General features: G+C 45.9%; 3 protein-coding genes across 3 annotated transcripts; 2 read left to right on the top strand and 1 right to left on the bottom strand.

The window, feature by feature from the left end:
- Nucleotides 1-9,499: 9,499 nt before the first annotated feature.
- On the top strand, nt 9,500-36,034 carry LOC131290719 (abhydrolase domain-containing protein 2). The gene is made up of 6 exons (XM_058319890.1): nt 9,500-9,898; nt 33,313-33,485; nt 33,717-33,884; nt 34,654-34,834; nt 34,919-35,268; nt 35,349-36,034. The coding sequence occupies exons 1-6, from the start codon at nt 9,744-9,746 to the stop codon at nt 35,546-35,548; spliced, it is 1,227 nt and encodes a 408-aa protein (XP_058175873.1). The 5' UTR covers nt 9,500-9,743; the 3' UTR covers nt 35,549-36,034.
- Nucleotides 36,035-38,527: 2,493 nt separating this feature from the next.
- LOC131284575 (cyclin-dependent kinase 9) lies at nt 38,528-40,170 on the top strand. Its single transcript, XM_058313441.1, has 4 exons — nt 38,528-38,746; nt 38,855-38,939; nt 39,013-39,270; nt 39,353-40,170. Exons 1-4 carry the CDS (start codon nt 38,577-38,579, stop codon nt 40,037-40,039), a joined length of 1,200 nt encoding a protein of 399 aa, XP_058169424.1. The 5' UTR covers nt 38,528-38,576; the 3' UTR covers nt 40,040-40,170.
- Nucleotides 40,171-40,258: 88 nt separating this feature from the next.
- Nucleotides 40,259-42,155, bottom strand: LOC131290016 (GPI transamidase component PIG-T). Its single transcript, XM_058319397.1, has 2 exons — nt 41,973-42,155; nt 40,259-41,895 (listed from the first exon to the last, which is right to left on the bottom strand). Exons 1-2 carry the CDS (start codon nt 42,142-42,144, stop codon nt 40,277-40,279), a joined length of 1,791 nt encoding a protein of 596 aa, XP_058175380.1. The 5' UTR covers nt 42,145-42,155; the 3' UTR covers nt 40,259-40,276.
- Nucleotides 42,156-67,008: the final 24,853 nt, after the last annotated feature.

Consider the following 67,008-nt stretch of genomic DNA (forward strand, 5'->3'; position numbering starts at 1 on the left):
GGCATCACAGTCACCATTCCCTGCATTCATTGCTAATGTGCGACAGAAGACACGCCCGGCACGTCTGGTGCGTGTTTCCAGTGCAATCCTCCCAGAGCGCCTGACGTGCTGTCGGGCTTTTCTCCCGGGTCATTTTCCGGGGTTGACGGGAACGGAGCGAGCGGGTTTGTCATTTCACTCAAGAACGCCTGCGTTCCCAGGCGAGCGGAAAGTTCCCATAATCTGTGCAGATTCAAGGAAAACGCCCGTCGGTTGCCGTTCGTCCAGTTCGTTCGCACTCCGGCGTTGTTCATGTTTGAAACATTAAAACAACAAGCTGTCAAGGCAGAGGCACCGGAATCTGGAGCAAAGTTCACTGGAAGGCTTTAAATTATAACAACCACCGAAACATAAGGCTGGGTGTTCGTAAACATACCGCAGCGTAGCTTCCGTGTAGCTTGCGGGAATTATCTATGTGCTTTCCGCGGAACACCAATAAATAACACTCTACCCTTTAGAAGCGATTGTGAGAACATGTTTTCACTGTTTTAAACTTTACAAGAGAACAAGATTCTCTAAGAGCTCATGAATTTAGTTATTCAAACAACATTTATAAACTTTTTTTTCTCTTTCGCATAAAGCTATAGAAAACCAGCTGTGAATTTATGTTTGGTTTTGAAAAAAAGGTAAATAGTACATAAGGGTACGGAACTGGTCAATCGGTAGCCCGTTTTCGTTCGATCATCCCTCCAGCGCTAAATGGGCTCAAAGGTGTTTCCTGACCCAAAGGGGCCCGGAAAACTGGCAAAACCTATCCCAATCTCGGTGAAGTTACAGAAACCCGCACCGATTCAAGCAAAGACGCAACGCAACAGGCAAGCAAGCGAGAAGAAGTGAAAAAACTTCCGGTAAAATATTAATTATCAGAGGATGAAAATTATTTATCATTACCGGGCAAAATACTGCGAGATATTGAACGGGAGGCCCGGGTGAAGGGCGGCTCAGGATTTCGGGGTCTCGGCACCGGCTTCGAGACGCGCGGCTAGGAAAGCGGTTGGAAAAACGCAAAAGCCCCCGATGGATGGATGGATGGTCGGATGCGATAATGTTATGACGGGATGAGATGATGCGTCGTCGCCGGTGGAGTCTTATTGAGTGGCGGTAGTAATCACTTCGTTCGGTAATTTCTTCCTGGATGCCGAGTTTCCGACGATCCGTACGGCGGCTCGGAAACCCGCCCAAATTGTGCCTGCCGGATAAAACATATTGCCAAAGGGGTGTTGGTGGTGGTGCGCTTTATTGGTAGCAGATGGAAAATGGAAGAGAAGAAAAGTATTGAACAAGTTTGTAAACCTTTTCGGCAGAAACTATGTTCAAGTAAATGGAAAAGAGATGAAGCTGAAAGGAATAGAAATATAACAAACTTCGTTTGTATGTTTAAAACATAAATTGCAACTGATATTGACTATGAAAGTTTTCCATTATCGCCCTAGGGTTGTCGATGTATGATCCTTTTCGTTATGGCTTTCACGAAATTGAAAAACAAGAAACATATTTCCGATCCCGAATCGGTAGCAGGAACGGTAGCAATAAATGGATCATCTCAATGAAGTTCGATCATCGTTCATACTTCCTTTCAATTCGTGTTTTCTTATGACTCCACGTACTGTTCTGCCACCATTTCACCTCGAATCGAACGCCAGAACTGGTTTTTCGAGTTTATCTTCCTTCCATTTCGATTAAAGTGGCACATCGCTTTGCTGTTTCGATCTGCCGGCCAATTTTAGCTTTACCATACCGGATTGTTGTATACTTTTGAAGGTGGTAAATAAGTAAAATAGTATAGGTACAGCCGGAAGATGCAAAGATGTGTCTGATGATTTTGAGTTCTGCTGATAATGTGCCTTGAAGTGATCAGAAGATCAAAAATTCTGTCAAAAACAGTACTTTTCTAGAGTTTTATCGTTCATTTAACTCGTTTCCATCTCATAGCCTTCTTCCGGGTGTATGAAGTTGGGAAGGAAATGGCATCTTGTAGACGTGGAATAAAAAGTGATACGTGTCCCGAACGGTAACCTATGATTGAGGATCGTTATTCGAATGAAAATATTCCCATTTCCATGGTTTTCCTCCTGGGATAGGCGAGTCAGGAAAAAGACACACAAACAATACGCTCGATCAATAATCACTGAATCAAGCTCGGCCATTTCAGCTCCGGTTCGGCTTCTTTGGATTACGGATCGATTCTAGGATCGTCCCCACACGAGCCCTCCATTCTCCCTTCCTTCCTTACGATCCCGGTATGGCAATTTGGGTGGCAACGGAATGGATGGGAATGGATCATTGGACGACCATTGGTTTCCTTCCGATCCGACGCCGGAATCCCACGCGTCCGAGAAAACTCTCCTCGGTGGGTTGTGTTTTCTTTATTGTTTTTTTTTTGCCTTTCCCAAGCACGCCAGCCATTCCCAGTCTATTTTTATTTCCGAACGCAACGAAACACATTCTCCACACCGAGAGGGGCTCCGTTTGAGGGTGCGCGCGGGCTGATTGTTTCCATGCTGAATTCTGGGGCGTCGGTCCGGTGATTTTCCTTCCGCAGGACCCAAACGGGGGCTGTGTGGTGGATTATTTATCCCTCCTCCCCCCAATCCACCCACTTCTCACCTATAGCATTAGCCGGTATTACTGCTAGATCCGTTTCGTATCTGATTCATTTTCATTCTTATACCTCACCGACACCACCGACTCCGAGGTATATTATGCTGTTTGTTTTGCTCGTCGGTTTGTTTGCTCAGGCGTTTTCCACCGTGCCATCACGATGATGAGAAAATCTACGGTCTTCTTCGTGCCACCACCACCGTTCTTCTGCGAAGAGTTCCCGAAACCATTAACCGACCCATTCGTGGCTGCAAAAATAGTAATCTGCGTGAACTGGCCAATCAAAGCCGGCTTGGTTCCCTTCTCTCCTTCCTTTCACCAAAGGGAAAACCGAACGGATAAGTTTGGTGGGTGGTAATGAAAAAATAGTCCTATGCCAAACTCCAACTGCCTGTAGTCGCTATGACTATGTAACGTGCGACCATTACGAAACGATCGTGAGGCAAGTCAGGGAGAAAATGGGGTGAGTTCTGGCTTTTTCCGTGTGTTTGCTGAACGTGCAACACTGCGCTGTAAAATTGCTAATGATAAGCGTGGAATAAAAGTGGAACGGTGAAGAGGTTTAAACTGCGGCTAGTTGAGACAACTTTGTAGCTGTGGATCAGAAGAGGATCAATCAAGTGGCATCATTACAGTCTAAAGCATACCACCACAAAAAACGCTTTTTCTAGAACCTAGAGTACTGTCTCGATTGAATCAAAGGTATCCAAAGGAGATTAGCAAAATCTTCATCTCGATGCAAAGAAACAAATTTCGCTGTGAAATATAAAGCCCCGATGTCTCTGGCCAAACTTCTTATTTTTACGAAGAGCTTAACTGATTGTGTACCTTTGTATTCGTTTTCAAACAGACTTACAGAACGATTTTATTATCTTCTTAAATTTAGTTTTTTCAGCACGGGGTTTCACTTTAAATCAAATTTATAACCTTTAATTACGCGATTTAAATTAAAGTATTTTCATTTCCATTTTTTGTTTGATTTCTATCTTTGCATCTCGTCTGCTACTACCGCGCATTGTCTCTTATCTACTTATTCGATATTCATTCTTCTGCTTGTGTTTTGCTTGTCTCCCTGTCTTTATGATACTTATTTACGTTCAGCTTTTATTTGCCTGTTAATCACTTTTAATTTGTGTTTTTTTATGTTTCAACAGAACTTAGTTTTTAATGTTACAAAATATATTTAGACTTGCGATTGAAGACAATAGATTTTATAGAAAAAAATTCATATCATAATCATACAACATCAACGAATATGCTTATAAGAGGTGTGTGACTTTTTGTATGAAACGTCGCAAGTATAAAACCAGCAACATGTTAACAGAAACAACAGAAGATACATCAAAACAGGTTGCGACCAGATTTCAGTTTGTATGGAAATGATTTAGGATCAACTATTATTACAGTAATATTTAAGAGAACTTGATCATCTTATTTTGTTAAGCACTATGTTCATTGAGGTTTTCCAGGTACCTTACGTTTTTAATCAACAATCGTAAAACAGTCAATGAAGCACTAAGCTGTATTTAAGTGTACTTAATCCTTTGATCTACATCATTTCATAGAATCTATTGAGGGTGTGTCTTCTTCTAAAAGTTCTACCCAGCAACTATAGGTAAAAAGTCACGACTTGCTCTCATCAACATAAACGTCCATATTGGTCCGCGATCGTGAAGATATTCTTCGAGCAATTATGCTTCGATGAAAACTCTCTCTCTATCTCTCGGGACGTTGATGCGGCGATGCGTGGTAATAACTTATGCTATTTTTAGCCGAGCTGTTTTTACCCCCGAACCTCGACTGTGGTAGGGTAAAAGTACTTGCTCCACTTGCATTACTTTAGCGCATCGACAGAAAGCTCCTTATGGTTTGTTACTCTTGCATGGTAGCTCTTTTGTTTTTGCTCGCCATTCTTGCTGCTGTACTACTCGACTCTAGCTTCCAGCGCACCGGACACGATCGACATATTGCTCGGTGGAATAATTACAAGCTTCATCCCCCACGGTCGCTTTTCTCTTCATTTTGAGCCATTTTTTCTATTCTTTTCTCACCTACCCTTGCTACTCGCCACATCAGCTTCCGTTCCGTGCCTCTGGAGCGGTGCTAATTACGGAGCAAAGATGAAAAAAGATGAAGCGCACACCCGGGCAAATAGTCAATGGAAAGGGATAGAGCAGAATAGTTAAAAGCACTGTAAAGCCAAGCAGAAGAATAAGAATGGCTACGTCGGTGGACTCCGCCGAGGCAAAAGCGCAATCTTCCGGGCGCTGCTGCTTCGGTCGGCTGGCCGATTGGCATGAATTATTCCCTTGGAAAATGATTATCTACGCTTCGCATTCTTTGCCTCGCATCAAAAATCATCAAACCATATCTCCTGCTTTCGTTCGGGCAGGTGACGACGCTACCGACCGTGCATCGGTCGGTTTTTGACCGCAGAATATGGTTCTCGAAAGGGGATTTGATTTTAGGAGCGGTATTTACTTTTAGATACAAGTTCGCTATGCTGGAAGTTCTTGATGGAGTATCGTTTGGCGAAACATGTTCTTTGGAAGATCCCAGATCCCTCACGACGATCGTCTCCTGAAGCGGGATGGTGGCACTCACAAACTGTGACAGGATTTATTGGAGCAAAGTGTAGAAAGCCAATGGCCGGAGATTAAATCAAAGTGCTGTTCCGCTACCCTTCCCCTTCGTCCCAGATTTCCGGATGGCTCCCGGAAACGGTTCAACCACCAGTAAGTCACCACCGTCTCGTCGTTCCATCCGTGAGCGTAATAAAATTAAAGTGTTCAGCGGAACGAGTGTCGAGGGGATCCCGTGGGCCATGACAGGCGAGATTCCATCGTTCGCTTCGCTTCCCATACCGCTCCCGAGCGTCTTCAATCGTCACCGAAGCGGAACTGCGCCGATTTTCCCCGTACAGGTGGGGACGGGAGGGAAAAAACATTAGGGACATTCTCTTAGAGCATGTCGACGTCGATCCCGCCGAGGTAGATTCCGATTCGTCTACGGTTGTGCGAAAGAACGAGCCCCACTTCGGCGAGAATTTCCCACTCTGAGTGGAACACTTGCACCGGTGACTTCAACGGGCAGGTGTTGTAAGAAGCGAACCCTTAAATCCCATAATGTGCTGGTAAATTATTAATGGGTGGAAGTTTGTTGGAATGGAAAGAAGCTACAACCCTAGCGACAGGAAAACATTCCAAATGTTTTATTGGAGAGTTGCAAACACTGAACAAACAGGTATAAACAAATGGGGCAGATGATGTACGAACACATTAACGTACAATGGGTGGAATAAAAATGGCCTTTGAAAACCTCTTCTATTCGCTTCGTTTTCCTAAGAAGGAGTGAAACTAACCTTTCGTTGGTGTGCGGAAATGATATGTTTCTCTTCTTTCCTTTCCATGATCTGACCATTCTTTTAGTGAATCTCATATTTGTGAGAGAAAACATTTAAACCGTGCTGTTCTTCCTTGAAAACATGGCCGCTCGTTCAAACGAAATGGCGACGAAAAATCACCAGAGCACGAAACAATACAACACACGTGCGCATCGGAAGGCAGCAACCTGCAGCAACGGTGGTTACTTAGGCCGAGGGGGTGATATGGATCTAAACTGAAAGCAGAACAGAACAAAAATAAAAAAAAAACAAGCGATCTGGCATGAAATGGAAAAATAAAGCTCCAAGACAATTCTGCTGTGCGCCATCGCTGGAATGGTTCCGCTGGGAGCGGTTCCGAGGCTGTGGTAGCGCCTTGGCACTATGGCACATAAATTGTTCCGGTTCAGGGAGCAGAGTGTCGTTGAACTGAAATCAGTGATTCTGGTGTGTTTTATACATTTTTTCCCCAGCCCGCCCCCGGGAGTCCAGGATGGGATCGAGTCAGCCTCCCTCGAGAGGGCCACGGCATTCGCTACGGCAGGTGTCCACCCCGGTCTCGGGAAAGGTCTCGGGTGTGCGAGCTCCAACTTGCCCTGGTTGGAAAAATTAATGAACTCACGGCGGATGTACGGTGCTTTCTTCGGCGTAAAATGCTTCCCGACTTTCCCGCCTTCCAGCGGGGGAAAGGCTAGGACGTGGGCGTGTGTCATAAGACGTCGGGGGTTTAAGTCGTAACATGCTTTACGGAGCTTGAAACAATGGCGGCTCGGCAGAATGGGAATAGGAGCAGCATTTATTGAGGTTGCGATCGGCATCTGCAAGCAGAGGCTTTGTGGTTGTTTTTTTTATGTTGTTCGGCTAATGGAGGATTAGTGACGCTGAAAATGTGTGGATGAGGAGCTAACATGCCTCGAACCAGAGGACATTCATTAAAAGATGAAAAATAATAACTGGAAAATAGATTGTATTACAGTTCTACCCATAGTTCCATTTTAGATGTGTATAGAGAGTTAGAAGAAATAGATAAAATGTAAAGGTATGATATGATTTTTGTTTTAAACCCGAAAGATGTTAATAATAAAATGTTGTGTTGTTTTTACCCAAAATTATGTGATAAAAAATTGAATGATCATGCGATGATTTTCATGTAAACGTACATTCATCTTTTTCATGTTACAAGAACTGGAGGTACAGTATTATTTAAAAAAACAAGGACGAGAAAATTGTATTAGTAGTAATTGGAAAACATCTAGAGTAATTAGTTATTTTATTGTTGCAAAAAATTGCAAGTCTTTATTGAAATATAGTATAGCAACTGGACGCAGTGTAAATAAAGAGTGATATGATTGATTTATTTGCGATTGATCAATTAGTAAACATGTTTACAAATTATGCTCCGGCTAATGATGACATATCGATCATTTATTGTCCCGTCGTGCCTGGAAACGAGCTGTGAAAATTCACCCCATGTTTACCTTGCTTCTTTGAACGCAAGTTCCTGCACTGCTTGTGCACTCTTGGGGAGTTAATTTTTTCAATTACGTTAACACAACTTTCCTCGCGCGAGAAGTGGTTTGCAATTTTTATTATCTTCTTTCTTGCACAGGCTATGCGCCCGCTTGTGGTCAACACGTGCTTTTTTATATTTTGCCTCCGACTGCCCGTGTGCAGTTAATTAACTTTAAAAACATCCAATCGCGAGAAGCATCGCATCGCGACGTAACGATTGCCCTTATCTTACGCCGGCGAAGTAGAGGCCAGTTGAAAGACGGCGAAAAAGTTAAAAACAGAACCGGCGAAAGATCGCTGGAAGTGCGCGAAATCCCACAAACACTTTGGTAATGGCAACGGCTTACCCCACCAGCTTACAGCACTTTGATCAGTCAAATTACTTTCAGGATCAATTAAACAGAAATAAACATTCATTACGAGCCCGAGGTTGCGCCCGGCTAAAGTGTACCGAGAGTGCAGTCCGGCAGCGAACCGGCCGTCGTCGGCGGTGTCATAATTATCAGTTGTAAAATTGTACTTTATTTATGCTCCCATCTTCCGTCCCGGCAATGGATTGGAGGTACCTCTACGCAGTGGGCCCTGCGTAATGGCACTTCCATACATTTGAAGCGGCACGGTGGTGCAATGTTCATGGGAATTCAACTTCTGTACGTCAGCGGAGTATGCTCGCAACAAGTAATTAAAAGTTCAGAACCCGAGAATCGTTGTGTCAGAACTTGAGGGTCGGTGTTAGAGAAAAGCAACAGATCTTTACCTGCTCAAGCCGGAGCGCCTCTTCCATGAGCAAGCATATTAAGATGGTCGAACAGTTTACAGTGCTTAAGATGTATTTATGACGCCACTCGCTCGATGATGTCCCAGCGAAGATACAGCGGAACAAGAATACTGACGTATCATGATGTTTGGGGTATTTAAGTACTCCACAGAACGACCGGAAGGCTTTAGGAAAAGTTCTTAATTGTTACATAGCATCGTCTAATGATGCCGCTTGCAGCTTTTATGTGGACCGAGATGTTAAGCTATGCTCAATTCGACTTTTGAAGTCAAACGGTCAAAGTTCCGAAATAAGTTTGAACATAGCGCCTGAAGGTATGCAATACACATGACAGGATCATTTGGAACTAGCTTTCCGTTCCTAGCATTGGGATTGTGAACCTAGTTCCGGAATCAGAAAGATCCGGTGGTCGAACCGGTATTTGAAACAATTATAGGACCGTTGAAACGGTAAAACTAGTACTTTAAAACTTCAAAAATATATTTATCCTACTCTAAAAAACAACTGTTTGCCTTTGAAATATCATAAACTTACAGCAATGATGTTATAATACCGTCAAGTTCTTAAAGGTGATGTTAAACAAATTGGTTATTTTTGGTGAAAATTCCAACCAAGGTTTCTTGACTTTTTCCCAATACAGTTTATTTCCAAATACTGATGAGTTATGGCAAAATCTTACAACTTTAAATAATTTATTAAAAAAAACCCGTTCATTTGTGGGGTTGATTGAACAAATCGGTTGTGAAACAAAAGAGTATTTAACAAATTGTTATTTTGGCCTTTACGTCAACTTTTGACAGCTTTGTGTGAAGCTTCGTTCAAGTAAGCTTGGTCAAAACGTAAACATTTTGTTTGTTGTCAACTTTCATCAGTTCCATTTCAACACTCGTGACGGTCGGACGGTTTTTCGCGGCAAGTGCAGTTCAAAATCGTGTTTCAAGTGCAACCCACGCCATGGGGGTGGCGGCTTCGATAAGAAATTGTAATTAAGTTATCAAATTATAATTCCACATCCACGGTTCAACACCGTCCGGACGCCGCGTACAACAAAACCGTCCCCTTTCCACCACCCCGCCGAACGACCGAGAACGTTCCAAACCGCGTGAATGTTTGTTTTCCTCTCCACGCATGAGTCGGCTTTCACGAAGTACTTTCATCCAATTGTTTCGTCGGCAATTCTATGCAATAGTGGTACGGGATAAACATCGAGTTCCGTGTGGTTCCGTTGTTTGTTGTTTTGCTGCAGAGAAGCGGAAAAAAGCCTACTGAGTTCGAAAATACCAATCCGCATCTAACGGTGCCAATTGATGCGAAACGACTGCGCCTTTCGAAAAGGCGAGCGGAAGTGCAAAAGAAACGAAAAAAAAAACAGTGTGTTAGGGAAACGCATGTTTCCTTTGTCCGGGCATTGCAGCACATAACACATCGATCATGTCGCCTGCATTCCTGGCGGTCATCGCCGTCATCCTGTGCATCCTGTTCCGGATACTGAACGTCAGCAGCACGCCTCAGATTCCCAGCATCGTCTGCAAAGATGGCCAATTTATGGAGTGTTTCAACAAAATCGCACCAATGCTGCGGGAACCGTAAGTGTTGTATTTTCAGAGAAGCTGATTTTTGTTTTGATTTTGCATTTCCACCAGCCGCCGGTCACCGTCGCTTTCGCCCGAGCACGAGCGGCACCTTTTTTTCCAACCTCATCAATGGAAGCGTCTGGATGGAAAACTGTTCCATGGAAACAGTTACCATAGGAATGAAATGAAGGAAAGGAATGGAAGAGTGCGCTGCTAAGAAAGTGCGCCGTAATCTCTTCGCCAGCACCGGGGTGGGTGTGTGTGTGTTGGGTTTCTCTCCAAACCCATTCATTTTTCCTGCTTTGCGGCGTAGAAGGAAGGCATCGTTTGCGGACGGAAACGATTCCTCCCACCGTCGCGATCGGGGTATCGGTGGAAGAATTGGCTCCGGCAACGGAAAATGATATTTTTTGGATACCAACATTTCTCTCCGTGCCGGTCCCGAACGGGTGGAGAAAGTTATGGAAAGAGAGAGAAAAAAAAACAAACCTGACAAAATTATTGGTCTGAAGGTAAAGGCATTCCTGTGCGGCGGCAGATGGAATGGCTCGGAATATTTATCATGCATCCAGAAAAGGAAGGCTTCCCATATGCGAGGAACGCGATTATTATGCCATCCACGAGCAACATAAGGTTTCGGTGGAAAATTATGCACAACTTAGCAAATGATTGACTGGAACAATATCGAGTCAATTATGTTAAGAAACATACATTCATGTTGATATAACAATATCATTTTTCTTAGTGTTGGTAGAATATATTTGTCAATGAGAAAAATGGATTTGTTAAGGAACTTAAAAGTAGAAAGAAGTAAAGAAGTATCTTAATATGTTATTAAAAAATTACAGGAAACTATTGAATTAATAATTCATGCATTTTGTTGTGGAGACAAATCTAAAACATCCTCATCCTGGGGTAATATGTATTCATAACTTACGTATGAATCACATAAGCTAAATTTTCTTAATTAGTCGAACGAAAGCGATTCACTTGCACGTGGCAAAAAGGTTTAAAAAAAGCAGAGTTTTTATGTTAGAGAATCGATCTGTGAAAATTGGAGATACGTCCTGGGAGAAATTATTAATTTTCACATCAGAGGTGTATAGTGCCTCACCCTAACTCGTAACAAACCATCACCAGCAGGTCATAGAACAAACACTATCGCTTTAGACATTCGTAATAAGACCTTCGTCTTATCAATAGTTGAGTCTTGTTTAACCCTCATGCGCCGCATGACATCATTCCCAAATCCCTTCATAGCTTAGAACATTCTAGTTTGTCGTTGCCACCCTTTTCCCCACCCCCAGAAGGCGCCCGTGTTTTAAACTGTCGACTAATCCACCTTGGAAGTCATAAGCGGCGAAGGTCTAGACGACCAAAAGCAAAATGTATGAAAGAACCGGTCGAACGATTGGTTGTTGGCGCTTTTTCGCATTTCTAGGTCACCGGCGGCATTGCCGGATGGATGGTCTCGAGCATGCACATGCAACTGTTTCCAGCTGTACCGTATACAGCAGGGGCCAACCCGGTGGATTATTTTAGTACAAAAAAATTTTGAAAAGAAGAAAACGATATGCTACTATTACTATCCCTAGGATGATTTGGAAGAGGTCTTTTCAGTCTCTTTGTACCATCAGTAACAGTTGGGTTTGTTCAAAACACAAGTTGCAGTTAACAATTTTCTAGAAAAGAAGTACATCAATATTAAATCATTTGAAAGTGGATTTATTTCAATGTATGGAGAACATAATGTTCCACCATAAAATATGTGGATTGAAAGTATCATGTAAAGTCTGTTTTATTCATTGAATGTAATCAAAAACAAAACAAAGAATGATAAAATTCTAAAAGGAAATAATGACGAGTTTAGACTAATATTAGTTATATCAGAATTATGTTTAAAATTCTTAAGAAATAATTTAAATCAAGTATAAGCTAACAGAGAAAATTAAAAACAAACACTCTATCTTTTATCGTGTTTGTATCCTACTTTTCGAAGTAGAAAATTAATAAACTTCAGCATCAATAAAATTTAAACGTTGCCGTCGATCGATCGAATTTTTTACGGTCTGTCCCGTTCGGTCTGGAACCTATAATTTATTTCAAAGCAGCTGCTGAAAACCACCAGCTGACGCCATGAACTGCCGGAACGACTCACGCCACTGATAAGGGCCGTTTCTGGAACATACGTTTATGCGTGAAATTATCGTACATGACAACATGCGACGAAAGTGACGGCTTCGCTTATTCGCGTAATTTGGCGCGAACTCTGTCCAAAGTCCGGTGCCATCTCCAGTCATGTTTCCACCGCATAAGCCGTGATGATATCATCCGCTCGCCACAATCTCTCCCTGACGGTCACGTCCGTAAATGGATACGGCATCGGTAAACCGGCCGGCTAGTCTGTAGGTTAGTAACCAATCGTTTTCGGGGCGAGATACTGAACGCCTGAGTGTGGCAGAAAGGAAAAAAAGGTAAACCGGTCCCGGTAGCAACGAGTGCCGTAAATCAGCTGCTTCAATATCTTCAATTCGATTCGTGGTGTGGTTTGGTTTTATTTATTCTAGAAACAACTTTTAATCTTTTTTTGAGGCGTTTTATGGCACATACCGTAACAGAAAACACAAAACACAAAACAGAAAAATTTACTTTGACTCGGTGGAGCACATAAATGTTGTTCCTTTGGTCATTTCGCTGTACGATCCGTCTTTACTTGCGAAACTGCAGAGTGTGCAGTTTCAAATATTTAACTCGGAATTTTAAGTTTCGGTCTAAGTTCCGGCGGTCGCTAAATATCACTTCATATTTTTACCTTTTGTTGCGTAAACATGTTACAAAAATTGTAGATTGTTCCCAAGAAGTAAAGATCCAAAATGGGAGCGATATCTTACTATTTCTGTGGAGTGATACTTTATGGTCATACAATTTTAATTAAATTTTATTGCTTCGGAAGACACCCACCATTACGCTTGCAAGCGGGTCTCTTTGTTTAAAGGGTTTACTTACTTGCTGCGAGTTTTAATTAATAGCTACTCTCCCATTTAATTTCAACCCATAGTCACCGGACGCGAACCACTGGAAAAGTGCCTCGAATGGGGCCCTACTATTATGCCCGTAAAACGGAACGACCGAGTGCAAATTTTCCCCCTCCCGTACTTAATAAACACTAACAAAAACTCCTCGAGTTCTCAACTAATGGAAAACTTCCGCCTCTTACCGGGTCAGCCTTTTTGCTCGATTTTTTTCCCCGTTCGCTGCCTACATTCTCACACTTCTCACAACAACCCGCCAATGCGATGCACTTCACGCTGCATTCCGGGGTCCAGGGGTCGTATGCAAAGCGGATCTGTCTAGGGGAAAATAAGTTTTTCCCTTCGCCCTGCTCCACTTGTGAGTGACCGGAGGAAATGAATCTCGAACGAGGAATAAATAAGTCACCACTACCGCCGACCCGGTCAGCTGTAAATATAATCAAATGCTACCATTAGAAACTCGAAAAGTGGAGCACACAGGGGAGGGTGGAGAGTGAGTTTAAACTTTTCGGTCAACCAATCGAGTACAGTCTAGCCGCCGTGCCGTGGAATAATGTTGTTATAAATGTTGTTTTGGGCAAAGTGTGAAGCGGAACGATGGAAACCACGTTTTTCACCGTTTGGGAAAAAGTTTGTCTTGCAAATCCGAACACCGTCGACACTTCCCGGACCGGGTTCGGATGTAACGAAATTACGGAGGGATTTAAAATTTATAGTTTTTGTACTTCATTTCTCCGAACCCCTCCGGGAATCATCTGTTTTTCACCTGGCTAGAAAATGTTCCCGCCCGTAAAAGGGAAGGCTGTTATTGTTTTTATTAGCGAACCGGCGAGCGTTTCCGCGGCGTTGATTGTTTATCTCTGAGGCCGGCCGGACAGGGAAAGTGAAAAACACCTTGCCAGGGGTTTCCATTCACCGTGTGCTGGCCATTTGGTTTTCACCGATGTTGTGGACTGACGGTGAACATTTACACGTCTGTCCCGTTGGTCGATCGGGTGAAAAATAGAACGTTCAATTTGCGTTTGTCTTCCAAGGACTATTTATTTTAACAGTCTAACATGAAACAAGAGAAATGACAAAAAACAAAAATCAGATTCAGTGCAAGGACAGTGTGTTGAAGGTGATGAAAAGTGGAAAGTGTATATGTTTATAAACTCTTGTAATTCTAATACATTTAATGCCTTCTTGGGAAATACTAGAATGCTTACCTTAAATCGCCACCAAACTGAACTTAAAGCTTCACTTCTTCCAGTTACCAATAGGCTCCCACACCGTCATTTCCTTCTTTGCTCACCTGTCACCTATTGACATCGTCTCATCAGGTTGACATCTCATCAAGCGCAGGGTCGTGGGTTTCCGATTGGGCACTCCGTTATTTCCCGGCGTGTTTATTTTCCCATCTATTTGTTTACCGTCGCCCCGTATCGGACCGGAATCTGTTCGGCTTGGGGCGGCTTGGAGCCGTGTGTGTGTATGTGTGTTTTGTGTAGGAGTTTAGGATCGATATTGTGACGCCCTTTTAGGTTTAGGGAAAGGGAGGAAAAGAGTGGTTTTCCGGAGAGCGTTTCATGTTTATTAACCACACGGTTTGGTTTTGACAAAAACATCTCGATCCGATGCGATGGATATACGACTGATGAAAAACATACTGACGCTGCGGTTGAGGTAGATCTGTTTTTGAGTGCTGTTTATAGCTAGTGTTATATTTCAGTGTAAGATAAAGGCGGACAAGGGTGTGTCATTTCAAGAGAATTAAACTTTACAAAGTTATTGTAAAAATAAATAAATTTCTCATATCACAATACTTTTTTTCCTCTCGACAAACATTGTTTGAACAACGATGATTCATCCACCGGAACCATCCGGAACGGCTTGTTATCTTTCCAACCCACGAACGTGCATCCGATAAGAATGTATGGATGGCTTCCCTAACAAGCACACCAAGAATTCATACGTAACCCATAGGCACCTCGCAGAATGTGCTAAATTTGTACTTTCGCTGAAAATGCTCCCAATGGGCAACGGAGCATTTTCTACCCCACTTCCCCCAACCCCACCGTCGGTCCTTCACATTCCTTCCTGCAAGAGTAAGCAAAGAATCGTTCTGTATCTCGAGTTATTTTTGCTCTTTGCTAGTTCCGTTTCTCGAAGGGCGCCACGTCTTCGGTTTCCAGTACGTTCTCTGATGTGTTTTCCACGTTTTTCCTCCCTCCTCTGCACGGTGGGGGTGTACTTCTCCAATGTGGCCTTTGTAGCTCGCGAGAACGACACACGCTAGAGTCGGACAGACGGGTAAACACGTAAACGAAACGATTGATCCAGCATGTCCGCTGGAAGGTGAAATCCAAGACATCGTGGTTGTGTTGGTCCGGGAGCGAGCGGTACGGAAGGGAAAAGAAATATCGTACCGATCAAGGGTGGATTAGCAGTACAGCATAATAGTCATTATTTACGAGCACTCGCCGTAATGATAATTAATGTCCACTTACCGTTCAACCGACGGCAGTACATTCGTATCGAATGTACAGACAGGTATTGTAGGGAGCAGAGTGTTGTAGGAGTTTCATTAGAAGTTTACAGCGCTACATGTTTATACCTCCCACTTTTTTAGATGAAAAGAAACCTACATTTTCTTTTCTATGCTGACTTGCGGTTTTGGGTTTGTAACATATTTCAAAAGACTAAGTCGCTCGTACTTAACTGCTCGCCCAACAATTGTTTATTGACGCTCTCGCCATTCGACGAGATAATCCATATCCCTCGTTTGTTCCACCATACATAGGATAATCCTTGGTTGGCAAGAATATTTGCACGACCGATTAACCTTCCATAATGGATATGATGGCAAGGGAAACCAGAGAAAAAAGCGGACAAGCCACTTGTTGCCATTGACGCATTTAATTAAGTCGATGCGGTAATGCAAAGGTACTGCTATCCGATGAGAGAGTTGTTACTTTCCTTTAATTTTCCGCACGATTCGACGGTGAAGTTGGCGGAAGGTCACGGGTGACTTTTTCAGCATTAGAAAAAGATTATCTGCGTAACTGCGTCCCGTTTCGTAGCAAAGTTCTAATGACGACAGTGCGATTACGAGGAGTCCCTTCTGGCGAGCGAACTGGCCACAGCCGGAAAGGTCGCTGGCGAACCTTTCGGGTACCCTCGTCTTCGCAAATGGACGCAAAATCTATTCAATTTATCTTTATGACCTAGAACAATTATGAAATGGGGCAGAAAAGGAGGAGTAGGAGGAGGGAGAGAGAGACAAGGAAATCTATTAGAAAATTGCGTTGTAATCGAGCCATGGCGCTGTTGGGGTTGTACACCATTGGGGAGTGTAAGTGAAACTCGATTGCTTCCGTTTTTGATTTTTCCTTTCCCTTCCCATCGATCCAGTTTTATTGGTGTTTGGTTTCCATTTTGTTAGACAAACATTTGATCTCGGAAGTCTGCCGGAATGGAAAATAAAAATGGCTGAAAATGGTTCCCAAACGCGCTGTGTTCGATCCAATTTTTATCCATTTGATTTTGTCGGTGCCATGGATATCTTTACCGCTTCTCGTAGACGTTTTAGTATGAGCTTAAATTTTATTAAATTTTCCACTGAACGGAAGCGGCTAATGCTTCCCTGGAAAACCTTGCAATGATAACTTTGATGGTGTAGTGTTTCTAAAGAACCCTTTTTATGAATATATTTTCCTCGCATTCATAACACACTTTGGCGCTGGAATCGATTTCCGAGGAAAACTCATTACAAAAATCCCGTCCCCGATGTCTGTGCACCGTGTCCCGGGACTGTCGGGATCCCGCTCGTCAATGCTATTAGGTTTCCCAAAGCTTACATCAATCTAATTAAACGTCGCACAGGGTATCATCACAGCGGGGAGTTTGTTTAAAATTTACCCTCCCAAAAGACAGCGACATGGACGTTGTGTCACACCTGTCAACAGCACAGAGTTTCTCGTTTCTGGGGATCGTTTCGGAAGCTTTCCGGTTTTCCAAAGGTGGGTGTAACTAGCTAGCAAAAACACACACCCACTCTGTCTAGGAGGATTCGAGAGCAGCGCACTTCGGGTATCGGGCCACGAATATCCGAGACCGGCGTCGTCTGCCAAACGATGTAAATCCTTGCCATTGAGGCGTTTGCCAACCTGGAAAGCCGGTAAAAGGGGCTTTGTATTTCAATTAAGTAATGAACTCTTGCCCTCCGTAGAAGGTGAGGCGATATTTTAGCCGGAAAAACCATAACTTGGGTGCAAATTGAACGACACAACCGAAGCGTTTCGAGGCGTAATGCTATCCTATAGATTTCTGCAAACTCAAATCACTTGAAAGAAGTATTCAATCCAAGCGTTTTTATTAATTTTTATTTCTTTTGCGAATCTGATTATTCTGGATAGATGCTGAAGGTCAAACTTATAGCCCTTCAATGAAATGTGACACATTTATGGAGGGTAATATTTCACATTTCCTCCGCCTCACAGAACGTTCGTCATCGTTTTATTACAACCGAGTTACGGGTTTTCTCATCCATGGTGATCCATCAATTTAATGCCAACCGCTACCAAGAAAAGAGGTGAAAGTTCATGCCATTTGGCCAATGATGAAACGGAGGAAAACGGTAGAAGAGTACGAGAAACGAAGAAAAAGAGGCAAACCGGGTAAATTAATCTTTCTTTTCGCCACTTTGTTCGCTGGAAATTCAATTTCTTTCAGCTCATTTAACAACCCCCAAAGCGTGATAGGCGTCGACGGCACGGTTGGCAAGCGATTGGCAACCTAAGGAGGTCCTTTTCGATCCCCATCCGGCTTTCACTCTCCAGTAGGGGTTGTGCTGGGGGTGCTGGGGTCTACCGGAACGGAAGGACACGTTTAAGGGGGCTTTGGATGTGAGATGGAAAACCCTCCAAATGGTGGGGAAATCGCTGCAAAAAAAGTATCAACGTGGGGACATATTATTACGAAAAAAAAATGAAAAGATATGAACCTCGCTGGGACGAGGGTAGGGTCGCCCAACGTTGGGGACAGTTGATGGCGCACGGCTTTGGCAAAAACCACGGACCGGACGTCACGCCCCCCCCCCATTCGGTGAGTGGGTAGAAAGCGAAACGAAATTCGCTGATGCAGTAACAAATGTGCACCGCGCGAGAAGACGATTGAAGTGTTCAATAAATTTAGAAGCATCGAGCATTGATGCGGGAGCAAAAACACATCCTGCAAAACGGGGTGGAAAAGCAAACCCAGAAATTGTGCGGTGTACAGCAAAAGATGCAAGAAAGGTACAAAATAACGTTAAAAAAAAAATGTTCGATGTGCTTGAACAAATGGCCACTTTATGGTGCGGACACGACCGGTGACGTTGGATACGCGATTAATCGACCGTGGCCGTGACGTCTGCTTATCGACCGAAAGGAGGGGCACTCGGTCACATTGGCTCCGACTGTGTCCGGAGAAAAGCTGGGTAAATACTACGCTAATGAATACGGGATGAATTGAACGACCGAGCGCTGCGGACGTTGACAGTTTAATAAATTTCATCAGTTCAGTGCTAATTAATATTTCATTTTGTGCAAGATTGAGCTTCAATATGAGTGATGCTTTTCTCTCGTGAAGCAATAATTAAACCCTATAGTTGCATGATGAAAAGATTTTCCAGCAATGCAAAAAAAAAGAAGAATTTGTTCCCAACTGGGTTGAACTGACATCATGAGTTTATGAAACAAGAATAACTCCTTTCGGGGGTTAACTTTCACCTTCTGTAACGTTCAAAGCAAAGAAATAATCTGTATTTATCCATCCATTTATCCTGTTTCCTTGATTTGCATTTTTTTGCCTGTCATCCATCCCACTCCGTTTAGGTTATTATCCTTTAAATGAACCATATTATCTTCGTCCCTTGTTAGAGTTGACTCTGCTTTGTTTTTTGCAAACTTCGCGGTTAAGATTTCCATCTTCTTCTGCGCAAAAACCGTTGACAGAACCATTTTCCGCCGGTGCAACTTTTTTCTCTCACTATACCGCCCCAATCCTCGATTGACACTTCGGAAAATTGTTTTAAAGACAATTACCTCCCACCATCGTTTTGTCTCTCGTTGCTCTCTGTTTCCCACGAGTGAGAAGTTCATCTTCCGACCGTCATTTAAGTGCTTAATTACTTCGACACCGTTAACCCACATTGAGACATTAACAAAGGCCAGTGTTATTTTCCTTTTTTTTCTTTCAGTGTGTAATCACCTTTTTATCGCACGGATAAAGTTTACCATTTTATTACGTAACTTTTATCCCGCTTGCGACGAGAGTGCAGTTGACAGTTTCAGCTTTTTAGTAAAATTCGCCAAAGAAATGTTGTTTAAGTTGTAAAAGTAAAAGCTACGAAGTGGGATGAGCGCCATTACCCAACGAACCTTTGACAGCTTATTTGGCTAGGTTCGACTAAGTGTTTACGGATCGCTTACCATCCGTGTACTGGTGTGTCTGTTGTTTTACTTTTTTAAAGAAGTTTGGAAGTTGAAATTTTCGATTCTCCTCGACAGTTCTCGTGCTTAGGAAGTGGAGTATGGTGATCAGGAGCAGCACCGACAGTATTCTTGATGCTCGAAGTATTGCAACCCGTGTCAATCTTTAAACTCAATGCTGGCTCTTCCAAGGTATATGCAACCCCCAGAAAATTTTGAAAATATATATTAATGGGTCTACTTTATGCTTCTAATGAGGTCATCCAAATTAAATTTTAAACTGAAACTTCTACTTTTTACTTTTTTTATTTGAAAATTTATGAATACAAAATTTTTATGATATTCATCTAATCCTGAAAGAAAAACCTATCAGAAATTATAAATTCTGATCATACATTCCCAACCATTTGTAAGATACACGATCATCAACATAAGAGTTCTTCTCTATAATTTTTTTTGCATCAACCATTTCACTTTCAGATAGTCGCGCACTGGCCCGTTTAAATGAAATCCCCCCGTTTTGCCATTGTCAAAGCATGAGGCCGATTCGATTAGCGAACACGTGAAAAGCCTCGGGAGCTGAATCATTTTCAATTTACTCTAATTGAGTCGAGCCGCATCGTAGGAAGTGCAATGTCATGTGAAACACGGCGGAAACGGGGTGGGATGAAGGTGAACGTGCCGCCCGAGGCCACGGGTTTTAGGTGCGCTACCCATTCGATATTGCTTAGTGCTCTCCGTTAACAGTAGGTCCAGCACAAAGAGCGCTTCCCTTACTTGTGAAAATGGGTTTTAGCCGATTTTAAATTGCTCCGGGAAACCATTTTCCGTACTCTCGGTAATTGCAGCAAAATTTGACACAATGCACCGCCCTATAGTGTGTATTCCTAAAGGAAAATGGTTAGCTTTTGAAACTTGTGTCACGGTTAGAGACAGGTCAGAATAGGGCTTCTTGTATTTTTGTGCTCAAGACTGCATTCAACTAAAGACAAAACCATGTCCTCAACAAAGAAGGACCTTTCTTCGACCGAGAAAGAAACACAGGAAACTACAAATGAAGCTCGCATCGGTGGCAGTGTCCGTTTCACTTTCCCATTTCGATGCATCGCGTCTCGGGAAGTTTAAAAAAAAAAACGATCAGCGAATGAAGCAAACAAGTTAGTGCGGCGGACAAGTTTTCCTCCGGCGGGAAAAATGTATCATTCCATCCCGGTGGTGCTGGGAAATATGGTCGCTTTGCCGCCTCGGACAGATGCTCCTAAAGGGCGGCGCCTGCAACGCTCATCCAAGCAAGGTAACTAGAGGATCCTTGTGGCAAACGATGGAATGTAGAAGTACAAGTGCGCTGGTGCTATCATAATTTTCCTCACAGTTTTCTGTGTGCCACCAGACACTGGCCAGAGAGACGGCAAGCCGGGGTTCTAGCAGCGACATGGGGAGAAGGAAGTGGTTTGGCTTCCTTTACCTCGTGTCTTAGGAAAGATTTTCCTTCTGGATGCTGTCCACCGGTGTATACGATGTCCAAGGGGGGGGGAAAACTTTTTCCAAGGAAAGAAAACAAATGGACGCTCTACAGCAGCAGTGGCCCTGCGAAGAGAGCATCCTTGTCGAAGATGAAAATAATCATCTCGAGAAATCTTGCTTGCTTCTTGGGTGTTTGATTTATGTTAGACTTCGGGCGGACGGTGGACAGCACTGAATTAAATTAACATCCATTCTTATGCCTCGGTATCTTATCTGTTTCAACGGAAAACTTTTGTGACCACGTGCATATGTGGTCAATTAAATGGATAAAAGCACGTCGGTAGTGCCGGATGTCCGGATTCCGTTTTTTTTGGAAGTGGAAACTGCAATCAATCACTCAGTTTTTTCAACTTTTGCCATCTTTGCGGGTTATTTTTGAATGCAACAACGACCCCAATTAGCCACCAGGAACAACAACTGCAGCACTACATGCCCGGCCGAGGTGCAGTTGTGCAACATTAGCGAAAAATGGCAGCCCGCGTTAGCGCAATGAAAAATCCATTTCGCTGGCCATTCGCACGCTGTACCAACACTTGTGTGTTGGTATGTTCATACGGGAGAAAGGCTGGAAAAAATGGGGTGTAATTTCGAAACTCGTCAAAATACACCATACACCGGGAATGTCGCCAACGGATGCACCGGTTTTATGGTGGTTTTACGCGCACTCGGTGTTGTTTTTTCTGAGCGCGATAATTTTCTCCACACTCTCGGTAGACACAGACAGTTTTGTGTTGTGCTAAATGAAATGTGAAAAAAGGAAAATGAATCTCTGTTTTCTTTCCAATGTTTTCTGCCGGGCCAACATGAACACGCGGGCGATGTCAAACAAATACAACATATCACAGCTGGATAGCTTGTCGTTGTTAGTTTATGTCTCTTTTTGGTATTGTAGGTTAAATGAGAGCAAAGAAAACATCAGTGTTTCAATGAACTTTAAAAATCAGACATCGGATGAAAATATCTTTTAAGATAATTTAACTTATTCTCCTAAATTATTTAACATTATAAAAGTATTACGATACCTGGTTTAATTCGAAATAGAACATTTGGGAAGATTGTTTACTATTTTTTGTTTTATAATAGTTTTAGTACAACACAGCACATTATTCTGTATTCCGCTTGGCCCAAGAACGACTTTGCATCGGAAGGTTTTACTTTGTGGCGCATTTGGCAATGTTCTTATGCAGCGATGCGTATCGGAAAATAAAGGTCGTTTGATGTGTGTTTTCCGTTTTAGAACCTGGCTTGGCACGCGAACTTTACAACAACACATCGTTGATGGTAATGTCCAATGGACGGCACACTGGCGCGCTTTTTCGCATACCTCGTTTTAGTAATGTCGTTTTGTTGTCACTGCGACGTATAAGCGAAACCTCTACAACATTATGGATGAAATGCTGATCGATCAAGAAAAGGACCATTAAATGTTTGTGCTAAAACGTCGACCAAACTTTCCACCATGGCATTGTGGCTTTATTGATCTTAAATCGACCATTTTCTCTTCATGCGCCCCTTTTCTTCCCCAATGGCCACGGTCATGGTCATTAGCCTCCGTCGGAGCGATTCACATCCTTTTGCGTATCATTATCATTAACTGCTCGCTAATCGGCGCACGAATGTCTTAATGTGCCGGTCGGTTTCGGGATAATGTGTTTATTCTGGAAATACGAGTCACGCAGTTTTCCATTTGTGTAGTATTTCCCACTGGAAAGAAAAAAAAATCCATACGAATATAATTTTTATTTCAGCTTAGTTTTTTTAGTTTTGCCAAAATTAGTTCTAAATCCGGGTTTGACGTGCCTCACCCTATCTGGCGTGATTTTTGGAGCCTCGAAACTTCCGAAGCTTCTTTGCTTTCTTTTAGCAAAGAAAAAACAAAAAACTTCCCCATCCCGCAAATCAAGCGATAACGGTTTCGTGCCAAAATTAAATTTGGAAATAACCGGTTCAGTTTCAATTTTTTTTTTTTGCGATTGCTGCTGTTCTCTCACGATTCTTTCTTCTTCTGCCGTGGCTGTGACCTGCGACGCCATCCCGTGGCACAAATCTCTCGCCACGCGAAACTGACGAAAAAGCGAAACCCGCTGCGCCATCCATCGTTCGCCCCGGGAGCCGTTATCACGTAGACAGTTTGAAATTCATACCCGCACGAGTTGGCCGCATGTCAGGTTGATGAAAAAGTTACACGGAATTTGCTATGGTTTTGATTTTTTAAACTTAGTTCTGTGGTACGTTACAAGAAAATTGGTCGTTTTGTTATATTTTGTTTAAATATTTCTAAACTCTTTGCAAAATGTAGATTTAAATATTTTTATGAATCAACTTGTCAGCGACTCTTCTTAGAACGAAGAGTAATTTGAACCGCGAATTCCCGTATCCACGTTTTGCCACGGTGACATCATTCTTCAAAATTCATACAACCGCAGCAATCTTATCGCCGTCAATTTTATCTCTCCGTCTCGTTGCCACGCGAGTTTCGCTGTCTTATCAGCGGGCTCAGACCACAAAACCGGCTAGATTCCGGAAAGCAGGTGTACCGACAGACCGTGTCTGTCTGGGCACTTTGCCGTCATCCCGGTTCCCACGGTGCGAACTTTGAACCCCTCCGTTCATGTCAGATTTTCCTTTTGCTCCTATCTTCAGCAAATCACCGGCAAAAACCCTTATCGCCTTTTTCGCAAGACTCACTGCGCGAGGCGTGTGGCTTTGGAGCGGATATTGATGATTGGGCTTATTTAATCGAGCCCCACAATGAAGATAATGATTTGCCGGTTTTCGAACCCTTGCGCCGTCAGATGCGGTTGAGAGTGGATTTTTTCTTCCGGAACTTCCGGATACTTTGCCACCAAAGAACGGAAAGCGAAAGATGGACGAAAGCCAAGATAAACTATTTTCTTTTGGGATTCTTTTTGGATACTCGATAATGTGATAATTATGATTTAAGCCTGCAGGATATCATTCGTGTGCATGTTCTATTTTTTTGTTAGCTTGTTCGATTTGATATTGTGGTTAATCATATTGCTTATAATATTTTTTATAGTTACTTCCACATTCTTGTTTTTTAAAAGTTCTTATTGAACTATAACCATTTTTAGTTGGCTAACAGTAACCATCCAAAATTTTGTCATCCTGCAGATTGCGTTACTTTTACATGACAATATTTAGTATTTCCTCCTGCTACCTCCTGCTTTTCTAAACTTGTCCCATTAAAAGGTAACACTTTTCTTCTCTTCACAATTCATTCATCATGCATTACCGAATGCATTTGCACGGTGATGCAAGACGGGCAGCGTCGGGCTGTACAAACGTGCACGCGCCTCCGTCCACCTCAATCAACTGTTGCAGCTGAAGTGCATCATACTTTGATGCAACCAGCCATTGTTGTGTGTTGGCGGAAAAATGACAGCAAAAAACAAAAAAAGGGGTAGAGAAAGTGGTCGTCGGTGGAGTGTACGTGTGCATTTGCACAATTGATATTTTCTTTCTATTATTTCACCGTCATCGTCGTCGTCCGTTTCCCTCCGGCTTGTCTCATAAGAAATTCTCCTTTCACCCACTTTTGTCACCCTAGCCCCCCTCTTTCTTCCAGCAGCTTAGTTTTTAATTCGTTCGCGAAACTTCGCGATTCAACCAGAAAGGGGAAACCACGCTCGTGATCGTGTGTGTCGGTCCCTTTTCCGCGCTTCGTTTGGCTCCGTTACGTTTGTTGTGATTTCTCGGCCGTTTTTTTTTAACTTTCCTTCCCATCGCATTTTCATTCAGATTCGCCACGAACACCGCGTTTTGCAGTTGGGGCATCTTTTATGGTCCTACTTCCGCGATCTGCTGCTTCTGACAGTGGCGAATGTATTGTATAATCGGAATAGCGGCACAGGGATAGGCTTTTTTTTTACTGCCTCTCTTTCTTGGCCGGTCATTCAACCGAGTTGTATGCTGCTCTCTACGCCAAGAAAGCAAAAAAAGAATGAATAAACCATCAACGTTTGGATGCAATCGTTGATTTCCTTGTCGCTCTGTTATGACTAGCTCTAAGTCGTCTTTCTTTGGGCAATTTAGTACAGATTAGAGATACATGATGTTCATTTAGTGTATTTTTTACAACATAAACATAATTACGAAACCGTTTATGTTTTGCAAGTTGAAATAAATCGCCCGGAGAAGACTTTTTAGCAAGTGCTAGAGTCGACTTAAACCAAACTTTCACTTTTTTGATAGCATGAAAACATCTCGTTACTATATCCTAAGTCGGATGAACTAATTACGACGTAAATCATACACCAAGCGAAATCTATTACGTAGTTGCGTCGACAAATAAAGGACATTCCCTAACGAGAAGCATAAATCCTTTTATCGGCGGACTGTAAATTTAATTTAATTTTGTCCTTATGTGTATGATGAAAGGCATTTTCGTTACAGCACATCTTACGACCGGTCGGGCTGCAGGAATCTTAATTAAACATCCATCTTTCCACCGGTGTTGGATGAAATATTTTTTAAACTCCCCAACGCTACCTGGCGTTCAGGCAGAAATTCCTTCATTGAACCCGACGTAGCGATCATACCGTCTTCACTTTTCTCCAATAGCAATTGCCATTAGAGCCTTCGGGGATCTGGTATTACGGGCGGATGGACCGTAAGTCTTTAGGGATAGCAAACATCAGACGGGAAAAGCTCGCCCGGAAGCCGTTCGCCGAACTGATCCCGTCAACCTTCGGGGTACGAAATGACGCACACGTGCATGCCTCGTATGGACGTGAAGGTTCAGATAATCCAGCTCCGAAGGATCGGACCAGGAAGGGCCAAAGTGGCCGACGGTTCTCATAAACTATACACGAAATGTGTTCCTTCTAATGAAGAGGCTCCAATCTTGAAGACGCGCCGGGCTGCCAGGATCTTCTCGGGGCCGGCTCCGTGATGTGGCTTTGTGTGCGAGGTGACACTAAGCATGCCATAAATTCTACTCAACATGTGATGCTCCGCTTTACCTCCAGTGCAAGGATTCCCTTTCCTGGAGCTTTTCCGTTTTGGCTGGCCTTGACACAAAAACGGATATGTGCTTCCGTAGGGGAACCCGGACGATCGGTGGAAATATAATATACGTTTTATGTGTGGCTTGATAAAGAAAAGTTGTCACTTGACGGGGAAGAGAGAAAAATCTTTCTTTGCCATTTTGACAATCTGTTGCGGCACGTCGCAGCTCGGCGAAAACCCGTGGCATTTCCCGAGCGAGCGGAAACAAAATCGTGAGTTCATGATTTTGATTTCGATTGACGCCGTTCGATTTTCGTCCCATTCAGTCGGGCAGATTTAATCCAGTAATGGACCGACATATTGCACACGGGGCGTTCGTGGCGTTATGACACATTTCCCGAGCAGTTGAACCCGACCAATCGACACTAATGTGTATGGAAATGGGAGGCGTGTCGGTCAACATCGATTTCCTGTGTCGGTTTGGCGGATGGAAATGCTTTTGACGTCCTTCGACCGAACCGATCAATCCGTCCCGTCAAAATGGAACAAAGGTGACTTTGTCCCGTGCGTTTGTGTGTATGTGTGTGTTTGAATCCTCGTAAGCTGAGCGACTCTGTACGGTCACCGGGGTAACCCGTCGTGTGCGCTTTACCGGAAAAGCCCCGACTTCACCAAACCGCAGCGCAATTTTCCGGTAAAATATGTGGACTGTTTGTGATGGAAAACAGGACCGCCGGGAGTGTTTGGTGGAAGGTCCTATCGGAGGGGGTTTGGATTATGTGACGCTCAGCGAACGGGACAGCAAGGACATGTAATGGCGATAATGCCCGGGCCCGGCTTGATGGATGGATAAAAGATGGAAGATGTCCGTCCGATTGCCGGTGATGGTCTCGTGCATTCAGTGGAAATCCATTCACCGAGCGGTTTGTGGAAACTCTCGGTTCCCAGAAAGCTCTCGATCGCAACGCTCGTCTGCGTTGCGTAGATCTGTTTTCCTGTGTGTGTGTGTGTCCTTCACATCTTCCCAAAATCTTTTCACCGGCGGAATCCTTGCACCGTACCATGATTGGATGAATGTTAATCACCGCTTCGTTTGGATTGCAAATCCTTGGCTTACGGTAGGTCACCGGCGAAACCCCTTTTGCGGAGACTCCGCTACCGGTAATTGAATCTCGGCGAACTTTTCCAATTCCAATCTTCGGTAAGATTGACTGACGTTTCGTGCGGCTTACAATTTAAAGGAAGCAGGAAAGATATTGAAAGAAACAAGAAAAGTTGTTTTGAGGTTGCTTTTATTCATCGTGATAAAAGGATTCTACAAAAAGAAATTTCCCCATCGCAAGTACAAAGGATCTGTTGGGAAAACAGCTATAAACAAAATTCGTATTAATTTTACCAAACATTGGCAACTTTAAAGGTGCATTAAGGATTCAATTACTGTTTACGATTGAAAGGTGCCAACCGGGTGTAATTCCATTAAAAGCGTGTGGGCAACAAAAAAAAAAGGATTGGTCATAAACCAGTGGAAAAAAACTGCCCCCCAAGGAAAATGTATAATGCGGTGCTGATGGTGCCGATAATGATGCACATGTCATATTCACGTAATCGACGCCAGAGAGTGGAAAGCCAGGGAGTGTTGTTGTGTGCAAACAAATAAAAATAATGGAGTTAATCCTCCCGGCCAGTTGGCTGCCGTTTTTTCAGTGCTCACTTTCTGTTCGCTTTTTTCGGCACTAAAAAAAATAGGAAAGGATAAGAATGATGAATCGGAACAATGGAACTGCACATTTTGAAATAATCTAATTTATTCTTCATCATCCCTTGGAGGGACAACCCTGGCTCCGTCGCTTGCGGGAGGAAAGTGATTCAATTAAATTACCAATCCTGTTCTGGCAACTTTAGTGGCTCCCGGGATGTAGGGATTTAAACCGCAGACACTTTAATGGGGGCATTTGCCAAGGCGTAAGGCTTCTTTTAATTACCCAAATCGTCAAGGAGACCCGGGTTCGCTGTCCTGGTCCATCGGGGCAAAGGTCAGCGTTGCTTTTTAGCATAAAATTCACTTTTCCCACTCGCCTTTTTCCGCTCGCGCTCAAGTCAAACTAATGACAGATATTAAGATACATTAATTGCAACTTTGTCCGGAGGCTGAGGAAGGTGCAACACAGAACGGTGGCGGTTTGGCTTCTGGTGCTGACTGACCATCTGTGCTGTGAGACAGACGTTCGTCAATGAGGGCAGTGTAAAATCACGCCGAAAATGTCTTCACCACCCTGTTTGGCGATCCCTGGATTCGGCGATGATTTAATGCTCCGTTGACCTTTTGCACGGTGGCATCAAGTGGATGGGGAAGGAAAGGGAAGCAAGCATCATTTAAGTTGCGTTCCGTTTCTTATCGCGCTCGGGAAACTTTTCCTTTCCCGAGCGTTGGTGGAAATTTAAATGAGCTCATAAATTAACAAGCCGTAACGGTGAAGCGGCCTTTTTGCTTTATACCTTGTCGCCGGCTTTGGTCAGCTACAATGCTTTTTGCTCGTGCACCCAGCACGGAAACAACCGGCAGAAAGGAAGGAAAACGCCACCGGTACAAAGTGGGAAATCCTTCACGATTTAGCGAAAGCTCGAACCCCGAACGGACCAAGCGCGGACGTCCTGTGAAGCTTTCCGCACGCTGACTTACTAATGCCGACCGACCAGTCTGCTCCTGCTTCCTTCCTTCCGGCAAAAGAGCCAGATCCCCGTAGGAAAAATCAAAAACATAAAAATAGATACCAAACATTCCGTCCGCGGGGGGGGGAGTGGAACATCCTTCCCGGGGTCCGGAAGGATGGCAAAAGGGCTCTCGGTTGGATGTCGTCCGCGGTCCATCCGGTTGGTTCGTTGTGCCGGGGTGGACTTGGGGTGGCGGCAAATCAAGATAAACGTCGGCCCGGGACCAGCCTCCCTTTGACTTTTTCCGAGAGGGTGGGCAAAAGCAGCATTCTGTCTCGCCGCAGGACATTGAATAATGACGCTCCGGTTCGGCAGTGATTTTCCAGACGTGTTTTCGTCGGGTCGGTTGGGGTGGAGTTTTGGGGGGGAGGAAATAAAATGAAAAGCCTCCCCGAAAGTAACGGCGGCGTACGGGGGGAGAGTACGCGCGAGTCTGTGGAAAGCAACATGATCTTCTTCTAGTCAATTAAATTTTTCGGCTCGGTTCGTCCTTTTCGCTTACATTTCAGGCCTCATCGTTCAAAAACTCCACCACTTTTGCTTTCTCAACTCGCACGACTTTCCGTTCCCCTGAACGTGGATAGAAAATTGAATCTTTACTTGTTCACTTATTTTTCGTGCCTAAAGTGCCGGAGGAGGGAAGGATACACACGGCCGATCGGTGGATTTCGGAAGCTTCTCCATGGTGCTCAGCTTACCGGCGCCCAGCTAAGGACTTCGACTTGGCCGAGGCACGTAAATCTGAGACGCCCGGTAGCGTGTAATTAATATTGGCCCATGCCGAGCGTACGCGCGCACGCCGGTGACAACCTTTGGTCCTAAATTATCGGTAATTGGAGTGTTATTAATGGGGGGGGTTTCGGGTTTTCCAATGTACCATATTATTATCGGGCGCGCGATTGCGCGCTGGGAATGCTGGCAAATTATGCTGTTGTTAGCGCCTCGTTTTACGGCCACCCGGGTTTGGACTAATTTTATTCTCCCTCGTTTGATGTTTGATTAATGTGCTTTGGCAGTGAATCTAAGCGACCGATCTCTCACGATAAACCTCCGATCGAACGGAAACGGGGATTTATTTTCAAATGTAAAATGTAACAAATGCCACGAACCATCCATCCACCACATACACACACACACACTCTCATTTTGGGGCGGTGGAAAGATAAATCGTTTCGGCACACATTAAAGGAACTCAATTTATTTCCCGTCCGCGCCGGTGCCCCGAAGGGATTGCCAAAACATATTCCCTGCTCCATTTATTATGGCTCCGAAGGCGTAAAGGCCTTCGCATGAAATCACCAAAATCAACAGCTTTCGAAAGGGGGACCGTTGCTCCGTGTGTCATTCCTGCTAATGCATTCAAGCCATGTCCACATGACGGTCCATTCTCGGTCCTTTCGCTTCCGTTTCGTACAAAAGGAAGAACTGAACGATGCATTGCAATCAAATCGAACTGGACGACCCGGTTCGATTTCGGAATATGTAACGTGCCGTCCCGTGCACGTCCATTTTATTTAACACTTTTACGTGACGCGCTACATCGGTGCTTCCCTTTCAATAACCTTTTTTGGTCGTTAATCTCTGGCAATAGTGAAATTTATTTTCCAAACCAAACTGCTTTCCACCACTCGAACCTCGTCACTGGAAAATACGCGCGCACACACACACGCGTGTGTGGACATTTCGTGTGTGAAATAATCCGCTCGGAGCGTAATCGGTTTTTCCAGCCAGGATCATATTTCATGCTGATACCCGACTCGAACACTTCACACTGGGGGAGGAATGTATGTGTGTTCGTGTGCCACTGGAAGCTGTACTACATGTGCTTGCTAGCGTTCCCCGGATGATAGCTGGTAAAACTGTGCTAGTAATAAATTATTAGCTCATCCCCTCTTTTGCCTGGTAGTGGGAAAGTAAGGAGCCCATCTGCGAACAACCCTGACCTACATCGTCCCTGGAGATGGGATGTGTACGAGTTTTTGCAAAAAAAAAAGGAACGATGGAACAGTTTTATTTGCACCGATTGGGGGTTTTGTGGGGAAAACTTATGCTGGCAAACTGGTGGCGCAGTATTTTAGTCCTCACAGGGAAGGAAGATTCTCACATCGTCTTGGGCACCGTTTTTCTCACAAGCGGAAAATGGTGTAATTGGGCCACTATTTTCTCATAGTGGTACTCAAACTTTAATCTCCAGACAACACCTTTAAGGGAGGGGGGACAGTGTGCAAACACTTGCATGACCCTCTAATACGCTGGTGGTTGCCAACATGTGCCCGACAATTACAGGAACCCATGTATTTTTCCCGTGTCCCGTGCAACCTTCCCCGACCGAGAGCCGGCTCCCACGAGCGCGCCTGGCGCCAACGAAACGGAATGATAAAGGACCTGCCCCGACCTGCATTCCTTCCGCCGGTCTGTGGTGGTGCTGTGGCAGCGAAGATGGAACGCCCAGGGTTCACGCGATCTGGCAAATTGCTACCCTCGGCCGCTGTTAGTCGGCCGTTCGGTGTTAGGGCGTGGAAAATTATTACATTGGGTCGAATCGATGGCGAACGGCGCTGGCAACTGGTGCTACCTTCGCTTGCGCTTGTGGAAAAGTTTCAACCGGTAGTCTACTTTTTTCACCCCCCCCCTTCAGTTTTCCACCACCTGCTGGGGTGCGTGTTTTTTGTTTGTTGTTTGCTCCTTTTCTCTTCCCGTGGGTCGACTTTTCACCTGACGGTGTTTTGGATTTTACTTTCCAGATTACAAGTTAGCCGGAAGAGGGGGGGGAGTTCACGTAAAGTTTGCGCTCCCAATGGCCTTAACCCCGAGAGAAATGGACTTTTTACCTCTTAAAAGGGGAAGGAGGCCCGGGAAAGTTTTCATTTCAGTGAGTTTCAAACTAACGAGAACGAGAATAAATAATGTAAAAGTGTTGAAGTGGGGCTTGGAATCACTTCACAAAATCTTTAGAACCTTTCCCGGAAGTATAACACAATCTTGCATGTTTCGCCTGATAAGGTGTTCAAGCTGGAAAACAAAGGCTTATGTTGCCCTCAATGATTAATTTCGTTAAAAGGGTTAGTTTATTTTTATCAAATTATTACCGTTGTTGATTGTAATGGAGATTTGTTATGAACACTTATTTTTAAGGGGTTAAACAAGAGAAACAAGTCTGCAGGGCGAAAAAAGGGAATTAGATTAATACAGAAATATGTTTATGGCTTGTTTTATGTTTAGTAATAAAAGTTGTTAGAGGTAAGACTCATAAAGTGAGTAAAACTTTTAAAATTATGTGACAAATGTAAGCCGTAATAAAATACAAAGTACTCTTTTAGAGTTGAGTCGGTAGAAACTTTCGACAAGATACATTCATTTGAGCTTTTTATCAGACATTCCCTCGAATTGGTTCTTGAATCCTTCTTGGATTCATTCATCTTTTTATCAGAAATTCCCTTTTATCGTTTATTGAATTCTTCTTGGATTCATGCATCGTTAAACATTTTTAAATTTTTATGATTCGAATAAATTGCTTTGTGATTGATCTTTTCATTATTTTTGAGATATTTATGAATTCAAATCGTCACGCATGTTCAAAGATCCATGAAACCCTAATTTAAAACATCAAATTCATTTAATCAGTGTTTAATCTGGATTACCCAGCTCAGGCAGTTATGTATGATAAAAATATTATTCTTTAAAATATTCATCATTAAATCATATGATGTTTTTTGTAATACGAATAGCTACGAATGTTGGTTTCATTTTTACGAAAGTCGATTACACAAAACATGAAACATTTGAAAAATGTGTTAAACTATTTGTTTCCCAAAAAAACGCTTTCTTTGACTCCCAACCTAACTCCAAACAAAGGTGTAACGGATCGAAAATGGATCGAAGAAAAATGAAAATATTTCTCGTATGCACTTGCATCAACTTCCACGAGTGTGGTACAACTTTTCCATCATCCAGCTGGTCGCAATCGGAACCGACACGTGGACACGTGTTTGATCCGTTAATCCAATCCAAACCGTGCATGCATTCTTCACCTCATCCATCTTTACCGCTCGTTCCGTTACAATTTACGTGCATCGGAATCAAACAGCCAAGGATACTCACAATCGGATGAGGAAAGTTCGTCCCCGCTTCGTGATCCGCAACTCCCTGGCGTGTGCGGAGCGTGCAAATAGATTTCTAACTACTTCCTTGGGTGTTTTCCACCGCTTTCCACTTGTGAAGTCGATTTTCTTACGGAACGCTCGGTCTGCAATCTGCCACCGGGATCTTCCACCGTTTCCCGTTCGCATACATCACAAAGTTTAACGGGGACAGTTACGACGGCGTAGCGAAACCCCTTCCGATAGGGGGAGGTAAAACCTTTGACCTTCCGGAGTGCGAAGGAGGAGGATGAAATGTTCCTTCCGTCAGGACCCGTCGCCCTTTTGCCATATACGACGTTGTGGACGGTGTGGGCCAAACCGTGAGCTTGAAGGGTTCGCCTCCCTCCTTTATCTGGATGCCCTTGACTGGGCGCTCTTCCGCGAGCGAGAGATGGATCGAAGGCGCGTGTTTCACAAAACGCGATGGAAATGGAATATATAACAACAAACCGAATAGTGGTGCGCGCGCGTGTGACAGCTTTTTATCGTTTCCCACCGATCGTAAAGTGTGGCGCTCGGAAAGCTTACGAGGCGAAAGATTGCATGATGGAAAGATTCTAACCCCTTTTCGTTTATTTTCTCCATCTCCACAGGTACATTCCGACCCGGCTGTGGGGCTTCAGTGGACACATTCAGACAATAATTCACAGTATCGTGGGACGCGTGAAATGTCCGTGGCCGCTGGGCGAACGCGTCTACCTGTCGCTCACGGACGGTTCCACGCTGACGTACGATCTGTACCAGCCGCTAATTACGACCGTCGAAGGTAAGCCTCTTTCCCGGGAGTAACCCCGCCGAATGCCGCCCGGTTGATTAATTGCACACCGATGTCACCGCCTCCCGGAAGGCATCGCCCCGTGGTCGCTCATCATCATCGGTGATGTGTGACAACCCCGACAACCCCGACTTCCCCGTCAAAACGCTGTGAAGTAATTTAATTTCAATTCGTTTGTTCCCGTGTTTGGGTTTGGCCGTTTCTTCCGTGGACGCCGAACAGACGACATCACGGTGGCCATCTGTCCGGGCATTGGCAACTCGTCCGAGTCGGTGTACATCCGCACGTTCGTGCACTACGCCCAGTGCCACGGGTACCGGTGTGCGGTACTGAACCACATCGGAGTCCTCGACAGCGTGCAGGTCACATCGAGCCGGATATTCACATACGGTAAGGGTTTTTTATTACGAAGACAACTTTTAAGGATGCACAGCCCATTTTACACGATAGCAACTTTCATTCAACTGTCAAAAGCTTTTTGAACCTCAAATTAGCACTTGAAGATGTAGTTTACTATGGCAACGTAAACATTTTCTTTAGTTTTCATGTTTATTTAATTTGCAAAAGCTGTTTAAGAGCTTCGGAAGCTGCTTGAAAGTAGCATTTAGTGAAAGTTATCATTTTAAAGAAGCCTAATCAAGAAAACATACATGCTATATTTTAATTTTTTTGACATAGTTTCGACACATTTTGCTTAACATAATACTTCTGTTGAATTTGAATATTCTCTTTATACTATAAAGAATTCGTTATACATTTTTCATACTATTCAATGTGATGATAAAAAAATGATATTAATGAAAAAAACACTCTGCATGAAACAATATGTTTCAAATGAATGGAATACAAATGTTCGTTTGGTAAAATAATAGTAAAACTAATTCTCTTGTCTAACAGCAATTATTTAAATCAATATAGTACACTCTATCAGCACTAGTAATTTTGCAGTATTTTTTTATAGTGAATTTCCTTATTTAAAATAAAATCATTTTTAAATCCGCCTGTTATAATGAAACGTTAAGTTTGGCTTGCTGTTCCATTCTTTAAGAGTATGTTACAAATTTTGATCCTTTATGAATACTGCGTGCATTTAAAGGATGTCCTAAGTACTAAGCTTCCATTTTGTTTGTTCCTCTCCCACTCGTTTTCGTACCCGCAGGCCACACGGACGACTACTCGGCTATGATAAATAGCCTGCTGAAGAAGTATCCGACGACAAACATCGTCTCGGTTGGATTTTCGCTCGGTGGCAACCTCATCTCGAAGTACCTCGGCGAGGCGAAGCGACCGGCCAACATCATCGGTGGTGTCTCGATCTGCCAGGGCTACAATGCGGTGATGTAAGTGGTTCCCCCTCCCCCCGCCTAACTCACCTTTTGCGTGTGTGGCAAGGTATTCACTGTTCCACCATCCATTTCCCCCAGTGCAACCCAGTGGCTGCTGAAGTGGCAGAACTTCCACCGGTTCTACCTGTACGTGCTGACGGAGAACGTAAAGAGCATCATCATGAAGCACCGGCACGTCCTGCTGTCGGACGACATTAAGCAGCGCTATCAGCTGAACGAGCGTGACATTGCAGCGGCGGCGACGCTGCCCGAGCTGGACGAGGCGTACACCCGGCGGGTGCATCAGTTCGCGACCGTCAAGGACATGTACAGCTGGAGCTCGTCGTTCAACTATCTCGCCAACATCCGGCGCCCGATGGTGTTCGTTAACGCACGGGACGACCCGTTGGTGCCGGAGAATCTGCTCGAGCCGGTGAAGCAGTTTGCCGGTAAGGTTGGCCGTTGCGAAATTCGTACCCTCATGTTTTAACGTGTGTCCTGTTTTTTTTGCTTCTCTCCCTCCGCGCAGGAACCCACAACCAATCGCTTTACATCGAACTCGCGAACGGTGGCCATCTTGGGTTCTACGAGGGTGGTTTAATCTACCCCAATCCAGTCACCTGGCTCGACCGAGCCGTGGTGTCACTGATCGGTGGTATCGTGATGTCGCACAACGATCTGCTGGTGGCTAAGCGGACCGCCGAAACGTCCGACTCGATGGCCATTTAAGATTCGCTACCACCATTCCCTTCGATTGGTGTCGGTATGCTACCGCTGCCGGAACTGGACCAGCTGTTGCTGGTGCGGCCCCGCCGGTGGCGGCTGATCTTTGCCGCGCTCCCATCGACACCGTCCATCGGTGGGGTGTTCATAGCCGTGCTGAAGCTGTTCCTGTCGCTGCTGGTCGCGAAACCGAAGGTGGAATTCCCAACCACTCCCTCGACGTAGACGCCGTCGACGACACACGCAAAGAACAAAGGAAACAATCCCTGCCCGAAGGTAAACAAAGCGAGTGTGTGCATGAGGCAGCAGGAGAGTTTTCATCGCCATCATCGTCGTCGTTGGCGTTGTCACTCCTGGGGGTGGAGGTCAAGTGGTCTGACCTGAAGTACAAGAAAGATGATTATCATAATCATCATCCAGCGCCAGTGCCGGGGCTACAGGACGCTAAAGCACGGGATCCTTCGTGTTGCCACCGAATGAAGACGCTCACTAGGGAACACGTACGGTGCACGCAAACCGACATTATATCGAAGGGATTGGTTGCTCGTGCATAGGTATCTAACGAAGCGAAGAAGCGAAAACTCGAATGAAGTATAAGCAAGGAGCACAAATTACAAATCACCCATCGCTTGGTGTGACGCATCCTAAAACGAATAACAATCGAGACCGTCACGATGAGGTGTGTGCTAGAAACAAACAGGACAAAAGGAAACAAAACTGAACATTAGTTTTATATAAGAACACAAACAAATCCAAACGTGCACAAGCATAGCTTGTTCCAAACTCCCGCAAATTAACGGATGAAACCGGCGGGGTACTTCTCGTTTTCGACCATATACACTGATATACAAGAGGTGAAAAATCTACACGATTCCTTTAAAAAACCACTAGGTAATAACCCAGATTAGATAAGTACAGACTTTTCATCCTCTCATTCACTTCATATCTACTCCTCATACAAGTAAGCCATTTTAAAATGTTGTGTTACAAGCTGCATTTTTTGTTTGTTTTTTTTAAACGCGTTTTGGTCGGTCGCTTCACATGCGTGGTAAAACTGTAATCGGCCGGCATGTGACCGTGGGTGTTTTTTTGTTAGAAAAAAAAAAACCGAACAATATTGCTACTTAAAATCGCCACATCAATTCCATCGCCGCCACCACCATCACCATTAGCTGTTTGTTGTTGGTAGACGGGAAGTGTTTCGTAGATGTATTCGTATTTAATCGACGTACTCTTAACGGATTCAATCGCCTCGTACGACGGGGCGTGTACCGTAGTTCAGCGAGGAGCAATGAAAATGGAAAAAAGGTATTTAAATAAAGCACGCAAAACGAGAGGAAACTCAATAACAAGATAGACGAATAGTAGCGCTGTGTACAGCAGGCAGGCAGGCAGGCGTACGTGTAGGCGAATCGTTCGTAAACATATTGTATATTGTGATAAATGTTATTCATTGCTGTTGCAAACATTCAGTGGAGCGAAAAATTATGAACCCGTTAGAGACAGAAAAAAAACGGAAGAAGGAAAAATTCGTCACGAAAGCTGTACGGAGAGGGCAAGAGAGTCGATCTGCGTAACTGTTATTTGCATTTGTTAAACAAAGCGTAAACAAGCGTATTGCAACCAAAACGGATTACTACTCCGGTGAGAAAGGATAGTCATACTTGAACATCCAACCCAGGTTTCGTCAGCACGCAAAGGTAGTGTGGCACACGAAATGATAGCGAATAACTGGAGAATGGTTGACGCAAAATAGTTGATTATACCGACTGATTGCACTAGGAATGGTTTGTTTTAATTTGAGTGCCGTTAAAGAAGGTACGTCCCCAGTGCGTTTTGCTAGGAGCATTACTAACATGCGGCTCAAAAAATTGATGGTTTTACTGACCCGCACCAAGGAATTAAGGGTTCTGCTCAAATTTATGAAAAGCATAGATTTCCCCGATAGTATGGAATTGTGTAAGCTTCAAAGCGTTTGAGAAAATTGTTTCCAGCTTTTTTAGAGTAATATGCTTCTACCAGAACCCGTAGCTATTCGAAACAAAATCATTTTTTATCAACGAACCTGGTAAAAAGTATAAAAGTACAATAATCGATCGAACACATTTTCCTCATTAGATCCTAAAACATTCCACTGCTAACGTTTCGTTTCGTGGTATCGCGTCTACCGATCGAATCCGAGAGGGAAAACACATCGTTACGATATAAATACCACCCGTGGTGTCCCTCTTTTTTGGTATTGAAATGCCTTTTGGAGATCCCGTTTTTTATACACTCCGATGATAAACACGTTCCACGGAAAAATGTTGTTCGTGCTCGTTCCCAATCCTCCGATATATCGAAAAGAAGAAAGAATAGTACTAGTGAGAAGAATTTCATTAAACAAACGCGTTTTTGCTAAGGAGAATCGTAGACAGGATCGTGCGGATGCCTAGTTGAGCTGTTTGTTTTTAGCAAACGAAAAGGAATTGTAGACGCATTGCGAACGGGTGGAAGTAAAACAAGACGAAGCTTTATTGCTAGAGTTATTGCAGGGACGGCAAAGCTATGCTAGATTTAGGATTTCGATGGTGTGTAGTGCACGCAGGTTTAGCGTTGTGTGTTGTCATCACCAAGACGGAGCAGTATGCAAAACAGCCAGAAATGAAGCTGAAATCATTCGTAATAAATAAAATATTGATTGTGTAAAAATGTAACGTGTATTTATTGTAATTGTAAATTGTAAGTAAACATTCGGCTCATTATTTCTATCCTCAAAAAAGAACAAGCTTCGAATTTTATACTGACAGTCTTGCAACGGTTATTTTTGTATTTATTAGATTTGTACTAAACCGAAATGATCTAAATTTTAGACCTTTTTGATATTCGATCGCTTTCGCGAAACCTATCTAAATCAGTCTGACAGCTGTCATTAAGGTTCATGTTTTCTTTCGTTTCCAATTTCATCAAGTTCACAACTGCGTCGTGAGATTTTTCCAAAATAAGTGCTACATATTAGTATTTACGGTTCGCATTTCACACGATTCGATTAACCATGAGTGGGGCCGAACATTCCAACACCGGTGGTGGTGGCCCAGTGGCAACGTCGACCACCATGCTCAACCTGGCCGACAAGCAGAAGTACATCGAGACCTACGACTTCCCGTATTGTGATGAGTCGAGCAAGTACGAGAAGGTGACCAAAATTGGCCAGGGAACATTCGGGTGAGTTGGTTCGATGGTGCTGGGTGTACCGATGGTCGTTCCTTATCGCCAATGATCTATTATTTGCCTTCCCCTCCCTGGGGCTCGTGACTTCCGGCAAACCATCAGCGAGGTGTTCAAGGCAAGGGAGAAAAAATCTACCAAAAAGTTTGTCGCCCTCAAGAAGGTGCTGATGGAAAACGAAAAGGAAGGGGTAAGCATTGGTTTTCACATTTCTGCGCGGGTGGAAGTAATTGAAGAGTTTGTTTTACTACGTTTCCTGCTAGTTCCCGATTACGGCACTCCGTGAAATACGGATCCTGCAGCTGCTGAAGCACGAGAATGTGGTGAACCTGATAGAAATTTGTCGAACAAAGGCCACCGTACACAACCGCTATCGCTCTACGTTCTACCTGGTGTTTGACTTCTGCGAACACGATCTGGCCGGATTGCTGTCGAACATAAACGTAAAGTTTAACCTGGGAGAGATCAAAAAAGTAATGCAACAGCTGCTGAACGGATTGTACTACATTCACAGTAATAAGGTATTTACCGAAATTTTTCTTTACCCGTAAAAAAGAACTGCCAAACATAACCCAACGGTTCATATGCTCTTCCTTTCATCAGATTCTTCATCGCGACATGAAAGCAGCCAACGTACTGATAACCAAAAACGGTGTCCTCAAACTGGCCGACTTTGGTTTGGCGCGTGCGTTTAGCGTATCGAAGAATGGCATCCCGAATCGCTACACAAACCGCGTCGTCACACTCTGGTACCGACCGCCGGAGCTTCTGCTCGGTGACCGGAACTACGGTCCACCGGTGGATATGTGGGGTGCTGGGTGTATTATGGCGGAAATGTGGACACGGTCCCCGATCATGCAGGGTGCCACGGAGCAACAGCAGCTCGTTCTCATCTCGCAGCTGTGCGGTTCCTTCACCAACGATGTCTGGCCGGACGTGGAAAACCTGGAGCTGTACCAAAAGATGGAACTGCCGCCCGGACACAAGCGTAAGGTGCGCGAGCGGCTGCGACCGTACGTCAAGGATCCGCACGGTATCGATCTGCTCGACTATCTGCTGATGCTCGATCCGAAGAAGCGAATCGATGCCGATACCGCCCTCAACCACGACTTCTTCTGGACCGATCCGATGCCGTGCGATCTGAGCAAGATGTTGTCGCAACACACGCAGAGTATGTTCGAGTATCTGACACCGCCTAGACGACCGGGACACATCCGCCACTATCAGCCGCAGATGGTTAACATGCAGGCCAAACCGCAGGACAATAGCTACCAGGATAGAGTATACTAGGGTGGCTCCGTCTTTTCTTTTAATTTTATTTTTTTTTTTGTGGCAACGCTTATTCCGGGACGTTGTACGCATAATCGACTATATAAGACTTAGTGGTACGTTAAGGCCACGCGTTTAATATTTCTCAATACATAAACAGTACAGTACGACAGTATATTTAGCCTATTTGTAATTTCTTTCATTTATTTCGAATACTGTAAACATGAACACGCTCTCACTTCCTGACTAGGATCTCCTTTATTCCGTATCCGGTGCATTAAGATCTTCGGCACTGGCGGCTTCCTCTTTGGCTCGTTGTTCCTCTTCCTGCTCCTTCTGTTCGTCGCTCTTTATGCGGAAAAATTGTTTTAACTTCCCGCTCAGCGAAGTCTTGGCCGTCTCTTTGCCCTTCGCCACGATGCGTTTGGTCGAAATGTTGTGTATTGGGCCGAAGGCGAGCGCCACCACAGTGCACGCGAGGCAGATCACGTTGTACGGCATACTGAAGTCCGGCGTAGGGAGAGTTAGTAGCAGCGATTCGGTGCGAAGTTGTAGGAAATAACCGGACAGTTGAGTTGCATTGAACGACTCCCGGAAGAGGGACGCTTCACGTGGCACGGAAGTGTAGTTCCGTGCGGACGGGAGTTGCAGTGAGATGATCGACGCAGGAATATAATGTCCGTGATTGGCATCGGGCGGGTACTCTTGCCACTTGAGAAAGATGTAATCGAAATCGATCGACAGCTCGACGGTGGCTCGTGCTGGAATTCTCAGCCCTACCTCCAACCCGTAAGGACGCTCCCGTTGGACGCCGGGTGTGTAGTGTAGGAAGGCAGGTTTGATCTTTCCCTCGCCATGGCGGACCGTTAGCGTATGCAGATAGATTGGCACGAACCAGGGAATGTTTTCGAACACAACCAGATCCAGCGGACCCCAGTGGTTGTTGGTGATTTGGGTAACGATTTTACCACGCTCCTGCCCGACGCCCAGGATGAACCGTTTGGCCGAAATCGGTGGTGGGCCCGCCACGATCACAACGTTCGGATCACGTTTATCCATCACCGCCACGTTGAACATTGCCCGGCGACCCTTTGCCATGACGGCCTCGAACTGTTTCACATCGTAACGGTGCAGTTCCGTTCGGGCACCTCCTCGAACGGATTGAATCGTTTCATCGGGCTTTTGGGAAACGTCATAGGTGTTGTCCGTAACATCAACGTATACATTGCTTGTGGTTGCTAGGGCACACGAGCCCTCCATACCCTGTCCGAACAGCTTCCTGATGGACCAATTCGGACCACCAAACAGTCGCAAATCCTGTACGACGTTGACCGTTTGTTTCACTTCTAGCTGGAACTCGCTGCAGGCCGCATTAGCACACAGCTTACGCATGTGGACCCCCAGCGAATGGTAGTTGCTTGCGTACACACTGTCCGGGACGAGCAGCGATACCATACCTTCCCGCGAGCGGCACGGCAACAGCTTGGCCCAGGGCGTAAGATTTTCGGTACATACTATTTCCCGCGGAAGGGCCGCATAGCGTAGAATCGGCTCGGGTTGTCCGGGGAAGTGATGCGTTTGTGGTCGTAGAGAGTAGGCCGGTTGGAACGTGTTGCTTGGATCGATAAAGCTAAGCGATGCACAGAAAAGTCCCGACAGCGTCCCGCAAAGCATCTTCCATCGGTGGTCAATCGATGCGCGGTCGGTGGTAGGATCGAACCAGGCCCATACTTCCGCTCCCGGACCAGCATCCGTTACCGGGTAGCCCCAGCTTTCGTATCGCCACAATCCGTAGGTGAAACTCAGGTGGAGCTCCTGCACACCGAAGTGGTGGAATAGTTCCGCGAGTGGACGAGAAACAAGGTTTGTGTGAAGCACTAGAAAAAGAAAAAATCATTTTAAATCATTGTTTTGCAATTAACAAGTACATTTTATCAATAAAACTTTAACTCACAACTATCATTTTTACCCAACTCCCATCGCGTGGTGAACTGAAAGTAACTGTAAACAAACCTATCCGGGAGTGGTTTGATGAACAACTCTTCGTCGAAGATGTCGGAAAACTGGCTGACGATGCCTTTGCTGCAGGCCAGGACCAGAAAACTGTAAAATGTGAGTTTCCACATTTATATCAAGTGCCGTTTTGGGCGTCGAAACATTGATTATCAACAAAGTTGTCGGCTGATGCATACACTAGTGTTGGCAGAATCGGAATTATGAACATCGAAGATTCGATCCCGTCACTGATCCCAACGCATTGGATCAGATTAGTGAGGAAATGTCATCGGTACGTTATTTTTATACCCCGTCCGTTAATTCTAGCATAAATCATTCCCATGAACATAAATCATCAAATGAATGTAACAAATGATATAACAAATTGTTTGGAGATTCCGACCTCTTAATGGATTTGAGTCGAAAGATTCAAATCCCTGTGGGGATTCCCACCACTAGTATAAACGCCCTTTTTTGTTGACACAACTTAGATGACATTCAGGTTGTCTAGATCAACTTTCAAATTTAGTACAGCAACGGTTTTAAATTTTTGGAATCGAAAACGTGACTAAAATTATTATTTCTGGTTGATTAGGTACGTAAAAAGGTGCGGTAAAAAGTTACGAACACATTTTATCGACGCAATAAAGCAACATTGAATTTTTTTTTTTAATTTTGTAGTCAAATTTTCTGTGGTTATGAGGATTCTATTGTCTAAAAAAAAGCGCTGAGGTTTTAAGAAGTTTAATGGTTTTCTTGCAAAGACAGTCTTGTAAGACAATCAATGCAGCATGGTAGTGAACCAATTGGGATGTTATATTTATCAACGTAAAAATAATGAGACACAAAACCAACCGAACCAACTATTGTTCGACAGGATGAGTTCAGTATTCACCCCAAGAATAGCAATCCTTCTTGAAGGAGACCGTGAAACCCGCTCATTATAACGATATAAAGAAAAGGACTAAACATCGGTGTAAGGCAAAGTCGTATCAAACGTCTTAACTGCATAAACAGGTGCTCCTGAATGTCGCATTCAATCTCTGTCTAACTTTGGCAGACATTTTATCATCCTGCACCTTTATTCAATACTTTACATATACCCCACAGGCAGACCTCATGCCAAGTTCCTAGCTCATTAAATAGCATACGTTGCAAACAGTGGGGTAGAAAATAAATTCATCCTGTCAGGATCATCACTTCATGACGACGTCCCTTCTCTGCAGCGCAAAACTCGGTCGCCCTCTTCGGTCGATGGTTTCCATTTTCGCTTCCAATTATCAAGATAGTCCTTTTCGTCACCGACCGAGTGCATTCACTACCATTCAGACCTGAAGGTGTGGGTACCACAAGTCGGAGCCGGGTAGGAGGGTCTTACTGAAAGCACTGGCATAGAAGTTAGGCGTATGCTCTTCGACCTGGATGAATTGCCTGGGTGGAGATTTCTGAGCGGGGTGTGAGTAATATGTCACCTTTGTCGTACATCATTTCCATACCCAAGAACACCAGACACGCAAGGCGTCGTCACCGTTTTATGTGTGTCCTGAAGGTTACCCTTAGCTCTAAACACCACCACACTCCCCTAGACCCCCGTATGAATTCCATTACGCCTTCTCCCAAAAGACTCGAGTGCCAGCAGTCGTCGTCATCGTCGGTGGAAGGTGTTTATTTTTGTTGATAGTTTCGATCCAAATTCCTCGCCCTACTCTCGTTCGCCAACACTCCCACAGTCATCGTGGGAGTTCCCCTGCGAGTGCGAGCACGTGGCACTCCGGGACGAATCCCCTCGCCGTGTTGTCGCGTGTGTACACTTGTAAACAAAACCCCTAGCCGACAGCGCCTCAACAGCGAGTATGTTCGGGTGTCCTGAAGCGCACGAGTCCTGGATCGGCCACCAGCATGTGGTTCCCGAGTGGTGGCGCCTCGGTTGACGCATGTCCACCAGCGTCGCAGTACGAGCACGAGCTCCCCGAGAGCAATCAGCATTCCCCGAACATCTCCTATGGTGAGCATTTTCTCAGCAGCATGCAACCAGTCTGGTGTCAGCATGTCTACCATTTAGTCCTCGGCTGACTGTCAACCGAACCGGACGTCTTCGTTGTACTAAGCGGAGCGGAGTCCTTAGTAGCCTTTGATGTACTAACAGAAGGAAATAATAAAAAACGACTGGTGGCGAAGGTGTGAGTGTGTGTAGTGTGAGTGGGAAAAGTCGGAGTGGAGTAATTTTGGAGATTCCAGCGCTTCCGTAAATGCAATTTGGTGAGAAGGGATTTTCGTGATTTTCCCTTCCATAGCAGTGCAAACTCACTTTGGTGTAACAGGAGCAAGTACTTTCCTTCGTTGCAGGATTCTTCCTCCCTCTCTTTCCGTCTTGCTCGCACCCAAGCTCGAGCATCTCCGTGGACTGCTGCGATTGTGTCGAATCGGTACGGTTGAAGTTTTCCCCGATGGAGTGAAAATCGTCCGTCCGTGGCGTGACGCGCGAGTGTCGTGTCGATAAATTAGTGTCAAATCAATCAGGCAAAATCGAAGTGAGCTGCGGCGAACGGGACGGTAAGGACGGTGCTCACAAAGTTGCTGGGGCGCTTGCAAGGCAGCCCGCCTCCTTTGTCCGTGTCCCCCGATTCCCCCACCCCCCGGGTCAAACCGGTCTCCCCATCCGATTGTTCCATCGGCTTCTCATTAGCGGGAAAAGCGAGTGAAATTTATTGCAAACGAACGAAGCGCGGGTGCAAAAAGAACGAACAGGAAGGAGTTTTGTTGAAGGACTGTGTTGTGCTCCCACGGCAAGTGCTCGTCGACCAGGGCAAGGACAATAGCAGAAGGAAAACGGGCCAACCGCCTCGTTTGTCGCCGCCGGAACGTGCTGGCGGTGCGTTCGACCGCGGCCCTGAAGGACGAACTGGTTAGTTCGGTTCGTTTGCCGACTACGGGCGAGTTTTTCGAGTACCGTCGATGGGCAACCGAGGTTGAAAACAAGACGCACGGGCGAGACTAACAAAAAAGTGAACGCGAAAAAAAACAACCAACGACCGGTAAGAAGACTATTTATTCCTAGAATTTTTTATTCCACTTTAAAGTGGTCTCTTTTCCGATGAAAATGTTCCCAACCCAACGACGGCCCGATGAGGGAAACCTCTGGACTTGGGCGATCGAGCTCGAACTATGCTGGTGGAAATTTCGTTGAAAGCACCGTTCCGTTTCCGTGGCTCGAGAATGCTTTTTATTGCCACCCCCTCGGCTCCTCTCCTCCCTTTGCGCACCCTTTGCCTTGGGAGAAAATTCCTTTCCAACCCATCGCTCCCCTTCCGGAGTCGAAGGATTCATCGATGTCCTTGTGTTGGGGCACACAATCGTTCGACAATTGGCGTTCCTGCAGGAAGAAAAGGTGTACCGTGGCCAGCTCGAGCCCGCTCCCGCCGCCGAGCCTGAGTTTCCCGGAGAAACCCGTCGTTTGTGCGGCGTTTTGCATACAAAGCAAAAATCCCGCTGGCGGAACCGCTTTCCGGGGCAGGCAAGCAATAAATAGATATCGGTGGAGACAGATTGGATATTGAAGGACATACCGGGAAATGTTGTCCTCTACCGCACGGTCGGGTTTTTCATCCTCCCCCCCTTCTTCCCGTCTGGCGGTGGGGGTTCCGTTCTTTTGACTTTGTGCGAGGTTTTCCATTTCCTTTTCGTTGAAACCATGGGCAACATGGTAGAAAGGATGCCTGACGGTGGTGCGAAGGACAAGAAACGCCGCAGGAGAGGAAAGGCCCCCTCCCCTCGTAGTATTACAATTTGCTGGTGAGGTTTCTTTTTTTTTGTCCCACTGTTTCCTTTTTCCCGCTCGTGCCGCGTCTGCCGAAAACTGTCGAAATGGAAATCGGAATTTGATTTGCGATGCAAATAACACGATGATGAGCGTACGGTGATGAGTGGTTCGACCCTCCTCCCAGCATAGCTACATTTATGCTCGACTTAGCGCCCCAGCTTCCTTCGTCCTCCCGCGCCCCGTTCCCGCCCTACCCACCCCTTCATTCAGCTCCATCCCATGTACCCGTATAAATAACCAACGATGAGGAGCGAACGAACAAAGACAATAGACAAGACAACAGCAGATAGAACCAACATAAACAAAAAAACAAACCGAATCAAAGACAGGGAGAGTCCAACGAAGGGGAGGGGGAGTGAGCGGGAGCAGAAAGTTCCAAGGGATCTTCTCCCTCTTAACAAACGTCATCAAATGTCGTCGTCGTTGTCGTAAGTTGTCAGTTGCAAGGACCCTCTCGAGTGGAATCGACCACATTCCTGGCACCCGCATCCCTTCCCTTGCCATCGTCCGGCCTTGGCACGGTTGGAATGTCCGGATTCCGGAATCCATTTGGATCGTTTATGGCAAATGGTAATGGAATGAAGTGATTGGCCAACCAAACCAACTAATACACACCCAGCGCGGTTCCCGGTACAGTGGTGGCATGGTTTTGGTTGCGACAGTCATGTTCAATGGGTTAAATTATGTTTCGCCGATCGAAAAGAAGATGATGAAATTTAATTACGTGAATATTTAGTATTGTGGATATTTTAAAACTGTTTTTCTTTTCAATCCCTTCTTAAAAATTTACTGACTCGTTCGACATTCAATATACAGAAACTAAATTATCTCGTCTCATAAAAACACAGTTTCCATATTTCTTGCGATTGCCTTGCGATCTTACACAAAAAGTGATGCCCTTCTACAATTTAGGCTGTTATTTGAATTAATTTTCCTGTTTTAAAGAAATTAAGTGGCTGTAAGTTAAGCTTTACTGGTAACTTTTCCTCTGCAGAATCCAAAATATCTTTGTTTATCAGATATACTAAACAAATTCGTATTTGAGAAATTGATTTTGCATAGCATTTGGGGCTAGTTAATGTATAAAAGAGAACTATCGAAAATGAGCATAAACTATTATTTAACCGTTTTAAATAATACTTTGGTTATTACATGGATGGATGAAGAGATCGAGTAAATCTTCAACTAAAAAAAAAGTCATTTGAAATTCGTAAGATCCAGGTGGTAAAATTAGGTTAAATAAGGTAGGTGTCGTCGTTACCGGTCACGCACTGTAAATTCCAATGTCATCGTTCTACGCCCTTACGATTATATTTTATGTTGCTTATTCTGATCCACTTCTGCTGCCGGCCGCATAAGCCCCCCCCCCCTCTCCCACCATCGAGCCGGGTTGCGCCCTGTCTAGGCTCAAGTGCCTCTTCGCGCTTTTGTGGCTTTCCATTTCGCCCACCTTAAGGGCCTCCCGGCGAGGGGTGGCCCCCGGAGGGGTGGCACTTGATTTGATCCCTTAACTTTCACCGGGCCATCCTACGCGCCCTAGAGGCACTGGCCAGTTTTTACCTATTACGTCGTAAAAACGGCTCGTAGGCTCCCTGTGTTGCTGTCTTCAGCCATCGAACGGCCGAGGTTGTGTGGGTGTGGGGGGATGAATGTAGTTGACTGCCGAAAAAGCTGTCGTCCTCGGATGTACGCCAAAGTTCGCGCCGTTCCGCTCCCACGGCGCTGGTTTTAATCCTCGAGAACCCGGATCCGGGGGATTGGAAAGATGGTCGCGCTGTGGGTGAGCTGGCGGGGCTGGCTTGATGAAAAATTTCCCTTCGCCAACGCAGCGCACAAGAGTGACCCCATCATTAGGGATTGTGCCCTCGGGAATGCCGGGACGAACGCAAACGATTACATAAATCACGGAGGCCAGTCGCGCAAATCATTATGCAGCGAGCGCGGACGGTCCAATTCCTGCATTTTCCCTACCATTTCTGGCCCCCCAACCGGGTGAGGGCAGGACACTCGGCCGGTCCATCTCCGGGGGGAATATCGATTCCACTGCCCCAGCCCCCGTCCGCCTCTTGCACTGGAATGCGAGGAATTTAGATGAGACGGGAGAGATGATAAATTGTGAAAATTCCATACTGTCGCTCCGGGTACGAATGTTTCTTTGCCGGCCGCAGAAAGGAAGCGCACTTCCCGAGTGGCCAGTGTAGGAGGGTGGCGGGAAGGTGCATCAAGGCGGGTGGCATCGTTTGTGCACAAAATGTGACCGCACAAACCGCACGAAACCCGCTCCACGCCCGATTTCCCGGGCAAGGCTAGGCGACCAAAAAGACGCACGGAAAAAAACGGGTGGAGAAACGAAAACAAACCGGAAAAACGCGACGGAAGGAAAAAGGAACCTTCCCTTGCGATGGCATTCCCCGACCCGCGCGTGGTCGAATGTATTTCGGTATTTTGGAATTTGGAATTCGAAATTCCCGCCCCCCCCCCACCGGAGCTCCAATTTTTCCACCACACTTTTTTCCCCCCATCCACGTTCCAACTCCAATGTATGGCGAGTGAGTGCAAAGTTTTCCATCCGTGGCTGTATATTTTCTACGGCAAACCTCGGCTCGCACCCGGCTGGAGGAAAAAGTTCCACAAGTGTCAGAGTGTTGGTGGTTTGTGCCTGATTTTTCCGACACTCGCCCGCGGGGATTTTATTGTTCAAAATCGAACGGAATGCTCTCATCTCCCCTTCCCTTTCGGCAAAACGGGGATTTGCCCGACCACCCCGACCACCCGGTGGTGAAAATTTTGCTACCGACAATGGAATTTCAGATTTTCACTCCCTAGCGACCGCTTGGGGAGGAGTGTTTAGGGTGGAGTTGGAAGGGGGGGGCCCTCCGGTTATGCTAGCCTTTTCCATACGCGACGTCCAACATGTGTATTCGAACACACCCACAAACACACACATAGACACATATGAAAATCGTTCCAATCGGCGGACCGAACGTTCCCCGTTCGACGAATTTAATGAAGGGAAATAAATGGCTCCAAGAATGGCTGCAAGAAGGACGAGATTAACAGTTGAATTGGCCCCGTCGTCTCGGCGCTCAAGTGAGACCAATTTCGAGCACCCTTTACCCAACACATTCACACAGGAACACACGATCGGATCACGTAAGCTCTGCGCTGGTGACGCCCGACGTGACAAATAATCGATCCTCGAGTTGGTCGTGGCCGCCGCAAGGGCACTTTCCTTTTTCCTTTGCCGTTACGTTGGCGTTTCTTTCGGTTTGTTTGTTGATGTGCTGTGGTGCTTTGCAGGAAAGTCTGCTGCCCGACCACCAGAAAGCAGGTTGGAAAAGCGTTGGTCGGGGGGTTTTTATCGGATATTATTTTTCCAATCTTATCGTCTCGCGTGCAGCAGCCAAACGTTGTCGGTGCCAGCTGTAACACTTTCCTTTCCTTCGGGTAGTGCGGTTAAAGTCTTTCCCACCAGTCCGGGGTCGCTTTCCCCGGTTTCTTCCTGTTTTTTCTCCCCACAACTCGGAACCGAAATGTGGAATTGTTTTATTGTTTGCCTTTGATATTGCTGCCAACTGTTACCTGTAACCCCGGGGCGCTGGTGTGAAGTTATACGTCCGGGGTAGTGTCGGTACGACGTGTTTCATCTCGTCCTTGTCACCCTTGGGGAGGAGGTCGGTTGTCGGTATTTTCTTGTTTTTTTTCCCCCCCCCGCTCCCCCCCCTGCTCGTTGTTGTGTGCTTTAAGCTGATCCAAACCGGCGTTCGATGTTCGTCCCCGAAGAGGTGATGTTTTAGCAACCTCCATTAGAAACAACCGATGTCGACCGAGTCGTACGGGTTCGGCAAAAAACAAGTAACAATTTCCACTTCGTTTTCAACTCCCTCTCTCACTCTCCCTTCGCCCGCTTCCTTGGAAGGAAAATGTAAGCGAGAGTCCTGTTCGCAGCAAAAGGGACAGATAAGAAGGGGCGTTAAAAGGGGGTGTAGGAAAGTGTATTACTGCGTTCCAGGAAGTGGAAACGCTGTACGAAGGAAGAGTAAACATGCACCCCCGTACCCTGAAACCCCGAAGCTGCTTTACTCTTCCCCTTTTCCGGCAACTGAAGCCCCTACAACGGCCCGTGTCCTGATGATCCTCGCCCGGGAGGAAAAATAGGATCATCATAGAACGCCCGGGACTGGGGGGGTGGGGTGAAACACTCGGGAATGTGAAAATTTGATTGAAACTTTTCCTTTGTGTGTACACACCGCTCCCCCATCGCATTGCCGGTAACAAGGATTCCATCATTTCCTTCGCGTTTCCTTAGCACCGGCGTGGAGTATAAAAATACGTCGTTCGATTTTTCGGAACCACATCATCCTTAACTAGACTCGACGTCATAATCATCATCACCATCGTCATCATCATTATCATCATCGCCGCCATCATCACCGTCGCCTTCGGGGCCCTCCCCTCCACTCGGTTTCGAAACTTTCGGAGCAAAACTTGCCGAACGGTATATATTGACCGCCGTCAAAGTACGGCCGGCGGGCTTTTCCGGGCGGGACCGAAAAAGTTTTTCCACCGAACCACCAGTTTCGTTGCGTCACTCGTGCTCCCCTCTTTCCCCGTTTCCTTCCCGGCAAAGCCTCCGGTTCCAAGACTCGGTGCTATTAGCATCGATAGCCGGGAAATTCCTGGCTGCTCGCGCGAACCGACACCGTCGCTCGGGTTCGGGGGGCCCGGATAAGCCGAAAAGGTAAAATGTCATTATCGCCAATCCTTGAGGTTTATTGGAAGAGGTGGGTACTGGCTGCGGCGACCGGCCCTGTCAGTGCCAGCGAGGGAGCGAGAAATAAAGGCTAGGAAATGTTGTGGTTAACTAACTAAAGTGGTTTCTAACTCCGGCCTCTCGCTCCTAGCGTCAAGTGTTTGGCACTTTTCAGCGGTTTTCCCCGACGGTACAACAACAACAACAACACAACGTCGGTACTCGGAGTGTCTGTTCGCCGCCAGGGCTTTGCTCGCACCATGAAGTAGCGTACTTTACACCTTTTTTTCCACCCCCGAGCTTTTCCCCACGCCCAAAAGTTGGAACGCACTTTTTCTCCATGGAAACCACCCGGGCTCGATTTCGTGGTTCAATGGTTTTCCGGTGGAATGTCGGTGGCCCAACAATGGCCACCGGTGAGCGGAGGCTTAGGTTTTGCTCGAGAGAGTGGGCAGGAAAAGGGGACAAAAGTTGGTCGGAAAAGTTGTCTAGGATCGAGGAGGAAGGAGAACAAAAATCACACAAAAATCGGGAAAATGTTTGATGCCAATATTTTACCCGAAAAGAGAGTAAAGTGACGGTTGGTTGAAGGAAGGGTCGGAGGAGCGCTTTATGCTGAAAGCGCGAAAAATTTGAACCATCTAAAACACAACATTTTCCTCCCCGGCGGGGCTTAGTTTCGGAACCGACGAAAAAGTCCGTATCTTAGGATCGACGATGATTAGAAAAGTTTGTTGGATTTATGTTGGATGTTTGGAACAATATATTATTTTAATTAAATTGATTTTCATTACCTTGATTAACTGGTACTAAATTGTACTAAATGAAAAAAGAGGATATATTTTAATACATTTAAACCACATTGGTACAGCTTTTGTTATTTAGTGGATTGGATTAAACATCGAGAAAAAGGGTTCAAAATGAGATCAATACCATTTTCCATTCAGTTAAAAATATCTTTTTCTTTGGCGTTTCGAAGACGACAACTCCTCGCGGAAATTTTTCCCAAAACTTTTCATCTGCAGGTAAATAAATTGCTTACAACGAGAGGAATTCCTCCAGGAAAAAGAATCCATACGCCTTGCATCGAAACACTTTCCGGAACGATATCTGCCAATCACAAATATAAACACACACACACACACACACTCATGAACACACTTCCTAAGGTACCCATTTTCCTCCACAATATCACCCCACTTTCAATGGGCACCAGGAAATGGGAAATTTTGGGCGAAACACATTGCCGGAAATGTGGGCGAATGTTGTTTTTTTATTTCACGTAGTTTTTTCTTTCCCGTTTCGCTCGTTCACCGACAAATTGGCAAAACACTGATGGGACACTTAGGTGACGTCTGTTTTTTTTTGTCTCCATTGGCCTTCCACCCACCTTGGGCGCATTCATTTTTCCGCTCCTCGCTGAATGTTCCGGCGTTATCGTCGTCGTCGTCGTCGTGGAAATTTGTTTGCCATTCGTAAGGAGTTGGTTTTCCGTGCTCGAATTGCTATTGCTTTTCGTTTTTATGGGATCTTTTTTTCCTCCCCTTCCCGTATGAAAATGAACCCTGCCCCCGTACCGATTGCTACCAGCGATGGAAGAAAAAAAAATCCCGCCAATTGAACCTAGGTGTGCGTTTTATTTTCCCGCCTCCTTCCCCCTCCCCCCTCAATTGGTGCTGCGAATGATGATGGCTCTTTTGGTGTAAGGGAGAGAAGAATTAAATAAGCGACTCGATGACGCTTCAGAAGTCGTGGGTGGTTGGTGGGAGGAAAAGGGAGAGTACGGAAGCGATTGAGAACTTGTTCATTTCCCCGTAAAATTTCTCGCGCAAGTATTTCGAGTGTTTCGTGCGACGTTTTATCCGATTTCCACCCGGGAACGAGACCGGTATTGCGTCGTCGATGCAGTCGTCGGAAAAGTCAATTGGCAATGTTTATTTAGTGCTGCGAATCGAACGTCGGTTGCGTTTTTCACGCGCCCCGGTACCTTCCTCCAACCGTTGTCCACCGTCTATTATCATCCCCATCACCAGCACCAGCATCATCCTCATCGGAAAAATTGGTAGGATGGTGTCGTTGGCAACGGTGGAAAATCGACCCAAATCCCACTTCCCAGCCAGAAGGGAAAAAGGGGGGGAGTAAAAGTTAAATAAAATTCTCACCAAATGACGGTTTCGCTTCGCTAACACTGTCACCCGCAATCCGAACGCACGCCGTAAGTTTGGCATATTTCCTCCCAACCCCATATGCCCGGATATCGCTCCCCCGTTTTTCCCAACTCCAAACAACCCGGAACCAGGCAGAGATCGTTACCAATTACCGTTTAGCGTTTCCCGGAATGGCTTCGGTACATATTTTATCAGCCAAACCGAACGCGCTTTCCCCGTTGCTCCAAATTGGAACAAACACGTGCCAGGGCCCCGGGAAAACTATAGTTTCGCCCGCACTCCAACACCCGATGCGCCCGGTGTTGGTGTGCTGATCCGCACCCGCCGACCCGAGTTGATGATTCTGTTGACCTTGACGAAGATTATCAGCGTGCGAAAATGGCGCCACTTCAGCTGTGGAGCTGCCCCACCCGGTTTCCACGGCTGAAGTTAATTGATGTTCCTGCGGAGTGACGTTCGGAGCGGGGGAAACCGGACTGAAACCTGCTCATCGGTCACACCTGGTACATCCTCCGGCCAGCCGTGCCAGAACACGGGCTTGGGATGGTTTCGGGTTTTGGCCGAACTTCGGTGGAGCGAGATTGATTGGGGCAAAAGTTCGGTAGGTTATCGATACGGTTGGGCGATAAATTTATTGCCTCCGGTGATTTATGTGACGTCGTTGGGTGGGGACGGTGGTGGGTGAAAATCTCGGTGCGAGCGTCGGGGGCAGTGGGAAATGTCGTTAGCAAATATGATGTACATGCCCATTAATTTCAACTAATGGTCTCGTTTTTTAGACAACATTTATTCGAACGGAAGGAACGTGCTCGTGGAATTCATTGTTATCCCATTTTTTCTCGGCTACAAATAGATTGCACAGATAATTAAAGGAGGTATAATTTAAAAAAAAAAACTATATAAATTGACAATAGGAAAATATAAATCATGTAAAATAAATTGATATTGGTATCAACAATTGTCTATCAGCTTCCTTCCACAAAATATTTTACAAAATAATCCATTAGAAACCAATTGGATTTAGATTGGTTTCAACTGTTGACTGACATGTTATCAAACTCAACATCTTTCACCCATCGACGTTATTCTTTTCCGATGAAAGCACCCATTGTAAGCATTTTCCAAAGCCACTCGGACACGACGATGCGCCCGTCTCCGTTGGCTTTACAGTGCATTATTAATTTGATTGCTATCCAATCATCTTTACGATCCTTTGTGGTATGATTGAAGCTTCGGAAAGCCGGACTAGTTCGAAGTTCCGAGGATGCATCCGAGCTGGATGAACGCTAGATAATAGCTTTTCCGTACGGTATAAATAATGAATTAAGGCAAGTAAGCATAATCCATGGCACGGCCGGGGCGGGAGGCGGAGTGCAGCTTAACACCAAAGGGATCCACTGGCGAACATACCGGGAGGCAATCGATCCGGTTCGAATCGACCAACTGCACATGTGCTTGGCTGGTTTTTGTTGGTGTGAGTTGCTGCCTCTTTTTTATCTAATTCCGTTCGGAAGATATTTACGACCGGGGAAAACTAATCGTGTGAACGAAAAACAATTTTGTCTTCAATTTGCTTTTTTTGCTGTAGGAAACCAAAAATAATACGTTTGGAGAAAAAAACTGTGGGAATGAACATAATCCCCATTTTAACCGATTCTGCTAAGATATTTATTTTCGAAATTTTTAGAAAATTTACCACACACAAAAAAAGCAAGTTGATCAAAATGTGACGCCTTTCCGAACCGTTTACCTTATTACGAGCTACGGTTGGGGCAGAATTTGCGGAAACTTCTCCAATAAAAGCCCATTTTTCCCGAAGCAACTCTCTAATCCAGCGTCGCCCGGACAAACGCTTCTCGAAAAGCAGGTTCGGGCGCAAAAATAAAAATCCGCTTGAAGGCAGCGGCGAGCCGATCTTTGCGAAGGTGCTGCCGAAAGCAGGCTCGGAAAAATACTTACCCAACACCCAAAAGCACCAGAATTCAACACTCCAAGCGCTCGGACATAAGGCCGGAGTGTTTCGGAGACACGGTGCAGATTAAAGCCGCCTTTCCGGGAAACACTGGTGTAATTTAATCACTCAGCCCGGTCCGGGGAACTGCTGCCCACGTGTCACCGGACAGATTAAAACGTGGTATGTCGATTCGATGGGCACCCCGCCCGCTCCGACGCGAACGGAAAAGCTGTCGCTTCAGGGCGAATTGATGAAAATTGATTTCTTCCTTCCGCACCCACTCCGACGGTGTTCGTCGGTGCCGTCGAGGTCAAAAGGACGTCCGGTTCGGTTCGGTGCACCCGGTACCGGGGGTCCATGGGCCCAACCAAGCGCCAACCTCATTGTCTTCTAGAGCGAGAGACACCTCAAGCCCGGGAAAGCTGTCCACCCGAACGGTAATGATAGAAAATGGGCAGACAACGATGACAGACGCATTCCATGCCTAATGGACAGATTGATTCGGGGACACGGCCCCGAAACAAACGGCCCGAGAAAAATCCCATCGTCGGCATCGAGCATGGCAACACAAACGAAAATCGCCATTCCCAGGGAAAAGACAATTTCAAGGAACCGAACGAACTGAAACAAAGCTAAACAGGAGTTTTGAAACAAAGCTCAGGACGAGATGGTCGAGTGATTTTTGTCCAGTGTGGCGCTTTTCCGGCGCAGGAAGGGAGGGGCTTTCTATTCCTTCAAGAAACCCAACGCGCCGAGAAATGGAAAGTCGTCGTCGGTGGAAATAGAAAATGCCGGGGAAAAACAATTTCACGTCGGCACACGACGTGCACGCGTTTGATGATTCATTTCACGATTTGCTGCCCCTGTTTAAAATGCCCATCACACTCCGTGCGGGGCTGGCAAGCTGTTTTTATTTATGTTTCACTCAGACTGGGTTTGTATCCGTGTGTGTGCGTGTGCTTGCGTGCGGTATAGAACTAAACGAAAAATAAATCTTCTTATCGGTGAAAACCGCGCAACCGGCACTGGCGGAGCTACGCAAGAGCAACTCTGACGGAAAAGCCCCTTTGTGTTTCGTTGTGTTATTTTCCAACCACCGTATTTTCATCACGCAAAAAAGAAATAGAATACAAGATGGTGGCCTAAGCACACATCTTCCGGGTTTGTTTAAAATTCTTCCACCCAACTCACGTCCGCGGGCGAAGGTATCGGTAGCACATGTCGATAGACATTCCCAGGATAATTTACTCTCCCTCCCAACCCTCCTTCTGGCGCACAAATCCAGTCCATTTCGCGGGGGACCGTTTTTGGTACACACACCACCCCATCGATACACACACGTTTATTACTTTACCTTCCTTCAACTCAATTAAAGTACCCCCGAAAACGACCGTCGATAAATACCTTCACACGCCATTTGCCAACGACGGCCCCAACCCTCCCAATTTACTTGCCTTCCCCCCGGCCCCTCCCCTCCCACCCAGTGGGTGTCCGTTTTCCGGCCGGGATTGGTTTGTTTTCAATTTCGATTAATTAAAACGAATCCCGTCCATATTCCGACTTCCCGCTTTCTGTTTTGCCGCGAGCCTTTCGAGCAAGCTAAAGTCGAGTGGAAAATTTATTCTTCTCACAAGCCGTTTACCGAACGGCAAGGGAAAGGAGGTGGCCAAGGACGTGTTCAAAGCCAGCGTCGTCCATATTGCGGCCATAGATTTCATCCCCGAAGCCGTACACACGGGAAGGCCCCGGAAAAAGCCCCGCCCGGCAGCATGTTTGTTCCTTCCTTCACTTCCTCTTCGGCTTCTTGCGGACGGGGGTTTGTTTGTTTGTTTACGGAAGAAGTAAAACTCATTTAACTGCGAGCGCGAGCAAGCTGCTTGCCCGATGTCCTTTTTTTTCGCCCATCCGCACATACAGCGGTTTTCTCAATCCTTGTCTAGCGGTGTTCACTCTCTCCCTCTCTCTCTCGCCCGCTTATCCTTCCCGTGACGTGCCAGACGGGTGAAGTACTGTTTTCATTTACCACCTCCGAGTTTCGGAGCCGGCGATTCGGATGCCGTTTTCCTGCCGGAGCTCGTAAGTCAACGCGGCGGGCTCGTTGCCAGCTGCTGGCAGCTGCTCGGGTCCTTTCGGGGGAGGGTTTTTAGTATTCCGTAACTGCAGCGCCCCCGGGTGTTATCACGATCCGGAAGCACCGCCAATAAACGACCGTCCTTTGGGGATTAGGATTCCGGCCCGGGCGAGAAGCGCCGGCCGAAAGGGAACCGATTGAGCGACCGTCTTGGGAATTGTGCCTTCTTGGCTCTGCCTTCCGCTCCAACAACAAACGGCAGCAGCAGCAGAAGGGAACATTGAGCTAATAATCTTCAATCGCCTTGCCACGGTTCGGCCATTTTGTGTTTGTTTACGTTTGACCGTTTGTTTATTTTTCCCTTTGTGTGTCCCGTTATCACCACCGGGGACCGTTTCGTTCCGTTGCCATTTTCTTCCCATTGTAACGACCTTCCAGTGGTCGTACTTCCGTGGATTACCAGTGCCAACCCTCTCTCCCCTCTCCCATCTTCCATTCCATCGACCGTTGCTATGATCGCCTGACGGAGGTTGTTTTCTTTGGAATCCGATCCTCGAGGGCCAGCGAGGAAAATGGATAAACAATCGATCCTGACGCTTGGAAAATCCGGACCCCGAGAATCGGAAATGACGCGGTCCGATTGAGCTTGAAAAAGGGAGTATATTACAAAACAAAGAAAGAAAAAAAAACATCCCGAGAACCGACATTTTCGGCAGGGTGTGATGGTTAATGTAAAATGCCTTCAATTGCCCAATTCGCTGACCCTTTTCGAGGGAAGCGATATAATTATCCCTTTCTTCTTTCGTTTTTTTTTTGTTGAGGTTCAGTTTGTACACTCATATTTATCCTTTTTTTTTGGGTTTTTATTTTGTTCTCTTCGTTGTAACAAAGGATCGTTGGAAGCAACATTTTCCTGGACGGTCCCGTTGTTGCTGACCATTGTTTGCTTTACTGGAGCCGTTTCTGCGTTTGGTTTTCCACCCCAAACATCCACCATAATTTCCTCGGCGGGGAGAGGAAGGAGAAAAAGCAAGGCAAGCTACCGGCATAGATGAGCGTAATTAAATCCCGGAAATGAAAAATATTGAAAGCGGAAACCGGACCGGGCTGGGTTGGCTTACAGGACGTTGGGCGTTCGTTTTGCATTCGGTTTTATTTTCAGATTTTCCCCTGGATCAATTATGATCACGTTTCACTTTCGCTGTTTTTTTTTTTTTGTTCTGCCTTGACCACAGTTCCTGCCAACCAGGATCGACTTACTGGTTTTTCTGGCCAATTCCCATTTGAAAGGCTGATGGTTTTTGCGTGGAATCTGTCCGCACTTTTCTTACCCTTGTCAACAGATGAAACGCAGCTTTTCATCTGCAATGCTCCATAGTTAAATTATTCTAGCGATAGGGAGGGGAAAGGATGGATTTTTCTTTGCCATTTTTGAATGTTCTCTTCCTCCTTATGTTTCTCGATTGGATGAACATTAATAACAAAATTTTCAAGAAACCAATATCGGTCTGAACCGTCCCCAGTCAAAGATGAAAATCGTCAGCACCGTCTGCGACAGCGAGTGACAAAAATGGAACGAAGCGTATTCTAAACTCAACCAAGCAAAGGGATAAATATGAATTTATTCCCCCAAATGGTGCATCCTTCGCAAAAAAGATACAAACTATATTTAAGGAGAATAAAAAAGAAGCACCAGAACACTGGAGCAGAATTATACCATTGTGTTGTGCTGGGAAAACGGAAAACAAAACAAACCGAGCGTTTTCTCGTTTGTACAGGAGCTTATCCTGGCATTAAAAAATAATAAGCAATTTCCATTCCTTAGGGAGCGCCCCCGAACACGAAAAAGACACCGACCCGGTCCGGTTCGGTTCCGGTGAAAAAACATCCGGAATTGGAAAACTTAAATAACCACCGGGCCAGGGCAAACATATCGATTTCGGCTCGTAGCGAAATGGCGATTTGTTTCGGGTTTTATGTTTGACCACCACGTGCCTCGTGCCTTTCGACGGCGAGCGAGAGTTTCCACCCCCGTTGTTTGAAAATTTTATTATTGCACTTTCATGTTGTAGCGTTTGTTTAACCTTTTCGATCGACCTCGGTTCGGCACTCGGTAATGGTCAAACAATTGCAGCTCAGCTAAAAAGCAGCACCATAAAAGCAACCTCCACCACCGTGTGGAGTGTTGAGTTTGAGTGTGGTGTGCAAAGTTTTATTATAATCACGTACCGGAAGGCCACGACGGGACGGGGACGGGGTTTTGTGAAAGTGCATTTCTTATGCACCTCGTTTGTTGTCCACGAGATCACGAGTTTTCCATTGTCGTCCAATGCACTTTGGTGCTTACGCTGAAATAAGTGGGGGCAGAAAAACGCTACCGGAGCGCGGTGTGGCAAAACATGGGACAATTATGCAATTTTTCACCATTTTCTTTATAGCGCCCATTACCCATTCGGGCCATTCGTGGCGAAATCCGGCGCAAAACCCCTCCCCCTGCGGGGGCTTTGTTACCCGCTCGGTGTGCTTTTATGGCAATTTATTTACGAATGATAAATGATATTCGTGTTAGTGTTTTAATGTACGGTGGGTTGTTTGGGTTTTTTTTTACCGTCGCCATTTCCACGCTTTTCATATTCCCGGTGGCCAATTTGGTGTGCGATTCCCTGGACGACGACCGAGCAAGGGCACGAGTTGTTGATTCGGGATGTTTCATTTGGTGAATTGTTTGCTTGGCTCTTGCTGCCGATGCGAGAAAAAAATGGGTCCAACGCACGCATGGTTCTTTCGGAGGCTTACCCCGCTCAGCCTCAACTCCAATTAAGCGATCCACCGGCTCGAGCCGGGTGAGGTGAAAGTAACGTTCCTGCCGTTGCCGAAGGTGGATGGAAAAAATTAATAATAATCACATCGCCGAAGGAGCGCGCCCAGGTGAGGGGGGTTTTGGGTTCGGAAAACCCGGGCTTGATGAAGCGAGCGCACAGTCGACCTTTTACGCTGATTACTAGGCACGCGATGTATTTTTTTTCGGGGGTTTTCCATCATCCCTTCCTCGCTGTTTGTTCTTTCACTCTGCATATTTGACGGACCGATGGGGGAACATTTTTCTCGTTCTGCAATTCATTTAAGTGTGCTCCTTCTGACCCGGGTCCGCTTGAGCCGCTCCGGGTTCGGGCTCAATTAAAAATAATTGTTACAACATGCGCACACATACACAACCGTCCCCTTTTACATGTTTCTTTCTCCTTGTTTGGCGAACCGAATGTAAGTGCCGCTTTTAATTTCATTGCGCCCGACAAATTCATTTGATGGACTCGCGTTCCGACATTGTCCGTCCGGGGGTCCCTCCGTTGCTGAAAAGAAGGATTGTTTGATTGAGGAAATATTACGCTTCCGGTTTCGTGCTTCCGTTCCCCCCCTTGGTGCACGGGACGGGAGCTTTCGGTTCGCCAATTCCAACCCACGCGCACACGGCGACGGAAGTGTTAATTTCCGCTCGTTAGCAACCATTACTGTCCTCGGTGAGCTGCGGGTCGTTTTTGGGCGCCCGATGTTATGCGCACCATGGCTTTTGATACACCGGACGCATCGGTTTGGGGCCGCAGCCGATGAGGGGAATGCGGCGAAACTCACAACTCCGATGATAATGAATGGCTTTTAATCACCGGATCCGTACGTTGACAGAGTGAGTGAATGTGAGCTTGCTTGAAAAGGTAGGTAAATCAGGCTCGAGGAAGGCCTTTTCGGAGCCCGACCGGGAAAATCATCGGCCATCGGTTCCACCGTCGCCGGGTAAATTCGCACAAATGGCGGCACGCACCAGTGGATAAATGTATTTCCATAACCAAACAGACAGAACGATGGTCCGGACTAAACGTGGGCGAGCGCCGATGACAAACTCCGTTGGTGGGGGGTAAAATTTAATGAATTTTCATTTCGGAAGCAAACGGTACATGATGCCCGCAACAGGTTCTTGAGGCTCGGTTCGGGCAAGCGGTCCACGAGCGTGGCGTTCCGTCCCATTGTGTTTCGGCGCAAGAACCTCATTCAGAAGATGCCACCGAGCCCTTCACGGGGGGGTGGAAAATGGGTGGTGGAAGGGCTGCTGCAGGAAACATATATAATTCGCTGAATGGATTTGATAATTGAATTGACCGTACCGTAACGCAATTTCGTTTCATTACCGTTTCCGAAAGGACGGGTGGCTTTCACTCGCCCGTTTGGGTGGGAAAGCGTTACTCACAATGTGTGACCTGGCGGGGAAAGGGAAGGGGAGGGGGGGAGGAGAAGGTGCGAAAAAGGTGGAAAACCGTGGGAACGTTTAATTGGACGGTTTGAATTTCAAGTGGGTGCCCGGTGGGGTTGGGTGGGAAAAGATGTTGGGGAAAGCTGGGCTCGACCTGGTTCGGTTCAAACGCTGCCGGCGTGGTTGGAAAATTTGTGGCGGGGGTAATTTCGACCCCCGGCACCCCACGAAAAGGCTACCCGAGGGGGGCCATTGCAAATTTTTAAGAGATCGTAAATTGGACTCTACTGCCTGCGTACATTTATTTCAATCATCACTCGGTACGCCTACCCTACATTTAAGGGCTCATGTTTTCCCACCCAACCGTTCGCCCGGGGGGCCTTTCCGACCTGAACCTTTCGGGCAGGCGTGCGGTAATGTTTATAATTTCAACTCCCTTTCCTACCGTTCCTCTTGGGCGTTTCATAGGTAGCAGTGAGTTTTCTAACTTTCCCACAAAAACCTCTGACCCACGCTTTCCACGGTCCCCACATTAAGACCCGAACCCGAAAAGGGAACCCCACGGGGCGTTGGGTGGAAAATGCAAAACCGGCACGCACGTAAAGTCGACCGGCACATCCCCCCTCCCCACACCCCGCACGGGTTTCAACCACGGAAACACGGACACACAAACACGTGTCCTGGGGTTCGGAATGGAAAACAACACACGTCGCCGCATCTACGCACAAATATTAATTGCTTTCCGGTGAAAGCGACCCACTCCGGCACTCCCGGCCGAGTCGGGGCCCGGCCATTCCGTCAAGCCCCATTCGGTCGGTTGATTCCGAATTTGAAAACGCTTTCCGGGCCCGGAGAATGAAGTGCGTTGCGAACACTCTCGGTCCCGTGCCAGCGGGCGGGTGATTTTCGAAAACAAAAGCAATTTCAAGCTTCACAGCTACGGCGACGGCACCCGTCGGCGTGGGCCTTGTCGGAAATGTTTGCCCAATCTCGCTCGCAAGGGTCACCGGCACTTTCATCACAAACGAACGAGCGAGCGAGTGAACGCAGCCCGGGAAAGGTATGAAAGGACCATGAACGACTGGGCGCCTCCATCGGTGATCTCCATCGAACGCGGCGCTCGTCGCTCTGGTTCCCGGTCCCGGTGATTCACGTTCCACATTGATGCCGTTTGCGAAGTGAAGTACCGATTTTTCCCACCCAACCCCGTCTCCCCTGTGTTCGGGTTGTTTTGCTTTTATCCTACCTTGGGGTTTGTACTTTTCTTGCTCGCTTTCCCATTGTCCCTCGCGCGCTCTCACTCTCTCTTGTTTCGTTTCTTTTTGCCAACCTGACACACTCACCCTAAGGATTCTCGAATGCAAAACCATCAAACCAGGGGGGAACCATCCGACTGGTGCGACAACTCCGGGTGCCGTTCTCCTTTCCCAAACAACAGTTCGCTGCACATCGCACTCTGTTAACACGTTGTTACGCTACTCGACACTCGCTTCGCTGGAAACGATATCGACTTTCCTACTGCTTCTTTTTTATTTTCTCTCTCTCTCTCTCTTGCGTTCCCCTCTCTAGAAAGCTATTCATTTTCCCTCCCTTTAGTTTAGTGTGTTTCTTCGAAGCCATGCCCTGTCCAGGCGACTGGGAAAAGTCGTCCGACACTCGGTAGCGCAGCATCAATGCTCACTGAGGGGTGTACTTTTTCCATGCATTCCCTCGGCCAGATCACACGGAACGGCGTCGTGAGGTGCCAAACGGTGCTCGGTTTCATCTTTCACAGACACCGCTTGTCCGGTTCCGCGCCATTCAAACGGGACGAACGACGGGATTGGAATAGATGGATGGGGCGGTTTACCGTGGTCGAAACGCGATGACGGAGGGGGTGAGTTCTTGCGTTCTTCGTTCGATCGTTTGGGGTGAAGGTTCATTTATTCAGCGTGCGTTACAACCGTACGTTGCCGCAAGTGAAATAAAGAATTACAGCCGCGTCCCGGAAAGTTGGCACACCCGGGTGTACGATAAAACCGTTAAAGGTGTGCTGATGTGCAAGAAACAAAACGAAAACAACTCACAATTGCCCGATAACAAGTGTGCTCGTATGTGCGAATGTTAGTTTTTTTTTATGATCGGTTCCCTTCTTTTTTTCTTCGTTCTATTGAACATTTTCTTCTGCCACCATAAAAGGTGTTTTGTTATTTTACGCTTGACCTCACCCGCTCTCCTTGGTTGGGAGTTTTACGTTCCAACTACAGCCAGCAAAGTGTAAACCAAACCCCAATTTCACGCCCCATTTCGATGCGCTCTTATTAAGGTTCGGTTTTTCTCGTCCCGTGGCCATTTATACTTGATACCTCCATAGCCGCTGCTCAACTTCTTCGTCACAAACTACGAATTAATCAACTATGCGCATTATGTGGCGAAGCGGCACACTCCCAGCGGTGCCCCTTTGCGGCCCGAAAATTTTACGAGCATCCCTCACCCAAGGAGAGGGCACGCGCGCGCTCTGTGGTCCCAGCAATGGAGGCGCCCGGTACCTCACGCGGCGCTGCGTTCGGTTACGATCGTCCAATTTTCGGCAAAGTAGTAATTTAGGCTGCTCGGTCGGTGGTTTTTTGTTTATTGCGATGGCTCCCTGGCAGCTTCTCTCTCTCTCTCTCTCTCTCCGTCCCTCTCGAGTAATATTCCGCTCGGTGCAAACGTATGGAGGAGATAAAATAAAACTTTTGCGCCCGAGCAACGAGCAACGAGCTGGGGGGCCGTGAAAATGTTTTTATTTAGCGAAGTAATATGATTTGCTAGAAGGCGAAGGCCGTTTCCATGGGCGCATGTTGCTTCGTGCTGGGGTTTATTTTATTTTATTTTTTTGCTGTCGAGGTGGAAGCAACAGCGGCAGCCGAAGCAAAACGGTCGCTTTATTTTACTACCCCATAAAAGAATCTATTGGACACAAGGAACTTTTCACGCCATTGTTGTCCAACCAGGGGAATGGATGAAGGATGGAATAAGAGGAAGAAGTACAGGACGGGGTGAATTTGTTCGTTCGTCCAATTGTGCTTGGCTTGTATTTCGCTTGTCGGCCCAAAAACACCGATGCCAAGGCACGTGCCCAACAGGACATTCGACGATGATGATGATGATGACGATGGCGATGATGGGCGGAAATCATTCACGCAAAACTTCTGGCCCACCCGCATCGGTGGTGAAGTGAAATGTGATCAAACCGAAACTTCCGACCAATGCAAACGCGAACCGAACCGGGAAGGACCTTTCGGACAATCGTTGGACGCAGCGAAGCACGCAGGTTTTTCGATTTCGACCCGATGCTGGTTTGGGATTAATACTATCGTATGAGTGTGTGTGTGTGTTTGACGAGCGAATTTTGATATGTGCTGCCCTTTTCACGCTTCATGCTCATCTCTATATTCGTTTCCTCCCATTTCCGGAAGCGCAAACGAAGCGTACGTGACGCAATTCGATGCGAGCCAAAAAAAAGAACACCATTCGGAAAAGCTCACATCACATCCGTACACACTTGTCTCCGGTCTCCGACACCAGGTGGAACGGAAACAAATACACACTGCTTTACTTCTTAAAGTGATGGAACGCTTCGCGGCGCGTTGCGGTAAATGTATTTCCATCCTGTTGCGACGTTGGCAGTTTGTTTAGCTGCGGGATACGGTTATATATCCTCTACAATTTATTTCCATGACGAAATATTGGATTCGATCGGTGGATGGGAAAAAAAACGAAGCTTACAACAAACTGGTGTCTCTTTCCACGAGTGCCAGGGGCTTATCCAACCATAACATCCGTCAGGGAAGGAAAACCACCTGAAATGCGTAGCAGATCGCTCGGTTGGCGATCGGCTGGAGCTGAAAGTGAGCTTGTTTTCCCGGGCCGGGTTTTCTTGTTTTTATCATCCCCTTTTCCGTCCAATCGTTGTATGACATCCACGGTTTAACCGTATACAAGCACATCCTGAGCAAAGCCGGCAAAAAACCTCGATCCCGGGCTTTGTGTGTGTTAGCCGAACATCATCAAACGTCAAGGTAAAAATGTTGTACCAGCCTCGTCTCGAAACATACCGTGCGGATGGTGGGGAAAAAAAAGCTGAACGCAAGAGGAAAAATAGAGCGACAAGGTTCAGTGGTCTTACACATTGACAGGTGATTTGGCACCAAAGAATATCGGGCCCATCCACCCTTTGTTGTAAGCCCCCCTCCCCTCGTTCCCGCGTTGACGAGGCGAACGCTAAAAGGGCAACGTGATGTTGGTACCTTCGCCAGCTTGATTGGTTCCTGATGGCTTACACGGTGGAAAGGAAAGCGGCAAAAAAGAGCGAGCCATTCACGGGAGATGCCACCGAGCCAACAACAACGCTGCCGACGACATAACACGATTATCGATTCGACAAAGGGCAAATATTCAACAAAGTAAAACGGGCGGGGGGACGCAGAATGGCAGAAAAGCGGCGAAAAAGAAGCTGCCACCCCCGGCCTACAGGGGTGGGGTGCGGGACGAGTAGTTGGAGTAAATTCCGTTTAGGAGCACTTTTGTTGATCCGTGTTTGTTGACGAACCATCCTCCGGTACCATTTCCGGCCGGAGGGTGTGATATCGCTCTCCATACTGGGGAATTTATTGCTCCGGTAAGTCCCGCTTATTGGCAGGGATAGGGTTCGGTGTCTATGACACCCTTGTTCGGTGAGGTTCATCCTGCTCGCATGCGGTGTCGTTTCAAAGGTGGAAAACTTTTCGTTTACGCGCTTCAAGAAAGGTATACCAATTTTATGAACAATGGGTTCTAGGCAGAATTTTTAGTACAGAATTTAGTTGCATACGAAGTGACTGACGCTGTCGGGTTGTCAAGGACTTTTGTCACAAGAACATCATTTCCATGGGAAGCGTTCTATAATTGAAAATTTATGAATATTTTTATAACTCCTTTTTGCCTAAACGGGGTATAAAATCATCCCCTTTTAAAGAGTAAAATCAACATCCGATTGAAGCAACCCTTTTTATGTAAACAGTCCAAATCTAAGTACATCAACCTCCTTTGTACAGCGATGTTCAGATGATATCATAACAGGAACAGCATTATTTCTAACTTCAGCACATTATATTCCAACTGCATCAGTTGCATTTTATAACGCGATCATATTTATTATAACTTTGTCAGTTGAAATTAGAATCGTAGCAGTCGATATTATAATCCTGATACAGCAGCTTGAGCGAAGTATGCAACTAGCATAGGTCCCCGTCGCTCCACAAGAAGGACGCGAATGTGCAGACTAAAATTGATTAGTTCGATAAGCTCCGTTTTGATTCACTATCCTCCAGCTTTGCTCGATGTATCGTTCGTGTTCTGTATTCATCAGTGTTGCTCGGAAGCATTCATTGGTACCATAATCGATAGAAGCACCCGGATTCAACCGGATTTAGCCGGATTTAATCGGATTCAACCAGGTTCAACCGGATTCAACCAGATTCAACCGGATTCAACCAATAAATCCGGATGAGTTTAACCAGTGAATCCGGATGAATTCTACCAGTGAATCCGGATGGATTCTACCAGTGAATCCGGATGGATTCAACGGGATTCAACCAGTGAATCCGGTTGAATCCGGTTGAATCCAGTTGAATTGCCTCAATCTTCCTTGAATTTACGGTACAGTTTTTAAATGTGAAAGAGATAAAGAATTCTCAATATTTTTGTGATACGACTTAATAACGCTGGGAATCATATGTTTTTATAAAAGCAAACCTTTATTCAACAGGCCATATTTTACTTAAAGAATAGGTTTTTTTTATTATTAAACTAAAACAAGTTCATTTGGTTTTTGTCCTTTTCTTGAAAATAGTCTTTTTATCCACATACAACTGATGGAATTGTCTCAGTTAATTTAAAATTTTGTTTCTGAAATTTATTTTACTTCAATGATAGCCAACTCCATCGTCAGATCACCCCACAGTGCCTTGCGCCAACCCATGGT

The sequence above is a fragment of the Anopheles ziemanni genome, chromosome 2 (assembly GCF_943734765.1).
Source record: "Anopheles ziemanni chromosome 2, idAnoZiCoDA_A2_x.2, whole genome shotgun sequence".
NCBI lineage: Eukaryota > Metazoa > Arthropoda > Insecta > Diptera > Culicidae > Anopheles > Anopheles ziemanni.

Excerpts from the sequence above, each read along its gene's own strand:
- LOC131290719 (XM_058319890.1), top strand. The coding sequence starts at position 9,744 with ATGTCGCCTGCATTCCTGGCGGTCATCGCCGTCATCCTGTGCATCCTG. Across the intron at positions 9,899-33,312 it reads GCACCAATGCTGCGGGAACC|GTACATTCCGACCCGGCTGT; the intron begins GTAAGTGTTGTA and ends CCATCTCCACAG. Across the intron at positions 33,486-33,716 it reads GCTAATTACGACCGTCGAAG|ACGACATCACGGTGGCCATC; the intron begins GTAAGCCTCTTT and ends GACGCCGAACAG.
- LOC131284575 (XM_058313441.1), top strand. The coding sequence starts at position 38,577 with ATGAGTGGGGCCGAACATTCCAACACCGGTGGTGGTGGCCCAGTGGCA. Across the intron at positions 38,747-38,854 it reads ATTGGCCAGGGAACATTCGG|CGAGGTGTTCAAGGCAAGGG; the intron begins GTGAGTTGGTTC and ends GCAAACCATCAG. Across the intron at positions 39,271-39,352 it reads ACTACATTCACAGTAATAAG|ATTCTTCATCGCGACATGAA; the intron begins GTATTTACCGAA and ends TCCTTTCATCAG.
- LOC131290016 (XM_058319397.1), bottom strand. The coding sequence starts at position 42,144 with ATGTGGAAACTCACATTTTACAGTTTTCTGGTCCTGGCCTGCAGCAAA. Across the intron at positions 41,896-41,972 it reads GTTGGGTAAAAATGATAGTT|TGCTTCACACAAACCTTGTT; the intron begins GTGAGTTAAAGT and ends TTCTTTTTCTAG.